The 71,354-nt window shown below is 46.5% G+C and overlaps 6 protein-coding genes across 6 annotated transcripts; 2 read left to right on the top strand and 4 right to left on the bottom strand.

Annotated features, from left to right (window-relative positions):
- Positions 1-17,996: 17,996 nt before the first annotated feature.
- PtA15_14A196 (uncharacterized protein) lies at positions 17,997-18,680 on the top strand (the record flags this gene model as incomplete). Its single annotated transcript, XM_053162887.1, has 1 exon — positions 17,997-18,680. One exon carries the CDS (start codon positions 17,997-17,999, stop codon positions 18,678-18,680), a length of 684 nt encoding a protein of 227 aa, XP_053026869.1.
- Positions 18,681-33,293: 14,613 nt separating this feature from the next.
- Positions 33,294-35,756, bottom strand: PtA15_14A195 (uncharacterized protein; the record flags this gene model as incomplete). Its single annotated transcript, XM_053162886.1, has 10 exons — positions 33,294-33,366; positions 33,444-34,278; positions 34,452-34,495; positions 34,569-34,747; positions 34,808-34,822; positions 34,903-34,954; positions 35,018-35,100; positions 35,170-35,327; positions 35,389-35,409; positions 35,486-35,756. The coding sequence occupies 10 exons, from the start codon at positions 35,754-35,756 to the stop codon at positions 33,294-33,296; spliced, it is 1,731 nt and encodes a 576-aa protein (XP_053026868.1).
- Positions 35,757-38,656: 2,900 nt separating this feature from the next.
- Positions 38,657-39,812, bottom strand: PtA15_14A194 (uncharacterized protein; the record flags this gene model as incomplete). The annotated part of the gene is made up of 3 exons (XM_053162885.1): positions 38,657-39,233; positions 39,369-39,447; positions 39,605-39,812. The coding sequence occupies 3 exons, from the start codon at positions 39,810-39,812 to the stop codon at positions 38,657-38,659; spliced, it is 864 nt and encodes a 287-aa protein (XP_053026867.1).
- A 6,551-nt stretch (positions 39,813-46,363) lies between these two features.
- On the bottom strand, positions 46,364-48,328 carry PtA15_14A193 (uncharacterized protein; the record flags this gene model as incomplete). The annotated part of the gene is made up of 3 exons (XM_053162884.1): positions 46,364-47,051; positions 47,139-47,299; positions 47,387-48,328. 3 exons carry the CDS (start codon positions 48,326-48,328, stop codon positions 46,364-46,366), a joined length of 1,791 nt encoding a protein of 596 aa, XP_053026866.1.
- A 4,148-nt stretch (positions 48,329-52,476) lies between these two features.
- PtA15_14A192 (uncharacterized protein) lies at positions 52,477-54,214 on the bottom strand (the record flags this gene model as incomplete). Its single annotated transcript, XM_053162883.1, has 4 exons — positions 52,477-53,114; positions 53,223-53,561; positions 53,643-54,019; positions 54,099-54,214. 4 exons carry the CDS (start codon positions 54,212-54,214, stop codon positions 52,477-52,479), a joined length of 1,470 nt encoding a protein of 489 aa, XP_053026865.1.
- Positions 54,215-63,891: 9,677 nt separating this feature from the next.
- On the top strand, positions 63,892-65,939 carry PtA15_14A191 (uncharacterized protein; the record flags this gene model as incomplete). Its single annotated transcript, XM_053162882.1, has 7 exons — positions 63,892-64,072; positions 64,146-64,343; positions 64,432-65,119; positions 65,198-65,315; positions 65,404-65,503; positions 65,574-65,791; positions 65,868-65,939. The coding sequence occupies 7 exons, from the start codon at positions 63,892-63,894 to the stop codon at positions 65,937-65,939; spliced, it is 1,575 nt and encodes a 524-aa protein (XP_053026864.1).
- Between the last annotated feature and the right edge of the window lie 5,415 nt (positions 65,940-71,354).

Below are 71,354 nucleotides of genomic sequence, written 5' to 3'. Positions count from 1 at the left end.
CAAAGACCAATTTGTATGGTGTGTAACCAGTAGTACGCTTTGTTGAAATCCGATCCGCAAACAACACTAAAGGTAAATAGTTACGCCATTTCTTGCCGTCTGTACCGCACATTTTTACAAGAGCATCCTTCAGGGGCTGATGAACGTGTTCTATCATTCCGTTAGCTTCAGGATAGTAGGGTGTCGTGATTTTTACTGTGGAACCAGCTGCTTTGAGCATATCTTGTACTTATTTTCCAAATTCAGGACCGCCATACATTGCAACAGTCCAAGGTGTTCCATGACGGAGAATCCAATTTTCGTGAAACCAAGCAGCTACTTTCTTTGCGGTTAATTTTTCCAGTCCAACGGCCTCAACCCATCCGGATAAGTCATCCCGGGCCACAACCAAGTATTTCCATTTCCCCGCTTTTATGTGTACAGCGTCAATAGTAACTCATCCAAATATAGTAGATTTACCGGTTGCATGTTTTAGCTCCATTGGTTTGGTGGAACTCCTCTTTTGGCAAGCTTTGCAAGACTGAACCCATTCTACAACGTTTTTCTCCATGTTAGGCCACCAGAATCGTAACTTGCAGCGCCGAAAAGTTTCTTCAACGCCCCTATGCCCAAGTTGCTCATGCAAGATGTCCAGAATAAATTTTTGGTTCTGTCGGACAGAAACTACAATCTGAGGGAAAGGTTTGTTGCGGCGTTTTAATTTATCGTCTGAGACAAAAAAAGTGGCTGATTTATATTTGATGGTCTTCCATTCCTCATCTGAGCATTCCCTAGGTCGCTCCAATGTGGACAAATATTGCTGCAAGAGGTCCCAAATTCCGTCCTGTTCAAATTGTCGATTTTCCACCCCCAAATTAAGAGTGTTGACCTCTTTTACGCCAAAGCCTGGGTGTGGCTTGATCCATTTTTCATCTTTGTCAAAATCAGGTTCATTGTCTTCTGTACTGTCCGGTGGTCTGCAGGAAAGTCCATCTGGCATCGTAAAGGTCTTGCCAGGTACATGGGTTAATTCGTAAGAAAAGAGTTGGATAAAGGAAACCCATTGAGTCATCGGCGCATTTGGCAAGGAAGGTGAGTTTTTCATTTCAATTAGACTCTTTGCATCAACCATTTATTCGAAATGTTGACCCCAGAGTTGAGTTTGCAGCTTTTTAAGGATTTTTGCAACGCCACAGAGTTCCAATTTAGATTGAGAGTACCGGGATTCCACCGGCGAAAATACCACGGATTCGTACAAGACAGGGCGGTCTTTTCCCTGATGAACTTGCATTAATACCGCACCAGCAGCAATAGAGCTCAAATCTACGGCCAACTTGATTTTACCGGCGCCATTTGTATAGTCCAATTTCTTTAGAGTGATGTCACGTCCAATTATTTTCTTGAAATTATCAAAAGCAGTTTGGCATTCCTCAGTCCAGTCCCAGTCCGCATCCTTTCGTGTGAGTTTCCGCAGGGGCGCAGCAATTACAGAGAAATTTTTGATAAACATCCGTACGTAAACGCAGACGCCTAAGAATCCGCGGACTTTGGTTGGGTTCCTAGGGATTGGCCAAGTTTCCACCTTATTCAGCTGCTTCTTTGAGATTTTCCTTCCTTCTTTACACACTACATGCCCAACAAGATCCAAGGCAGGTACACAGCAGGCAAAATTCTTTCCAGAAACAGTGAGTCCGGCTTCCTCAATTCAAAATAAGATTCTCTCCAAAGTGATTGCGTATTCCCAGATAAAGCGTCTGATCTCGCTATTTTCCTTTAGTACTTCATGATTGTAGTCTGAAACTGGCCCTTTGATTCCCCCGTTGTCAATAAAAATACCAACATTATTGGGAATTTCATCTTGAAGTATCCACATCATCTGTGCTTGGTAGACTGCCACCAAATTCGTTGCACCTTGCGGTAATTGAGTCAGTTGGAAACGTCCTAAGGGCGTCTCAAAATTAGTAAGAGGTCGAGATTGTACGGCCAGCTCCCGTTCATCGTAGCCTCCCATGATGTCGCCCAATCCATAACAAGCTCTTCCAGTAAAGGATTCAATTAGTTCCTCAGGTGATGGCGGTAATCCAGCGTCTTTTATAGTGACTTTATTCAATTTTTGCAGATCATGGACGACTCGTAACTTCCCATCTTGCTTGGCAACACAGAAAACCGGGCTTGAGTAGCTAGAACAAGATTGTTCATAGAGTCCCGTCCAAATTCGCTCCCAAATTAATTCAATGTACTGATCTCAAATGGCCTGTGGAATCGGGATAGGCTTCTGTTGCCATGGTTCATGCGGAACTACCGGTATGATGTAAGGTTTACCGTAAGTATGTTTAAATAACCCCCGCTCTTCTGGGTCAAATGCAAAAGTGGCTTCTCGGATTTTGATGACGTGTTTTAGTAGCTGAAGTTCTTGGTCTGATAGAAAATTCTTTGGTCCAAAATTTACAACTTTAAGTCTTTCCTCGGTTATTTTGGCAGTTGGCGTAAAAGTTGGCGGATGAGGGGTAAGTGGTGTAACATAGGGATCCCTAGAAAGCGGCGGTAGGGTGAGGGGAAGGTTGATATTCTGAGGCATAGGTTCGTTGACTGGTTTTACTTTCTTTGCTGCAGTTTTATATTTGGCCGCATTGACTGATACCAAAGGCTTGGCTTCCTCCAGAACAAAATTTGATGCCGTAGCTACGTTAGAAGTTGTGGTAGCATTGGTTGGAAAGTCGGTCTCCCATTTTTGATTGGTTGGTGTAATTATTGGGACTAAGTAAGTTCTCCCTTTGTCATCATTAATAGACAGGGTCTCGCCACCACCTTCCATATATTTCATACTTGCTGAGACGTCAAGTAGGAATGGCTTTCCCAATATAGGCTGTACGTCTGTGCTAGAAACCCAGAAATGGACTGTTGTGAAAATATTACCGATTTGGACTCGAACTCCCTCCGCTATACCCAGAATTTTGTTGCGGTGACCTCCAATACCTTTAAGGTTCATTCGTTGTTCCGTGACAATTAGGCCAAGCTTTGTGGTTAAACCTTTTGGGAGTACGTTGACCATTGATCCGTTGTCCAAAAGAAGTTGAACCTCCTTTCCGTTAATTCCAATTTTAATGTATCCTAATGGGCAGGCATAATGCAAGCTGCGGGGCCTTTCGAATTCTTCTTCCTCCTCGGAGTCAATATCGCCAGCACTGGTCATTTTTTTGGCTCCTTCTATTGGCACCTTCTTGCGGGATATTTTCTTTTTGATGGCCTCCATCACACCGTTGGAAATAGCAAAGATTTCTCCAAAAGACAGCTCCATTTTTCCTTCCGTAACCATTTGTTGCACAACACGATCTTCAGCCTCCGGAAATTCTTTAGCCATTGGTTTCTCCAGGTAAGTTTTACGAGCCGGTTTTTCCTTAGGTTCCTGAGCACTGAGTCCTGGGTCCTTGAATTGTACCTTTTTTGAAGTGTCAGGTTGCTTAGAGTTCTGCTCCTTATATACTGGAAAAGGGTCGTAGTCGTCCTGACGTGCAATTTCCATGATCCTTTCTGCTTCTGTATCCATGACTTCATCTTTTTCCTTGCGTACTCTTTTATTGGAAGGTGGGGTCTCCGGTATTTCCCTCCCGCTCCTCATGCGTTTAGCGGCATCCGTTTTGTAAGTGCTGACGTCCTCTGGTTCACATTCCTCTAGTTTTCCATAAGACTTGTGTGGCTCCGCCGGGGCTTCCTCCTTCTTTATTTGAGTTCCGGTTGGTAGATTAATTACTCCAGGCGGCGGAAAGTTTTTGCTGAATTTATCCACAACAGCCTTCATTGGACAAGATCGGTCCCAGTGAACTACAACTCCTGTTGGAAGCTTAATTTCTTTCCCTTCGCGGTATAACTTCCGGTCATATTTGTCCTGGGCGTATAATGGGCAGCGGTAAATCGTATGTCCAGACGCAAAACAGTAGTTACACTTTAAGGCGGATGGTGGTTGGTCGTATTGCGCGGGTTTATAGGGTACGTGGGAAGATGAAACAAATGGTGATGGTTTCTGAACATTACAACTAGCCAGGGTCCTGGTGAGATCATCCACTTCTTTGTTTATTGGCGGGTTCTGCTGCCTCGGAGCTATTTTTGGTGCATACTGTTGCGTAGATGGCGGCAAAATTTCTCCAGTAATTTCTTCATCCAAAATCAATATGGTGCGTAGTTCCTTTTGAATATATTCCATGATAGTACTGTAAGGTGGCAGGAAGTAAGATCCATCAACGGCCCGGCGCATGCAATTGTCCCGAATAAGTTCCTTGGAGACGGCAACTCTAATTGGGTGAGTTAAACAGTTGAGTATTGCATGGCGAATTTCTTCAGCGCTACTCATGTGTTGACATCTAACAAGGTAGGCTACAATGTTGTCCAAACGAAGGCTAAAGTCCTGGAATTCCCTTTCATTCTTGATTCCGGCGACACGTGCGGCAGTAATTAGGTTGTCCAAATCGTTACGGGTGTATTTTAATAATGGCTGCATTTTTCCCCAACGCTGAACCAGGCTTTCCTTCAATTTTTCCCAGTCGTGGTTGACCCTTTCCGCCATGTCTGGAACTTCTTTCACAAGTGTTTCGCCCTCCAAGAAGAAAATTATTTGTGAGGCAATATCCGATCCTTGGGCTCCATCGATTTGTGCGGCGTACTCCAAGCGTTTGATGAAGTCACTAACATCCATGTTTGATCCGTCAAAAAATAATCCTTTGGCTTGGGACTTGATTTTAACAGGTTTTCTTCCAAAGGGTTCGGGATTATAGGCAGGTAAAGTGATTTTAGTTTCCAAGAAGTGCGGGACCCATTGAGGAGCTGTTTGTAACACAGGGATTCCATAGTTTTGTCTGGCGGCCGGTTGATTTTTGTAGGGGTTCTGGAGTTGAACGTGAGGTCCAAGGCTGCGCTTTCCGGGCTGACTTCTCTTTTGCAAAATGGTCCGGGGTTTTCAGGTAAATTGGCGCCGGCGTAGAGGTTCATTCCGGGAGGTAGGTCGCGGTAGGCCATTGATGTAATTTATAGAGGGGAAGTTGATATATGTTTTTATGGTTTTTATAGAGTATTTGAGGTGAGATGAGAGTGAGTAATAGGAAATAAGTTGAAGTAAGAGAATATATTTTTAGTGAGTTTTAATAATTTTTATAGGGGTATCTTAACTATAGGTGACTGATAAATCTAAAGATCGTCGAGCCACTGTTGGGACACCAGATGTGGGGACTACTCCGTGGGATAGAGATAGCTGTGGAGGGGATGAGTGCGTGAAAAGGCTGCCCTCCGGGTGAAATGCTAAAGAGTAGAGGGCACCAATAGAGTAATGAAACTCAAGAAAAGGTGTGGCGCAGAAGATCAAGAAGATATCAGGGTAAGGTGATGAAATGGCGAAGTAAGTAATGCTCTCCCACAGAATGGTTACTGGATGTTGAACAGGCAAGATGATATAATTGTCAAGGCAGAATGGCTACTGTAATTGACTATAAGGTAACTATGAGACTATATAACTATTGACCAACTACTGTCTGATGAGCTGATGGGGGACAAAAGTGTGGACAAAGGGGCAGTTTATATAGACAATCTGGGGGGCGGTTGACTTGTGGTTGTGGGAAAAATGAAACAGTGAAAAACTTCAATCAAGGAGAAGTGTAAGAGAAATGAACAAAAGGGATGAGGCGCATGAAGATGAGACAAGTACTAATCCCAAAGTAGGTGCATTAGTGTGAAACCAAGAGACAGGGAAAGGGCTGTTGAGTTGATGACCAATATGGATTGATGTTTGATGCATGTCTGGATTTGGCGACAATGGAGTGTTTGATGTTGAGGCGCCTGGGTCCTGTGTCTGGTGTTCCGTGTTTGTCAGCCACAGAGTACATGTCACAGTACCTTACACGTACCAAGTACCTGCAATTGTTCACATTACATATAGTACATTCCTTTTTACACCTTTATTACATATGTATATCATTTGATATAAGCTTAAGAATGTACTCCTGTTATACATTACATTACAGATAACCATAGTTAAATACAGTTACCATAATGTACTGTTGTTATGAGAGTTAAGTTACGTGCAACAGTAAGATTACAATACATTGTAATATTACTGTACACGTGAAATACCCCAAGACAGGTATCACTCATTTATCCCCTGTTACACCTCAGTCCCCATTTACATAATATATTGGTTATGATATAATTACATAAACAATAGATGATGTAATCCAATTCAAAGAGCACTGAATGGAATCAATGATTGGTTATGATCAGCTAGTGTGCACAGCTACTGATCATTACACTGCCCTGATCATTTCCAATGTTGATCCTCATGAGGATCTGCTTCCCTTGAGCGCTTCCAGTTCCCCCCTGGTCCTGAAGCGCCTCCAAGCGCCTCATATTCCCTCCTGCTCTTTCTTTTCTATATAAACACGCCCCTCAGGACTGTTTATCCCTCAGAATATTATTATAGCAAGGTTTAACACATACATAGTTAAACAGTGCCTTCATTCTCACCCATCTTTCAATTCAGGAATAACATCAACTCTTGATTACCCTTACCTTTCTGTAGGTAAAACCACGAACCCAAGTTGAGTTATTCCTTGGATGCCTATTAACACCCTGTGTTGATCTGGATGCGCCTTAATTGAGCAAGCCTCTCAGTCAAGATTACTGATAGATTGAAACCTTTTACAGGTCTTACCACGAACCCATTGGCCCATCCTTGGCATCTTACACCATCATCTTGATAGTAACAACCCTCTCAGACACGGTTAGTTACATACAGGCTGACAGTGTTGTTGTCCTGAGTGGTTGGTCGCCCTGATAGTTGATTCCTGGAGCCTGCGGAGAGTGAAGGTGCTTTTGATGAGGCTCACCACACCGGTCCAAGAATTGGTGGTTAATTGTACCCATTTGCAACCTCCGCCAACCCAGTACAGAAATTTGAATGGGTAGTAGTTGCCTGGCAACCATACAGGCATACTGCCATTTCAAAAGTTTGATTCCTCAAAATTTGGATTTCTGCAATCTCAAACACCCTCCTCTCCTGGGTGTGTTTGAAGAGTTTTGAGCTATTTTTGAAATGAAAAGAAATCAAAACAAAGTTGGTTTTGATTTCAAAACTATTTCAAAATAATCTCAAAATAGTGTTTATAATTGGGGCCTTAGATACTCTGTAAATCTGCCTTGAAGAGCGGTGTGGTATGCTTTATGGTTACCCATCTAGCCCATTTCAAAATTTTCCATTTTCTCATATGTACACTCACAAATCAACCAATACGGCGACACCATTGGATTCTACGGCCAAAACTACACAGGACACCATGGACAACATACCTTACACCCCTCTGGATCAGAAGATACAACCCCTTCAAGACACCATCAGCCAGTTTCACGCACACAAACACCATACTCAGGTCATGTAATCCGTTACATGAACCACCCTTACCCAGGACCATGTAATCTGTTACATGGTCCACTCTGACACTTGTCTACCCTTTACATATGCTTTACCTCATCAGCTGCACTCATTACATTGTGTTATGCACGTGTCATGCAGTGTCATGCACACTAGATGCAGGCTTATGCAGGCTCATGCAGGTGCATGCAGACTAGTGTAATAGGGGCTGCAGTTCATGCAGGTGTCAAGCTAGCAAAAACCCCTCATGCAGCTTACACATGACATCCGTTGACAGCTCAGGCTAGCTAAATTCCCTTGTATGACATCATTTGACAGACAGGGGCAGTACAGATGATCAGATGACCCAATGACATCATAGGCCAAACTCAAACCTCTCACCTCCACTTTCTCACCAGCTAAATTCCCTCATCTAGGCTGTACCACCAGCCTAAATCCCTCATTTGACAGCTCAGGGCAGCTAAAATCCCTCATTACCTGGTTCCCCTGGAGCTAAAATCCCTCACTCTTTTCTATTTAAGGAGGCTCTCCTCCCCCCAGTTGTAATTTCTCTCAGCAAACTACTTGCACTCAGCTTACCCCATAACAGTACAACACTTGCTCACTCTACAGTATTAGCCCCCACTATATTGTGGTTTTACCCTTATTACATAACAATTACATACATACAACAACACTATTACATCGCTCAATCATCATCAACCCCTCTGTCAGAGTGTTCCACAATCTCTTTGCGGCAACACACGGACCATATCAACTCACAACTCACTCAGCACCGGTTACATCACCCATATCCCCTAAGCCACTTGTTTGACGTAGGCTATCTTTTGATAAACCTCCACTATCACTACATAAACCTTCCAATCGTAGATTGGGGGGCTTTTTTTAGTGTCTAGTGACCCAGGAAAGGCAGAGGTAACCTCATTCATCCCTTTCCGCACTCAGCAAAAGGTTCTCAGGAACACTTTTGAGCTTTACAGCGGGTTTACAGAGACGAGGGTGGATGCTCTTATTACAGACAACAAAGGGTAGTTACGTTACCTTGCGTTATCCGCGCAATTTTGGTAACGTAACTACCCCTGTTATCCGGGCCCCCCCCGTTACTTTACTAGTAACGGGGTCATTTCAGGCCCCACGCGTAACGTAACGGGCCTCATTTTTGAGGCCCGTTATCACATTATCCCCCGGATAACGCAATAACGGACCATTTAAGGCTTTTTAGCCTCATTTTTTTCCCGTTCTCAAGGGCTCCGCGCGCCCGGATAACGCAACAAGCATAAAAGAAATAGGCTCAACGTGTTGTGATAACGTAATCGCACTGCCGTTACGCGTAACGCGTAGATAACGACAAAAATTTTGTTACATTACCGTTATCTACGCGTTACGCGTAGCGTAACTACCCTTCGTTGTTACAGAGCAGTTGGGGAACTGCGGTGGAGCAAAGCTACACACAGTGATGAAGATTACACGCGGACAGCTAACTTAACACAAGTCCCCCCTGGTGGGAGCGCTGTGGCTGGCGGCGAAGCCCCCCCTCCCGCAGGGAGGGACTTGCGCATTATCCCAAATTTTGCGCGGGAGCAGAAAGTTCATTTGGCTGAGAGGTTTTTAAAATTTTTATAGCTCCTCCCCCAGCCTCTCCACCAATATGCCCTATCTGTACCCTATGCTACTTTTCTTTCTCTACAATTTGGTCTACTCAGATTTTTTTATCCCAATCTGTTGACCTTTTTAAAAGATCAAAAATGCACAAGTCTTCCAAATGAGGCTCCACTTTTTTGGGACTCCAGGAGTTGTTTTTCTGGCTACAAGATAGATAAGTGGCTCAAATTCCTTACAAGAACAGAACCTACAATTTTGTGTATTCAGTTTTTCTATATTGGTTGGGATTTTTAGTGCAGCAGAACCTTTTTGCTCCTGCTTAAATCAAGACATCTCTCCTGCGGAGAGCCCTCCGGGCGGGGTCCCCCGGACCCTCCGCTTGAGAGGCTTTGTTAAGCTAGCGTGGACAACGGTTGGATGATCAAGAAAAAAGACAAAAGACAGAAAGAGAGGCCGCCGACAACTGAAACAAAAGGAACAAAGGGAGAATTTTTACCGGGATGGCGCAACAGTACAGATTAGATAGAAACCGTACATGTGTCGTGATGAAAGAGAAGAACTACACCCGGGGAGTCCATCCACGGGGAAATCACGCGGAATCCACGAGGACTCCACGTGGTAGCCGCGCGCGAGGTCGGACCAGCGGCTTTTGGTCCAGGGAATCACGGGTTCACCACCGGGAGGATCACCCGTGGATTCCACGGCAGATTTCGGCTCCGCGTGGAATCCCCGTGGATTCCCCGTGATGCCGACGTGAAGGTCAAGCCCACGGGTGTATCACGGCTCCTTCAACTGTGGGCTCCCCGAGGAATCGCCGTGATACCCACGCGTGGGTCGGGCCCCCAAGATGTGGTTTGGTTAGGTAACCCGGGGGGGGGGGGGGGGGGGGGGGGGGGGGCGGAGCAGATGAAAACCGCGGGTAATATTGCAGAATGTGGTACCACCAGGGTACCACACGCTGCATTGCATGTCAAGTGGCCGTCATCGTAAAAACATAAAAAAAAAAGAGATTGATAGAGAAAAATAAAAAGTAAAAAACAAAGAGAAACAAGAAATAAATGAAAATCAAGATAAATGAGAGAAAAGGGAGAGAAATGAGAAACAGAAGAATCAGAATGTGTCTGCGGCGACACCTTTGTCTTCGTCCTCGGGGACCTCCCTACCTTCTCCTCTGTACAAGCGACCAACAAGTCAAAGGTAGGATTGAAAGAAGCTTGAAGTGGCCCCGAAGAAAACACAAATCCGCCTAAACATCTGGCGGAAGCTTGCCTAGCCACTACTAAACCGCTCGTCAAAGACTTTGAAAATAATCTTTGTAAAAACATCACAAAAGAAAGAGAATAAAAATTGACCAGTTAGCTCATACATGAACATTTTTTGGGTTGAAAATCAATCCTTGACGATGCAAAATAGGACAATGCGCAACTTACTGTACTTGTTTTGCCCCGACACCGCGAAGGGAGAGTTGGTATAACAGGATTTGAAGCGAGCAATGCAAATGATCGTCAGAACGCTTCAGCCCCATATCTACCAGCTGAATCCAAGCAGGACTTTCAAAATGAATTAATGTGTGTAAAAGTCATGAGCACAGGAGAAGCAAATGGTTCTCACTCGTATAAGACGAAGCCAGAGAACACGGCCAGTCCTCCATAGAGAGAAATGGATTTGGTAACCATGAGAGTTCTAGCCGCGGTGACTGGTAGAACGAGCGGCGCCAGGGAGCTGAGGGCAACGACGGACACACCAGCGAGAAGGGGGCCGCCAAGGTAGAGGAAGCGGTCGTTTTTGGCGGTCGCGCCGACGTACGAAAGCGAGCCGACGACGCCGACGGTGTATAGTGCCGCTCGAGAGAGGATCGCGGGGGCATAGAAATAGAGGGGCGAGAGAGTGGCGGCCGAGGTGATGTAGAACTGCTGGCGCTGGCACAAGTCCCTTGTTGCCCTGGGTCATCCAGAGTACATAATCAAGCCGGACCGGAAGTTTGAGCCGGGGCGGTTGTCATCAAATTAGCCCTAATCTCCTGCTGAGCTGCGTTCTTGTCGGTTCCACCGGCAATGCAGGGGCAGCCGTGGGTTCCCCGTTGTTGAGAACGACGGGGAATCCACGGCTGCCCCTGCATGTTATAAGACACTCAGGGGAGTGAATGCAAATCTGACAAAACGAAATGCTTCGCAGGTAAGCTCGGGCCGGCACAGTATTGGGTCCAATCTCAGTAATTGATTACACTCACCTGACAAAAAGAAATGCTTCGCAGGTAAGCTCGGGCCGGCACGGTATTGGGTCCAATCTTGGTGAGGAAAGAAGGCAACCGATACCGGCAGGTTGAGTTAGACTAAGTACAAGTTTGCGCAGCCGCAGTAATGCATAAATGTACATGATTTGTTTATGCATAACTGTGTGTTGAAACTCTAATGATCTAAGTTTACCACCTTGGCCCGCATACTCCCTAACATCCCCCCCCCCAAGATGGTAAACGTTTACCCCGTCAGGCCTAGATTCGCCGTTGCCGTGTCCATTTTGTTGGGGCCTAGTTTCTTGGTGAAGATATCAGCTTGCTGGTTGATTGTACTTGTCCACTTTATCTTGATGTTGTTTTCCCGTACAAAATCATTAATGAAGTAAAAAGTGCGTATAAGGTATCAAGTCTTTTTCTTTGATGCGTTGTTGCCGGCTATCAATATTGCTGCTTCATTGTTGCAGAATATATTCATGGGTATTTGATGTTGAATGTCGTCCAAAAGAATTGAGATTCCCGCCAGGTGTTAAGCTCCATCCGAGAGTGCTACGTATTCCGCCGCGCATGTCGAGAGTGCCACCACCGTCTGCCGTTTTGCTCCCCATGCAATGGCATTGCCCATATGCTTGATAACAAAACCCGAAGTCAACCGCTTGTGCTTGCCTCCCCAATTTGCATCCGACCATAGATCCAGGGCACTTCCGGTTCCTTGAATCAAAAGCCTCTTTGACAACAAACGCTTCAAGTATCCAATCAAGAATTCTAGCGCTTTCTAATGGTTCACCAAGGGATTTTGGCTGTATCTAGCTAGGAGGTTTACGCCGTATGACAGGTCTGGTCTTGTCCCCGCCGCAAGATACATGAGCGAACCTAGTATAGATCTGTATGCCGTTTGATCTACAGGTTCTCCCAAGTGCACTTCTAGTTGGATGTCCAGTAGGGTGCTCCGCTGGTTGAATACCGGTCTTGAGTAGTCATTCACAATCTGATCTGCTAGTTTTTCTTGGTCTAATTTGATTACGTCTGCCTTCACTTTGATGTTGATGCCAACAAGTTTCGCAATACAATCTGACCACTTTATTTTCATATCTTTCTCCATTGCTGTTTTCAGTTCCCGCATAAGAGTTTCATTGGATGCCACCGCGAATCCGTCATCAACATGTAGCCATATAATGATGAAATCCGGTCCTCGTCGATATATATAAAGTGATTGTTCCAATTCTGACGCTACAAAACCAATATCTTCCATTTTGCTCTTGAAGAATTTCCACCAGCATCTCACCGCCTGTTTCTTACCGTACATAGCTTTCTTCAATTTCATTATTTTTCCTTTTAATTCTGGCCGTATTTTGACGGGAGGTTGTACATAGACTTCTTCCTCTATAGGACTGTAGAGGTAAGCCAAACTAACGTCGAATGTTGCAATTGGATAATGATATTTGATTGCTAGTGAAATTAGTAATCTCAGAGTGACAAGTGAAGCCGTCGGAGCATATGTTTTGTTGCAGTCCCTGCCCATTACCTGATTGAAGCCTTTTGCGACATATCTTGCTTGAAAGATTTCCGGGTCTCCTTCGGCCATTCCTTCTTTTATCGCAAATATCCACCAAAAATCTAGAGCCTTGACTCCAGGAAACGGTTCCATTGGCTCCCACACGTCGAGTTCAAAGAACTTGTCAATTTCATAGTTCGCCGCTCCTAGCCATTCTTTTGAGTCCGGTGATTTTAGAGCTGATCTTATGTGCAACGGTAGTCGTTGGTCTTCATTCATGGGCAAGTTGGTCATCGCTTGTTCTTCTGCTTTTGCATTGATTTTGGTCTCTTCCTCGCCTAGTTTGAGTACGATTTGATTCAAGATGAGGTCGAGATTGCCTTTTGAAGGAGTCCTCTTCTTGACCGGGAGATACTGAAATTCAGGGAATATGACTGAAGTTGAGTGTAGAATCCTGCCATTGTATGAAGAGTGGACGAGCCAACTGCCTCCCGCCGCTGGATATCCAATCAGTTTTCCGATGTGCGCCCTCTGTGATAGTTTATCGCGCTTTTCTTTTGGTATGTGTACTATAGCCTCCGCGTCAAACGGGTACAGAACATTCGGATCTATCTTTATTCCGTACATTGCCGTGAGGGGGCAAGTCGCGATCTTCTTATTCGGAATTCTGTTATGTATGTGAGCCGCCATCCGGTAAGCATAGCTCCAATACGGCCAAGGCATCTTTGACTCATGCAGCATGGTCCTTGCCATGTCGCCTAGCGTACGGTTGACTCGCTCAGCTTCACCATTGTGTTCCGGGCTGTAAGGGGGTACTGGTGCCAGAGAAATTCCAAGCGGTTGAAGTAGCTTCTTCAGGGATGCTGTATACTCGGGCGCATTGTCGCAACGCAGGTTCTTCGGGTATCTGCCAAAAGTATTCTTCAAATGGTTCATCCACGCCATTATCTTAGTCGGGACTTCACTTCGTTCCGTCATTGCATCACACCATATGTACGTCGAGGCGTGGTCTCTCATGGTGAGAATGTACCGCTTTCCAGACATGTCGTACAAGAATGGTCCGGCTACGTCCGACACTAGAAGGTCCATTGGGTTGTCTCGTGGGATCAGCAAATTTCCGCCTGGCAATTTCTTGTCTATGCTCTTCAAGGTTGCACATTGTTGACAAAAGAAAGAAGCCCATGTCTTCCCTTCAATTTCTTCCGGGTAGTGTTGTTGAAGGTACTTCTTCACCACTTCTTCCAATACATGTCCTAGTCGCCGGTGCCAGAGGAACGGATCAAATGACGGTCGTTGTGTGATTTTGTTCAGGCTCAAAGATTGATTTAGATTGCTTAAGAACCAGCAATAATTTCTGTACAATGTTTTAAATACTACATTATTAGGGCTAGTTAATGTAGCATCTGAACCTTGAAAAAATAACCGCCATCCTACACTCGTCAATTGCCCAACCGACAGGATTATACCATCTACGCCCGGACAATAGTATATGTCTTCAACCGTGACTGTTCCTTGCTTCGTTGGGATCGAGATCGTCCCCTTGAAGCTAACATCAACCGAGCAATCAGCTACCGCCAGGAGTATTTTTCTTGGTTGTGCCAGTTTTTCTTTTGATGTGTACAGATCGAGTGAACCACTCACGTGAGTTGAAGCTCCTGAGTCTAGAAGGATCTTCCAGTCGTTGATCTCCGGTACCTCTAGTTGTCGTAAGCGGTTGTGTCTGCCAAAAGGACGATCAGGAGGTAGATAGTTGGAACTGGGGGCGTCGTGTCCTTCTGGTGGTGGTCCTATCACACCCGAGGCGACGTCTTCCCAGAAAGCTTTGCAGTTGTTATACCAGTGTCCGTCTTGTTTGCAATAGTGGCAGTTGACGCCCCATTTGTGCTTCAGGTGTCCGGGAATCGGTTGACCGCGAAATGTAGTTGCTTTTTCAATTGATAGTTGGAGCTTTGGTTGTGGCGGTTGGTTTTATTGCTGAGAAATTGGAACTTTGCTTGTCTGCGGTAACTGTTGCGGATTGCGTCGGTGTGGCGGAGCATAGCAACCGGGGATCGTTCGCATAGCATTGATTGCATCTAAGTCCATTTGTGTGTAGTGGTTGTTGGTGGTGGAACTAGACTTATGCTGGGATTTACCTGTCGTGGCTTGGATTACAGTCATCACATTGTTCATGGAGACGTCAGTTGCCGTCTCAAGCTTTTGGCTGACTACAAATTCGAATGTCTTTGCATCAATCCCCGCTGTGGTGTGCCAAATCTGTTTCAAGTATCAAATTACATAAAGTGATGGTTGAATACATGAGAAGGAGATATATTCTTAGATTTATTATTGCATAATTAGATTCTGAAGGTCATTTAACCCCTAGTCACTCACTTGAACCACTAGGATAGCTCCACTCAGTCAAAAGTTATTTTGGTTAAATGTTTTTTCATCCAACATAAGTACATAGTATAGTAGTATATTGGTAGTACATAATATGGTATTAGAGCCAACCACAACTGGGTCATATTTTTTGTGCATATTCAATTAGAGTTAGGGCTAGAACCACAAGTTGGCCATATTTTTATGCATATTCAATTAGACTTAGGGCTAGAACCACAAGTTGGCCGCCTTGTAGATAGACTATATAAGGAGCCCTTCCTCCCCCCTCATTTGAATTCAGCATGTGAATAGCAGCCACCAACCAACCAGTCACTCATTCATTTAACAGTGTGATCTCAAACATCCACTCACCCAACACCTGTGATCATAATCAGGTTCTTAAATAGCTTGTGTCATTGCACATCATCTGCATTGTTTGATCTAAGTCTGATAGAGACTACTACACATAGTGATCTCTATCAAGGTTTTGCCACAACAATAAATAAATTTTGTTGTCAGAATCCTTGTGTAGTACAATAGAGGGGCAGGTCCTTCAAACCACCCGTAACATAAATATTGCTTAACTGCAAATATCATATTTGTTATCTCCCCCTCTCAGAACTGCCACCCGTCCCAAAGGAGTTCTCACACCGCAGGCGCTGAGAAGCTGCTTTGTAAGCACAATCCTCCCATTTCCTCAAAATTGATCTTCAATTGGGTCATTTCCGTCCAAACTTTGCTCCATTTCGCCAGGTTGACGTCAGTTCCCGGATTCAATCTGTTTGCCATCAAATCGGCAAACTGGCTGACAAGATCCAACTTGTGTTGACGGTTGGACCGATTGCACTGGCTTTTGAGGCTCGTGAAGATGGTCCACGGGTCGTCCAAATTAGTCCCATCGACGATGTCAAGCAGTGACGTCTCAATTGTGGAGCGCAAGAGGCAGGCGATGGCCGCTTGGTCTTTGGCAGGCCTTGATTTGAAGTTCGCCTCTAGAGCAGTGAACGTATCGGCGTTCTCGAATACGTACTTGAGGGTCCTGTTGATCTCTTGATCCCAGACTTTGAAGTTTGCCTTCCCTTTTGCGAGCCGGGTCTTTTTTGGGTTGTGCATGTAGTGCAGCTCGAGGGGCTTCTTGTGGAAACTGTTGAGGACACTGTTCCCTTCGGGTTGCTGGACAGGGGCTGGTATCATTGATGATAGCCAATCAATTTTGGCTTTCAGGCGGAAGTAGTCTTCCGCTGTTGGTTGTAACACCATGTCGACGTCTACCGAGGAGGAGGATTGGACGGGTTGATTGAATTGTTTGTATGATTTCTTCTGTTTTTCTTTGAATTCTCTGATTGTTCGCAATCGATCTTCTTCTTTTTCTCTTTTGATTCTTTGTTTCTCTTTGGTCTCTCTAATTGCCTTTTCTTGAATCTCTTTTATCTTTCCTCCTTGTCCAACCATACAGTTCTGGTCTCCCGTAAAATGGACTCGGTTCCCGTCGCGCGGCGTCAAGAGCTCGGCTTTTAACCTATAAGACACTCAGGGGACTGAATGCAAATCTGACGAAAAGAAATGCTTCGCAGGTAAGCTCGGGCCGGCACGGTATCGGGTCCAATCTCGGTGAGGAAAGAAGGCAACCGATACCGGCGGGTCGAGTTAGACTAAGTACAAGTTTGCGCAGCTGCAGTAGTGCATAAATGTACATGATTTGTTTATGCATAACTGTGTGTTGAAACTCTAATGATCTAAGTTTACCACCTTGGCCCGCATACTCCCTAGCACATGTTGTGTGCTCGTGGGCTCCACCGCGATCTCACAGGCGGCCGTGGAATCCTCGTCATTCTTGACGTGGAAATCACAGGCGGGTGGAGACAACGGGAAAGCCCGTCGTCTCCACGCATTTTCCACGGGAGGGTGGAGACGACGGGGGGAGCAGTGAAATCCACGTGGGTTTCACGGAGCCGGTGATCCCGTTGTCTCCACAAACGCGCGGGCCAGGAAGCACCCCCGCCGTGTAGCTGTAGCCCTTTAGCCCCTGCACGTCTTCGCGCAAGGGGCTTCGGCTTTCCTATCTCCTAGCCCGAAACGGGTCGGAGACGGAGGGTATGCCGTGATGTCGCGTACAGGGCGCCACTGTGGGCCTCTGTCCCATCAACTTGTAGTTCTGCTACACGGGGCACACATCAAAAAGAGCGTTCCGGGGACGCACCGGCACAACTGCCTCGGCGGTGAAGTGATACATGTATACATAAAACCTCCCCGATCCCGGCTCAGTCGGCGATGTAACACGTATTACGATGATTCATTGGTTCCAGAAGACACGGTGACCTGTCCAATACGAATCGGTTTCTTACGTTGAGTCGCGCGGCCCCTTCCCACCTCAGTATGCTAGCTGTCCAAGACGGATTAGTCTTACATCGAGTCATCTAGCCCGTTCCTATCTCGGTATCAAATTCAATGCCCCTTGAAACTTTGCCAGGCGTTCACTCATGGACCATCGAATACGGATCCTGACGTCAAGAGTAGAAGCATTTCGCCCGTGAAAGTCTGTATTCATCCCCTGGAGCGCGAGCTATACCTCACATACACATGAATCACAACGAAGTCCCATGGTCCCGCGAAACCGGTTCTCCCCCCTGCTCGAGATATCCCGATCTATCCCGACTCATGGCCACAATACCCAGGGGACAACGCAATGTCCACCCGAGCATAAAATGCCGAGGTTTCGGGCTGTTGTCCTTCGCCCCATCGACAACCGCACATCGGATCGCCCTCGTTGCCTTGACGCGTTCACCATCTTGAAAAACAATAACCGGCCACTCACAGTCATATTCCTACCTTCACAATATCAAAAGTCAGTCACATCATGTCTATTCCTTTATTATTCGCATTCCGGTCTCTGACAAGATCTGTTTCTATTTCAGATGAAAGCGTCCCGAGGGTTCACCCACCTCCTCTCACTTTTCGTATTAGTGGCTGGAGTCTACTCTCAAGCTGACGAATTCATTACGCTTCACGACCTGCGTTGGACCCTGCCGCACCCGAACCCAGACATCGCGCGGCCACCCATCCAACCGAGTCAACACGCCATTAGAGTGGTCCCAGGAGGTCCGAAAGGCTACGAAGTCTATGTCAGCAATCCGTCAACCGAAAAGACGAAGGTCGTTTTCCAAATTAACGGTGGACCTCTATTGTGGGAAGAGGCTGTCGATGTAAAGCCCACCCGCCCCGGCCGCGGTTTGTGCAAAGTCACGGACCTCCCCTCGATCCCGACGTCATTACATGTTTATTGGGGATTATCTCAAGCTGGCGAATTCGATCCGCTTCACGACCTCCGTTGGACCCCCCGGAACCCAGACACCGCGCGGCCACCCATCCAACCGGGGGAACACGCCATTAGAGTGCTCCTAGGAGGTCCGAAAGGCTGCGAAGTCTATGTCAGCAATCCGTCAATTGAAAAGAGGAAGGTTATTCTCGCAATTGACGGTTCCCCTCCATTGTGGCAAGAGGCTGTCAATGTAGACCCCACCATCCTCGGCCGCGGTTTGTGCAAAGTCGCGGACTTAGAATGGATCCCGAGGTCATTACATGTTTATTGGGCATTATAGTAACAGGCGCCTCGAGCTCAAGTTCATAGTGTCTCACGTATATACCCCTCTGCGCAAGCAACCCCGGAATAGATTTCCCTCGTCTTTGTTCTGGGCCGTCGGTTACACATACACTCTGTCTTTGCATGATCTTGTCCAGAATCCGATCACAGCTTTTTTTCCTTGCACATAGTTAATAATTATTCTACTCGCCAAATACATACCCAGTCAAATATTGCTCATTGCTCAGCCTCTAATTCCACTCATTCCCGAATGGCACTTGTTCCCCAATTTCGCTCATTCTCATATTTCATTCATTCACTCAATAACCCTACTCTGGTTTGAAATACAATAAATCCTAGCTCTCTACTAAAACCCTTCCCAAACAGAGCTTGTCCCACTAAGTCATGTGAGAATACACACCTAGGTGAACGGCAGCGATCTCATAAATTGAGAAAGCTGCTGGGAGCTAATTTAGCTGCGGCAACTGGTGAACAAAGCAAACCACTTGCGCAGTCCAAAAAACAGCGCCGCAGGGGTCGTGAAACTGACAAATCAATTTGATGCATGCAGGTCCGACTTCAGCAAGCCGCAATATCAGACTCGCGGAAATTCTTGGTCCTCAGTCACTAAGAGAACAAACACAGCCAACACCAAAGGTGAGCGACTGATGAGTGAACTCAAAGTGATCAGATGAGAGCTAATGCCTTATTGTTTCTTCCTTAGACAAAGTTGAAGAAGAAAAGACAACTGAAACCAACTCCCCTGAAAGAGAAGGAGAAGACCTTGGTGAGTAAAAAATTCCAAGCTAGGAAAAAATGAACAAGAGGCTAACAAGGAGTAATAAGCAGATAACATCACATTACTCCTCCACCGTTTCACCCAAGCCAACACAGACGGACCACAAGGGCCAAAAGCTCAAAGAGCGTAAAACCTGCAGTGATTCTCCGAAGAAGATAGCTGAGAACAAAGGCTGATGAGAAACATCAACATGCAGAACAATCAGATCCAATCTGCAGAACCGCTTTCATCAGCTTGTCCAATCTTATCAATAAACTAGAGCGGCCAGCCGCCTGCTCTTAGGTAACTTACCCCAGAAGAATTATGCTTAATAATTACTTCACAACATTTCTATTAGTCTTAGTTCTCATGTCTAATGGAACACAACTCTTAGTCATCTGGATTCTTTCAAGTCATACATATTTGGATGTACTTCGCGCACTGCAAAAAACTTGTTGCGCACTGTGGGGGTTGTCCACTCAACGTCCCGGCCACAGTGCACGGAAGCTCAAAACTTGTCGCGCACTGCAGCTCAAGCACTGTCCAAAAAAAGAATTCCTTTTGCCACCTGTTAGAAAGGGTCTTCATTGACCCTCAGGATTATTTCTGTCCAAATCAGATCAGCAAATAAGAGATGAAAAAAGGTTCTACAAAAACAAAAAACAAAAAAAGCACCCCCAAACCCGGGACCCCGTCCCCCTACCCCTGTCCTTTCGTTCTTCACCCAGGCAAAGCCCCCCGAGACACTTAACCTTGAGTACATACTAAGTTCAGGTCCAACAACATCCAACACAGGAAGCACTAACATCCAACACGCGAAGCACTTCAAGCAAGCCCTCATGGATTCAACAGAGTCGAAGGCAAAGCTCTTGATCCAAGTGAGTTCCACTCTCAATGGCACTTGCCAGATGTTTTGGTATGTTTTTCTTCTCTATCATTGTAATGTATACACAGATTTGGCATTCTTTGATTTGAACTAAGAAGTGCTTTTTTTGACCTACAGAAGGTTGTTCTGCCTTGTCCATCTGCATCAAGTCCACCTAGCAATGAATATCTCAATCAGTTATTTCTACGCAAAATTTAAGAACAATTCCAGAAACTGACCACATCTGAGAAGCCAAACTACATCAAAGATTTTACTTGCTTACTCAACCAATCACATTTGCTGACTCCACTCAAAGAGCCTGTCAAACAGCCGCACAAAGGACGACCAAAGGGGGCGCTAAACAAATCAAAACCAACCTTGGAATGCTCAACTAAGAGAGATCCTTCTGCCTGGGAGTATCAACTACCCAAGAAGAAAGTCAGCCGGCCTAAAAAGTTTGAAGGGAGCAAGGAAGCCCCAAAGAGAAAGCGGTGACGACCTCGCAAGACAGCTGCTAAACCTGCGTGTACATGTCGTAAAAAGAAAGCAAAGATAGCCTCTGACACTGAAAGCAAAGTTTTGGATGAATCGGATGATGACTTGGAACAATTTTTGGATGAATCAGCAACCCTTCCTTGTGATCCTGTGGCTATAGTGACAGTGAGTCTCAACATATGTATCACGTTGGTCATGTGACTAGAGCAACTAATCACAATCAATGACATTATCACAGAGGTCTGGGCAAGTTGTTCAAAGGATGTCTGGAAGAGTTGCCAAAAAAAAAGCTGAAGATAGCTTGAAACACTTGAACAACAATCAATCCGACCGCATGGATATAGATGAAGCCAACCTCATCAATGCAGATGAAGTTGCAGATCAAAATGATACAGATTCCACCAAATCCAAATCCAAATCCAAAAGCAAAGAAGTTGAACAACCTTATCAGTGGATCAGATTTAACCAGGTATGGGTTTACACTGTTTTGATATCATCAGTCCACAACCTGATGTTATTTCATTTGTTTCAGGCTCATCCTCAGTACCACTCGGTGTCTGCCGGATTAAGACATTCAATTTCAATGATTCACGATGTTCCCGGTGATGGACATTGCGGGTTCCATTCGGCTGCTGTTAGTATGGGCCTAAACAAGAACAAAGACTGGAAAGAAGTCCAAAAGGCCATGGTCGATGCAATTGACACAATCAAGGTATACAAAGACACAAAGTACCTATCAACAGTGTCTGATTTGATTCCTTCTGATTGATTGCAATCAAATCTGAATTACTTCAGGCCTTCTGCAAAGCAGACCCATTGGATTAACTTTCCATGACACAGTGATCTTCTGGCAGAAGCATTTCAAAAACCCGTGATTTATGCTTTGTTTATGCTTAGTCATGTTTCTTCCATTTGGTGTTTTTTGTTCTGCTACTTGAGACGTAAAAATGCCACTAGGCCACCATTTCTTGTATTTTAAACACATCTGAGCTGCCATGAATGCCATGAGGCTTCACAAATATTCTCTAGGGAATTTAAGCGCTGTAAATGAATTAGAACATCTGGTTTCATTTGGTTGTACGCAAACTACTAAGCATAGTGAAATAAGACAAATTCTTAGCCACTTGTGTGCATACAACTCATTAAAGAGCCTGATAATTGTTTTAGGACATGCTGTTTAAGTCCCTGGGCCTTGGGTACATGCTTTTCTGGTGGGTGCAGTGGTTTTTTGGGCGTTATTTTGCTTATTTTTTTGGGGGGGGGGGGGGGGGGGTGAAGGGGTCATTGGATCTCTTTGATATTTTTTAGGGGTCCTCTGAGAACCCAGACTATCAATTGGTGAAGAAACAAATCATAAAAAGTGACTCTTTCTTTTGGGGGTTTGTACAGTGTGCAAAGCGTTTTGAGCTTCCGCGCACTGTGGCCGGGACTTTGAGTAGACAAGCCCCACAGTGCGCAAAGTACATCCGTACATATTTGTCTTGCTCATTTCACTTGGCCAGGCCAATGACTACTCACCTAGGTCTGGTGCTCTAAGCCATGCTAAGGCTGTGACCCAAACTGGCACCTTGTGGTCTGACCCCGGGGAATAGGGTTTGGGATGGCCATCTTGAGAACCCCCAAGCCCCAGAGTATGGAACAACTGCAGACAGGGGGGGGGGGGGGGGGGGCACAATGTCAAGAATTTTTTGTACTAACGATTTTTCACTCTAATGACCATGTTACTATCTACAAGGTAATTAAATCAGGAGTAAAGTTGGTAAAAAAGCTAGAATTGATCATCAAAAGTTTGGTACCTATTCTTGAGGTACAAAATGTGCTTGATACTACTTGGCTTGAGGGAAAATCACTGCCACAATACAATTTTTCAGCCTTTGGAAAAAGCTCATTTGGAGGCAGCACTGGTAGCCGGAATTGAATAGTACTGGCAAGCCATTTTTGAAAGGATAAAGCAGGCCATTTTGACAACTGATCATCCAATATTTGAGGGATTTGACCCCTTCCGGTTCAGCATCCTCTTTCAAGTAGCGTGCTATTTCAGTTTTGATGCCCTCAACAGGTGTGCTTGGATGATACAAAGCAGCAGAAAAGAAACTCAATCTTTCAGGAACGCAGGAACTAGGGGCCTGGCTTTGCCTGTTTGCTTCCTTTTCACAAAATCAGAATTTTTCTTCAAATACTTGTGCAGCCATGTGAAAGGTTTTGAGTATGTCATTGACTGAGAGATGGTGCACTACTGGTGCAGCTGGATATCACTGCCAGCATAATTTGCTGGGTTGAGGTTATCCCATTTAAACTAGGATGAACTCAACCAATTTAAACTTGGTTGATCTCAACTGATGAAAGATAAATCCAAGGTACCCCCCTTGGGTTTATATTTCATTGGATGAGATCAACCCATTTTAAATTGGTTGAGTGCATCCCAGTTAAACTGGGATGACTTCATCCCAGCCAAATATGCTGGCAGTGTATCATGTGAATGCTTTGGGGAATGTCAGGGTGATATCAGCTGGCCCTGAAAGCTTAGACGTTGTGGTGGACAGCTTGGTACATGTGTCATAATCAGGTTTTTATTGCACGCTACACGCCTGAGGACATCAAGGCTCAAGACATCCGGACCTCAAGATCCCAGCTCACTAAACATCAAGATTCACCAGGAAAAAAAAGTAGTCAGTTGATGACAACTGAAATAACACAGCTCTGGTTTCAGCTCCAAAGCTACTCCATCTGCTTGTGCAGGGCTGGCTGGCATACAGCTCAGTGCCCATTTTAATTTTTGGCACAGCCAAACAAGCACTGCGGTAAAAACTCAGTTGGTGCAGCTCAGTGCTCACCGTGGCACAGCTTGCCATTGTACATACTATGTACATACTTTACATTCTCTCTCTAGATGGCTTCTCCCAATGGCCTGCCATAGCGAGTACATAGCAAATACACACTCTCCTTTGATGGCCCCCCGTCTAGACTTTGGATCATGTCTCTCAATGACCGGTTGTCTATGAGAGCCTTGCCTGCTTGCCAAGAAGGATAACTCTTGGCGAGCAGGTATACAAACACCTGACCGCCGAGCCTGCTCACCGAGAGCCCCTCGGCGGGTAGGTGCATGTTTACCTGCTCGCCAAGAGAAATCCTCGGCGAGCAGGCATACAGATCCCACCTCGCCGAGAGCCTCTCGGCGAGCAGGTATACATTCACCTGCCCGCCGAACCTGCTCACCGAGAGCCCCTCGGCGGGCAGGTGCATGTATACCTGCTCGCCAAGAAAAATCTTTGGCGACCAGGCATACAGATCCTACCTTGCTGAGAGCCTCTTGGTGAACAGGTATACATACACCTTCCCGCCGAGGGGCTCTTGGCGAGCAGGTATACATACACCTGCCCGCCGAGGAGCTCTCAGCGAGCAGGTATACTTGCACCTGCTTGCCGAGGGGCTCTTGGCGAGCAGGCTTGGCGGGCAGGCATGCACTTGCCCGCCAAGGGGCTCTCGGTGAGCAGGCTCGGCGGGCAGGTGTATGTATACCTGCTCGGCGAGGTGGAATCTGCTTTGTGACACATGGCTGTTGGAACTTGAGCGCACTCTGCTGCGCATCTTGCAAGCTCATTTGTATCACTAAATCAAACTTATCTGGACCGCGTCTATACACACTTGCTCATCTCCAAGGCCATGTTTTGGTCATTGATCTCAACCTAAATCCTCTTCCCCACGATTTCTATTATCAATCAATCAACACTTCGCCCAAACTATCCTGACTCAGATCTAGTCTTCCGTTGACAACATCGCCAATACTCCTTGCTTGCGACCTCAAGCTCCGCGAAGCCTTAACGTGGACAGCCATACTGGCTTCCAACTTGGTGAGAAATGCACCTCTGCATTTCCAATCTCTCGTCAACATGGCTCCTCCAATCCTCAATGCTAACTTCTCTTTCTTTCTCAGTTTCCTGTCCTAGATCAAGTCCTTAATATTCCCATTCCTTCTCTATAAAGATTTTTACCTATACTCCTAGGGTTTGTTTCTTTTTTCTCTTCAACTTCTCCTCAATCCTCTCGTTGACTAACCTATTCACAGCATCCTCACAGTTTATCACTATCTTATTGTCTTACATTTGTTGTTGTCCTCATCTTTATAGCCTCTATTTTCTCAGGGTTGGTTTCTTTCTTCTTTATATTGTTTATCCATTGTTCTTACATATTTTCTTCTTCAGTTCTGGTTCTGGTTTATAGTAATAAAAAGTCTAGGTTCTTTACGATTAACAGTCGAACAATTGGACTCAGCACATGTCCACCAACAACAAAGAATCAGTCAAACCACCTCTCACCTTGACTTCAACCAACAAGAACCAGTCACCTGTGGCAATGTCTGTCCCTATCAATCGAATGGACAGAGTAATTCCCTCAGTACTGAAAACCATCATTGAAGGGATTCCGTTACTCAACTTGGACAACTTTAATTTCTGGAGAATACGTGTCATCAACTTCCTGGACCTATTTAAACTAAAGAAGGCTCTCACTACTGAAGATGACAAGCTGAATTCTGATGGAAAAGATTTCTTCAAGGCAATAATTGTGGCTAAACTCAAATCTACCGTACAAGCTAATGTGGTCAACTCGTCAAATGAAGATTGTGCTAAGAAGACCTGGAAGTCCATTGTCAAGTTCTTTGCATCTACTCAAACATCAAACAAAGCACATGTTTTCCAATCTTTCCTTTGAGCTCCATACACTTCAGACAACATTTCTGGCTTTATCACTTCAATGAAGACTTATCAATCCCAACTTATTCAAGTTGGCTGGGAATTCACTGATGACGCCATAGGTCACATGGTGATCCACAAGTTCCCCATCAACATGAAGGACATCGTCAATCAAATTACGCACTCAGATAAGGAACCTACTCTGGACGTTGTCATCCGCCATCTTTGAATTCATCAAAATAATCTTGAATCTCAAGATTTGTCAAATGCTGGTAGTTGGTCTAATCCAATCACTCTGTTCACCAATGACTCGAAAAAATGTCAAAAGAAATTTCACAACATGGCTGCCAATCACTTAAAAGAGAACTGCTGGTATCTGTACCCAAAAAAGAGAACCAAGTACTTTGAGAAGAAAGCCGCTGCTTCAGAATCAAAACAAGAATCATTGGTCAGTTCATTTCACTCTTCAATTTCAAGCACGCCAAATCAATTTATTCTTGACTTGGGTTCATCCGCTCACATGACTTCCGATTTGCAATTGTTTCACACCCTAGAACTCAAAGAACTAGGATGCGTACAAACTAGTTCCTCACATGATTGACTAGAGATAAAAGGGATTAGATCAATTTGACTCAAGAATCAACATGGTGAAATCATTCTGAATAATGTTCTGTATATCCCTGATATCATTGTAAATCTGCTGTCTGCTAGATGTCTCATTCTCAATAGAGATGGCAAACAGGTACCTGTCTGATTTCAATGAAACCGCTTCTTGAGTGCTTGTGATCAAATAAATTCAATATGTAACACTTCTATGAGATGAAGAACTACTTGAACTTGAGTAGGACACTCAGCTAACTGCATGGTAAGGCACACATACAAGGCCAGATGGCAAATAGCCCACAGGTACCTCCTGGCAGGTACCTGTGAGCTATTTGCCATCTGCACTTGTATGTGTGCCTTACCATGCAGTTAGCTGAGTGTCCTACTCAAGTTCAAGTAGTTAAGATTTCATTATTCTTCTTAATAAAAACTTGTTTGAAATCCTAAAGAACAACAAAATTGTGATGACAGGCAATTACATTGGCAACTTGCCATGCCTTCAATTTGAGAATCTTGAGCACTCAAGCCACCTATCAGCAGCAGAGCTCTTGCACAAATAACTTGGTCACCTGAGCTATCATTGGCTGAGGAAGAAACTTGGTATCCCTCTCAAAATCCTGAAGACATGCAAATCTTGTGCAGTTTTGAAAATAACCAAAGCTTCTTTCAAATCAACTCACAAACCGGCCGCTAGACCATTTGAAGAGATTCATCTCAACTTGATTGGACCAATCTGGCCATCCTCATTTGAAGGGCACAAATGTATCCTCACAGTTGTTGATAGCTGCACCCAATTCTGTGCAGCAATTCCTATGAAACACAAGAGCAATACTCCAACCACTCATTCTTTCCTTCTGGATTTTGAAGCCAAGAGATTTGGATTCCATCCATAAATCCTTCACTCAGATTGAGGTTCCAAATTCTCGAATCAAACTATGGCAGATTACTGTAAAGCTCATCTCATCAAGCAGAGAACCTTGGATGCCTACACTCCTCAACAAAACGGTCTGGCAGAACAATTTAATAGAACGATCCTGGAATCTTTGAGGACCATATTGGAAGACTCACAAATTCTGCAAAAGTTCTGGAGTGAACTCGCCAAAGTCAGCTGTTTAAATCTGAATCAAATACCAACTCATCAATCCAAGAAATGCCCATTCAAACTCTTCAAGAATTGCTCACTTCCCATCAACTACTTTCATCCAATAGGAAACCGAGTATCCTACCTTGTTGAACCCAAACAATCTCACTCAAAACTTAAACCAAAAGGAAAATTAGGACGACTTATAGGATATGTCAATGAAATTAGATCATATGGCATACTGACTGATGAGAGGAAATTAATCAACACAAAGAGTGTCCAGTTCCTCAACTATGAATATTCATTGTCAAAAGAATCCAACTGGGATATTGAATTGGAATGCAATAGTGATTGGAAACAGGCATCCTCACCCAAAGAATCTGAAAATGAGGATATTCCAGAGACAAGTTCTGAAACTGATGATGATGATGTCGCCTCAGGACTTAATCCCGCCCTTGCAATCACACGTAATCTCAGAGATTGTACTTCTTGTGTTAAACCATCAAAATACTCATATCTATCATTGGATCCAAGTTCCTATAAGAGTGCAATGAAATCTAGCGAAAGGGAGAAATGGGTCAAAGCCTTGAATGAAGAATTATCAAATATTGAACATCATGAGTTCTGGGAAGACACGTTTGATGTTCCTCGATCTTTTTTGTGAACTCTTTGGATCTTCAACTTTCAAGACTAAAACCGCTACGCTATCAGCAAATTATGAACAAAAGAAAGCTAGGTTATTTATTCAAGGGTTTCTACAAAAAGAATGCAAAGATTATGGGGATACCTTTGCACCCACCGGCAAATTAACCACCCTCCTAGTGGTTCTCATTTTTGCAGTTGACAAAAAGCTGCCAATCAGACAATTTGACCTGAAAAGCGCCTTCCTCTACACACCGCTGAAGGAGGAGCTATATATCAAGAAACCCAAAGGTTCTGACCGCAAGGCACCTTATCTCAAACTAAATAAAGTCACTCTACGGTCTGAAGCAAGCTCCAGAAAATTGGTACGAAACTCTTACCTCATGGTTTAAAGAAATCAACTTCTCACAATCAGCATCCAATCCTTGTCTATTCATTCACAACAAAAACATTTTGTACATATTCTTCCACGTAGATGATCTTATAGTCGTTGGCAATGTCAAGTTGTTTGAAGAGCTTTTCTTGAAAAAATTTTCCGAACTCTTCCGCTCATGATCCGGACACATTGCTAGGCATGGATGTTCAGATCTCATTGTCTCAAGAAAAATTAATTGACAAAGGTCTCAAGATGCTTGGATTGTCCAAATGCAAGACTGTCAATAATCCTTTATCGGTGGCGGTTCAATTGAAACCCGCAACTCAGCAAGAAAAGGACAAATTTTTGAAGTTGGGCATCAATTATCGCACTTTCACTGGAATTCTCAACTATCTATCCTGCCAGACAAGGCCTGATCTGGCTCCTGCGGTCTCCATTCTGTCCAGCTTCAATAACAATCCAGGCATCACTCACTGGAAGGAAGTGATGCATTGCTGGAAATACATGAAGGGCACACAAGAACTACATCTAACACTCAGACCTGATCCTAACATTTTGAATTCCCTGTAACATTTCACCAATGCGACGTGGGCGGATGATTCAGAAACCCGTTTATCAAGAAGCGGCTCAATTTTCTTCTGGAAGAACTGTCCTGTTGCCTGGAACAGCAAAAGACAACAGAATATAACGCTATTGTCAACTGAAGCTGAACTCAACGCTCTGTCCGACGGGGTACAAGAGAATCAGTGGATCAAATATCTAGTTGAATAACTGTGGAGCAAAAACCTTGAACCAACAACTTTTCACATATATAATCAACGCTTAGCCAAAAAGCTGAAGAATTTCGGGTCAAACTCAAAAACAAAACATCTAGATATCAAAATGAAGTGGCTAAGAGACCTGAGAAACAACAATGAAATTACTGTTACTCTGATTCCGTCAGAGGATATGATTGCCAACACTCTCACAAAAGCAAGCAATGTAGAATCACTCAAAAGACTCCTTGAAAAATGTTTCTTGGTTGATTACTCACCAATTTGAGGGGGGTGTTGAAACTTGAGCGCACTCTGCTGCGCATCTCGCAAGTTCAAGCGCCTTGTGCACTACTCTTCTGCTGTCCTTTGGTATTACCAAATCAAACCTATCTGGACCGCGTCTATACACACTTGCTCATCTCCACGGCCATGTTTTGGTCATCAATCTCAACCTAAATCCTCTTCCCCACGATTTCTATTATCAATCAATCAACACTTCACCCAAACTATCCTGACTCAGATCTAGTCTTCCATCGACAAAATCGCCAATACTCCTCGCTTGCAACCTCAAGCTCCGCGAAGCCTTAACGTGGACAGCCATACTGGCTTCCAACTTGGTGAGAAATGCACCTCCGCATTTCTGATCTCTTGTCAACATGGCTCCTCCAATCTTCAATGCTAACTTCTCTTTCTTTCTCAGTTTCCTGTCCTAGATCAAGTCCTTAATATTCCCGTTCCTTATTGATAAAGATTGTTACCTATACTCCTAGGGTTTGTTTCTTTTTTCTCTTCAACTTCTCCTCAATCCTCTCGTTGACTAACCTATTCACAACATCCTCACAGTTGATCACTATTTTATTGTCTTACATTTGTTGTTGTCCTCATCTTTATAGCCTCTATTGTATCAGGGTTGGTTTATTTCTTCTTTATATTGTTTATCCATCATTCTTACATATTTTCTTCTTCAGTTCTGGTTCTGGTTTATATTAATAAAAATTCTAGGTTCTTTAATGGCTTCCCATCATGTTACTTGTAACAGTGTATTTGCATGCGGCAATTTAGGGCCTCTTTTGTTGAGGTCTTTACTGCATTATCCACTGAATAAAGTGCTAACGGGCCAGAATATGCTGTTTCCAGCCTACTAGCATGGCCCAAGAGGTAACCCTATAGCTAGTGCCAAGTCAACCAATTTTAGGACAAGGAGGAGGAGATTTCTCATCTCCTCCCCTTCTTTTTCACGTCTTTTGAGTCTCTGTGGGGGGTGTTGTGAAGTGGAGGTGAAAACAAGAGGAATAGAGGGATGGGTTTGCATATCCTTGGTAGCTAGCATGACAAAACCCCTCCCTGAAAACTCCTAGCATGAATTCATGAGCCTGAACCTTCACTTTAACCAGTCTGGATTCTGCTCAGAACTCAGCACCTCTCCTCGTCCTACCATATTCTCTCCAAATTCACAGAGGTACTCTTGAGTCAATACTGACTTGAATTTTGTCATGCAGGGAAGCAAATTCTTAGCCTAGTTGAATTTTTTGTCTGGGGTTCTGGAATCCCAGATCCTGGTATGGTAGATTGCAGGATGAGGAACAAACTTAACTAAGTCCCTCTCTTGCCTGTGGCTTTGCCGGAGGGACTTATGACTAATCAGGAATTCCCGCATGAGAGATATTTTCGTTTTGGTGGTGATTTCCTTTGAACCACCAGAACTCAATTCTGACCATTGTAAACCTTCTAAGATTTTGGTGGATGGTACACCTGCATCTGCCCCTCCTTCTCCTATAATTTCAGACTCCCTTGCCTCAATCTTCATCCCTCTTTTATTTTTTGAAAAGTCTCATTTTTGAAGAAATTGACCGGTGTGGTGTGCTGTGCCTGTTGCAATGCCAAAAGGAAATATGAAAAGGTATTATGATAGTACAGTTACATACAGGCAACACTGGGTCGCTATGCTAACCATAGTGGTTAGCGTAGCGTAGCGCAGCGCGAATGCGCTATTTTTTAGCATAGCGTTAGCGCAATTGCACGCATATGCGCTAACGCTACGCGCACGCGGTGCGCAGCTATTTTAGCTGATAGCGTAGCGTTAGCGCAGATGCGCGCAATTGCGCTAACGCTACGCATGCAGGGCGCAAAAGAGCGCGCGCTACAGCGCCTTTAGCGGGAAAACAGGGCTTTATTTCCGCTAAAAGCGGTGTAGCGCAGCGCAGCGTAGCGTAGCGACTGTAGCGGCGCGCTAACGCTAACAAAGAATTGGCGCGCTGTTAGCGCCGCTGAAAATTAGCGCAGCGTAGCGGCGCTAACAGCGCGCTAACGCTATGCAAAATAGATGGGCGCTTTTTGCCGCTACGCTAACATGTAGCGCTGAAATAGTGTAGCGTAGCGTAGCGACCCGTAGTTGATACAGGTGGAACCCATTACAAGAGGAAGAGATAATCTTACACAACAGTCACAACATTTACACACATACACCCTTTGGTAGCCACGGCGGATTGGACGGAAGAATACACGATGTAGATACAAGGATGAGGGAGGAGGAAGGGGACCAGAGAGAGGCTTTAACCCCCAAATCCTGGAAAGGAGGAGTATTCTAGTTGGGTGCAGAGTGCATGGAAGGTGGCTTGGTTACATAGCAACTCATTCTGAAGGATATGGAAGGTGGCTTGGGTACATAGCAACACATGACATCAGGCAGTGCAATATATGCAGGCAGATAAGGTGTACAAATAGTGTCACTGCGGCATAATTCCCTCATTGTTTGTGTGGCCGTGCAGTACAGGCGTACATATGCTGTGCAACTGGGATCCCCTGCAGCTAAATTCCCTCAAACACATCCCCCTGGAGCTAAAATCCCTCACTCTTCAATATAAAAGAAGCTCTTCTCCCCCCATAATTTCTTTTTTGGACCATCAGCCTACAAAGGTTTGGTCACAGTAGTAGTTTAGTAGTAGTAGCTAGCAGTAGTAGTATTGAGTAGCGTAGAGTCAGTCAGTCAGTCAGTAGAGTGTTAGTGCAGTAGTAGAACCAACAATCAACAACCAACCAACCAACAACCCATTCTCCTTATTAGCATATTAGTAGTAGTAGAAGTAGTAGTAGAAGTAGTAGTACAAATTATAACATCAACAACAGTAGAGGAACTTCACCATAACAAACCACGTTATCCGTAGTTATAACCGGTCTGAAAACACATTGAATTAGATATTTAGGTCTGATAGAGATTACTATATAAAAGTAAGAGCTATCTTGGAATCTGCCACATTTTTTTTAAATATTGATTACAAGACTCTTGGTTATTTGCATAGTACTATTAGAGCGGCAGGTCTTTCAAACCACCCGTAGATTGTAATAGCCTTTCAACCTATCATACAATTTATTTCCCCCTCAAAGGAACTTCGATTACCCATCCATCCCTTGAGGCCTACACCGGATCACACAGAAAAGGTCCAAGCGCGCTCAGCCAAAGCGCTGTACTTTTATTGAATTATTATTTTCTCAATCAAATGTTTAAAAACTTTGAGTTAAGAAACAGACAATCTGAAAAATGTGTAAAATATAAGAAAAAGCATGCAATGTATAAAAAGTTGGTCTTGTGAATGATGGTTGAGAATTACATGAGATACAGCGGATGTAACGAAATGAGGGCTGAAATATCCGGTTCTCTCACGCGAGAATTCCTGATAAGTCAGAAGTCCCTCCGGCAAAGCCTCAGGCGAGAGAGGGACTTGGTTAAGTTTGGATGAGGAAGCTGTCTGAATCTCCAGCCTGTCAGTTCTCCCAGTGTTATCATCCTTTGCCAAAAAAAAAACCGTAGACTCCGCGACTGATTCAGGTGTGGGAACGAGGACAACAGAAAGTGGATGGGGCTGGTGGTGTCCCAACACATGCCGTGCTGCAGTCACGTGAGCTCCAGATGTGCTAGTGGGGCCACAGTGGATCTGAAACCCCAGCTGCATCACATCACATGCCACCAAGCAACTCCCTTTTGTTGTCCTGGTGTGCATCTGTGGCCAAATAAACAAGCTCACAAAACAGACTGCTATTGCATGCCCCTAAAAAAGAAAGAGATGGAAAGATTCTCCTTGTGGATCTTGGTTACCTGGTGCTCCCCTACACGTTGAGCACACAAGCGGCCGACTCAGCGCAGAAGCCCCTCCTTCCGAGAATCTCTCCCGGCCGGCGCGTACTCTCCCCTCCAATTGAGGGACACTGTTAGCACGTACATATTCCAATCCAATCCGCCCACAACGCACCGCAATCTGTGCAAGAAGAACAACGAGAAATACAACTAGAGATACACAAGGGCTCGATCGCCAAGAAGAGCGTCAACCGGGACGCGTCCGGCGGGGGGTTCAGGGCAGCGCCTCGATGATGCGGTTGGCGAGCTTAGCCCTCCATTCACAGGAGTCCTTAAACTCGCACGGCCTGTACGAAAAAAAACCACAGCCAGTCAACACAAGGCGTATCTGGAGCGGAGAGGGAGAAGGGAGAGGGGGACGTGCGAGCATTTATTGTGGTCCCGGATATCGACGCCGACGGGCGGGGCGTCGCCGTTCCAGAAGGCGAGCGCATGGGAGACGAAGCCGAAGAGCTCGAGGGGGTGGAAGACGAACTCGAAGGCGCCGATGATCTGGGGCCCGGCGGTGGTGGGCTTGGGGGTGAGGGAGGCGAGCGAGGAGGAGGCGGGGGCGAGCGCGGCCAGGCGCCGCAGGTCTTCCGCGTCCTCCCCTGCATGACTGGCGCGCACGCTCTTCTCGCTGCTCTCTCGGTCTTGACGACCAGCAAGAGCGTCTTCTTCCGAGCGCCGCGTGGCTTCCAGGGCCGGGGAGCCGGGGATAATCAGCGCAGGGTCCGCGGGGCCTTCGATGGCCGCATCCTCGCCCGCCGTATCCGCCGCCGCCGGCTGTTGCGGGTCGGCGGCCAAAACCGGGCCATCATCCGCAGCGGACGCGGTGATCGGCGAGGCAAGAACGGGCGTGGGTGAGCGCTTCTCGCCCGGCGACGTGTCGTTGTGTCCGGCCTTGATTTTCTTGCGCGCGTTCCCGCCCACAGCGCGCTCAGAGCGGGTCGTGCCGCGCCTGCGGTAGACGATCTCGAGCGTCGAATGGGAGCCGCCGATGCGGCTTACCAAGTCCGCATGCAATGCGAAGATCTCCCGCAGCGTCGTGGGCGTGCAGTCGGCCTTGAGGCTTGCAAGGATGGGCTGGGCGTCTCTCAGGAACGGCTCGCTGAACCGCTCGTCTAAGTCCAGCCCTAAATGCTTCGAAAATCGCTCTAGATCGAAGGAGCCGCTCGCGTGTTGGTCGTACAGATACTTATACAGCATCAGCTGATACCCTGTAGGCCCCGCAAGATGTATAAAGGAAAGTCAGTAGAGCTGATACCGACGAAGAGGAGTGAGCCATGAGGCATGTGTCTGCTCTGGCAACAACAAAACAAAACGAAACAAGTGTGTATATGCCTCATGCTCGACACCTCTTCGAGGGATGCAATGCAAGCCATCGACTAACGTGCAGATTCCGTGTAGTGCGGGGCGGGTAAGGATTCCCCTTGGCTGAAATGAAGACGAACGCGAGGATGATAAGGGGAAGCAGGCCGCTAGATGTGAGCGAGGGAGAAAGGCTGACGTTGTTTTGGAATCACTGATGCGGACCACGTAGTCCTTGGCCGCCGGGCCGTCGTCGCCCGATGCCGGACCGGGCCCATCGTCGGGCTCCCGCGTGGCCGCCGAGGGTGATCGAGCGCGGGGGACGAGGTCGATTTGGTCGACGATGCCCTGGACCAGAAAGCCGCCGACGAAGCCCCACTGCCACCGCAGACCCATCTTCAGCACCCGAAAGCTCCACACATGCGGGGTGGCACTCACCACTGGAATCTCGCGCTGCCCGCGTCCCCGTCAGACGTGGTCAGATATACGCGTCAGCTTGTGGGCCCCGGAGAGCAGGGGAAGGGTGGGCGCACCATCATGCCCGTCGATCTGAGCAAGCTCAAGCTGACAATCGTGTTCAAAACTCTGTGGATGTGTGTGGTATTAGTACTCTGTTCTAGAAAGCAGAAAGGGGGATAGGAGGCGGACTTAAGGCCCCAGGAATCCACGGGTGAGAGCACTTGGACGTGAACTTTCTCGGGCGCGACTTCTTTCTCAAGCTTATTATGAACCTGCCCAGCCCAAGAAAAGCCCGTGTTAGTTTTGTTTTTGGGAGGGAGGGGGGGGGAAGAGATGCGCGCCTTGGTGCCGCCGTCAAGGATGATCTGGCGGGAGATGACGAGCTTGGGGTTGACATTGATCTGGACGCCGGCGGAGGAGAGGAAGGATGAGGGGCGCAGATTGGGCTTGAGGTGGCGCTTGCCGAGCAGCCCGTACTCTACTTGCACCTCGCACCACACTGTGTATGCGGCATCGGTCAGCCTCTTTTGTGTGGAGAGAAGGACGGGGGGAGAACTGACGGCAAGAGACCAGGTCGGAGACTACGCGGGATGGGAAAGCGGCAGGTCAGTAGAGTCAGCTCTCTTGTGGGTCGAGGGGAAGAGAGCAAGGGCAGACCTGAGAGCAAGCCTTTCTTGGCGCGGAAGCGCTGGTACAGGCCGTTGTTTGTCGAGCTGGGCGTGAGTCTGCCGAAGAGCTTCGAGAGGACGTTCTGGGCGAGGAGCGATTGCGCGGGCTGTGGGGCGAGCTGGACCTCGAGATGGACGGGCGTTCTTCTCAGGGGTTGTTTGCGGCTCGCGGGGGGTGGGGGTGTTTTGAGTTTTTGGAGTTTTTTTTCTGCGTGAGGGGGGGTGTTGTAGTGCTGAGTTTCGATGAGCTGGATGGCCATGAGAGCGGCTTCGTCCCACACCGGCTCATCGTACTCCTGATCATCGTCGTCGTGCGCTGTTTCCGTGGTGGTTGGTGGCTGGTGTTGGGTGGTTGGTGCGGTCATTTGGCTGAGTGGGGGCTCTAGGGGGTCATCCTGCCGGATATATGTACCGAGGGACGCGCAAAAAAAGTACCATCCCTCTTCATATCCTCGGAACATCCGACGGAACAGTCAGATATCCCAGTCATCGTATGTATCCCAACACGGCCAGTTAATCTCACGGGATACCCGCCCATTCCGAAGATTGCTTTGTTCCCGGCAAGCTCAACTAATAATTTCTTCTAAAAAACAAAACAAAACAAAACATACATTCCTGGATCTTATTCTTCTCATTGAGAGCTTCTTTTCAAAGTTTTTAGGAAAATAAACAAGGGTTTATCCTCTTATCTCTCAGTCACCCCCATTTCTTTTTTATTTTGAATAAATCTCCCATATCTAAGTTGAATAAAACCTGTAACTCACGGATGTTTGGTTCAAGGGTTTCCCCTCTTTATTCAACCGAAAAACCCAGAGGTTATGGTTTTATCCAACTCAGTAGGGCTTGCGCAAATCCCGCTAACCAGTACCCTAAGCCCCCATTGCCATCGACACTCCCCCACGGCTTTCAAGTGCCCAGGTGGGGGAGCATGGGGGGGGGGGGGGGGGGGGGGGGAGTCCACCCTTGAAATTGCAGCCCTCTTTATATATTCTTTTTGACTGGAATTTCTTCCTTTCAGTCAGTCAGGTTTACAGCCCCTTTGACTGGAAGGAATCCCTTACAGTCAAAGGGGTTATACAGCCTCTTTGACCAGAAGGGATTCCTTCCAGTTGAAGAGGCTATACAAACCCTTTGACCAGAAGGGATTCCTTCCAGTCAAAGAGGCTGTAAACACTCCTTCATAGGAGTGTGCCAAAGCACACTCCGTAATAGGGGGGGGGGGGGAGGGGGGGGGGGGAGGGGGGGGGGGGAGGGGGGGGGGAGGGGGGGGGGGCGTGGGTCCCCAATAGTAACTTGACCCCAAACTTCAAACCCTGCAACAGACACCTTCCCCTGTACTTTATCTTATGATCATTAGCTCACATTAATCACATGGATACGCTCTCTTGATTGATCCAGGTTTTAGAAATTTCCAATCAAGAGCGCAGTTTGTATATGTGTTTCTTTCTTTTTTTCTCACGTGGGACACTTTTCAGGCAACAATATCACATTAATAAGTTTTAAAGTGAACTGCATAGATCTCCTCTTTCAATTGATCCAGGTTTCAGAGAAATATAATTGGAATTGTGTTTTTTTACAGCAGTTTCCACCAAGGCTTCTTTTCCTACGGCAGACTTTACCAATCTTGGACTCCTGCTGAGATACCCGCATGACGGGGTTCTTTGGTGTCCATTGGACAATCTCAACTGAGAGTGTCCAGTGGACAGCTTGGTTTGGTGTCCATCAGACACTCTCAACTGAGAGTGTCCAGTGGACAGCTTGGTTTGGTGTCCATTGGATACTCTGGCCAGAGTGTCCAATAGATGCCGAGCTTTGTGGACCATCAAGATGTCCACTGGACACTCTCACTTGGGAGTGTCCAATGGACGGCATTTGTTGATATCCAAACGGATAGTTTTGAGGGCCAAGTATCACTTGGATGCTTCCGGAAGTGTCCAAGTGATTCTCAGCGCATCTCACGTCCGCTGGATGCTCTCCAGGCATCCTCTGAACGCTTCTCAATCAGAAACGTCCACATGATACAGCGCATTTCCAGTAATGTGCCCCGTGGTGTAGACTTTTTGGGTCTAAATCAACATCTGCAGGGGTCCCAGATTGCACGGGCAGTGGAGGACTTCCTGTCAATCTGGGAACCCCTTCCAGACCCAGATCTGAGCCAAATTTTGCAGGGAAATGGAGGACTTCCCGTCGATCTGGAAAGTCAGATCTGAGCCACCAGATATCAAATTTTGCAGGGAAGTCTGGGTCCCCAAAGATCCCCGAAGTGATCCAGAGTTCCAGATTCCAGATTTCCCTGCAAAATCTGGAATTCCAGATCTGTTCAAAAGTGACGGGAAGTCCTCCAATTTAGGCTTTGAGACTCTGGGAGGCTCTCAGATTGCTCCCAGATTGCGACGGGAAGTCCTCCAGTCTTGAGTCCAGATATGAAGAATTTCAACAATTCATGTGCCCTCCCCTAGTTTCCACTTTTTGTGTAGAGCAGAATGTTGCCATTTTTCAAAATTGAAGCCCATAGCATAGGCCCTGAGTGCATTTTTATTTCTTTTTGGCAAAAACAAGAATAAATGAATGAATGGCGGGCCCAAGAGGATTTATTCAAACAAAGAAGTTGTACTTGAGCCAATGAAGTAAATAAAGAAAAAGGATCCATCCAATCAGCTTTCCGTTCTTTGCAATATTTCAATCTCATATCAAGACCGATTTCCAGATGACTGGAAAAGAGAAGCGAAAAAAGGGGAATGAAATGGCAGAGGAAGGGTAGAACAACGAATGAAAATCAAAGAGCAAAAACCCGAAAAAAGATGAGGACCAATTGATCATCATCGATGGTTGTTGTTTTCTCTTGTTTCAATCCATCGTTTCCCTTCTTCCTCCTTCCCCTCTTCCTCTTCGTAAGTCTTCGTCGGAAGTATCAGAATGGTCATCATTTTGGTGGATCCTTGGTTTTGATAGATAAAGATCAAGTAGGCTTGTCATACACACAGGAGTCTCAAAGGGATATGATGGGAGGGAAAATAGATTGACCAAATTTGATGTGACTAAACCTCTGGGGTTAACTCCTTTGACAGGAATTTGGGCACATCGCTTGGGATGAATCAGAAATAGTCACCAAGCTCCAGAAGTGGTGAAAGAGGGAATTGTCAAATATGATTGATTGCTATCAAGTAGCGAGATGATCTTTGAGAGCCGCAGAGGCAAGACCATGAATGATTTCAGCATTGGATTTACACAGGTCGAGACAACGATCAAAGATATCGGCTTCGATGGGTGCGGATTTCCAATCAGTAGTCGACCGGAAACCGACATGGGTGACTGTGCCCATCGCGGGGATCGAGGCGAGGTCGAAGATCGCTGACGCGGCCTCGGCTTCGGTTGCGGTGGGATCCAGATAGACATCTTTGGAGAGGGCGAGCGTGGTAGGGATCACCAGGCCGAGGGTCGGGATCCCGGCTGAAGCGAGAGCGATGCTAGAAGCCAAGACACATGGACCAGGACTCAGTGGGCCGTCCCATTCAAGTACGGTGATGTGAATCTCGACGAGGGACGAGTCGCTCATCGGCAGCAGAGCAGGCATCAATGCTTGCTGGGTCAACTGAGATACCGTGGTTTCGACACCCCCCAAAGCAGTGGGTATCATTCGAGCGCCGGCCATACAAAAAGGCGCGAATCTCATACTGATCACAAGAGGCGACAGTGATGCAGAGTTCGACAAGGATGATCGAGGCTTCGGGCCATACCTATTGAGTTTTATCATTTGTATGGCACATCAGTATATGTTGCATCCTCGGGCTGGCGGGCACGATACCCCCGAAATGATTTCTGAGCTTCCTCTACCTTCAACGCTTTACGGATAGAAGAAATTAAGTACTGACACTGCACAAATCACTTTCGATTTTCCAGATTCGATGTAACAGCTCCCATTCGCTTGAGAAATCAGACCAACTTTAATGCCTGTACAACGGAGGAAGAAAGAACGCGTCCAAAATAAGGATACCCATTGGTTCAGTTTCATCCGTGTCATCTGGGATGAATTGGAATTTGATTTTCAGGACTGCGGTCAGAAAACAAAGCGAGCGGAGCGCCTCCCAGCAGGATTGGCTAAACTGACCTATCGGGCGACTATCTTTGTGGGTGCGGCCATCAGCTCGATCGGCGTTTGTTGCCGAGCCGGTCGTTGTTGTTACAACTGGGAAATCGGGGAAAGGGGTGGAAGTTTCAGGGCCAACGAATCTTCTGCGGTCGATGGTAGGATTGCTGTTGCTGTTTCCAGCCTGGCTGGCTGCACCCTGGAGGTGTCCGAAGAGTGTGCTCGACATCGTTCCCGGGCCGTACGCCGTGGGCCGCTCGGCAATGGAGATAGCGACAACCACACCGCAGTCGGTCCGCAGTTGGACGGCTGTTGCCTCGCAGCAGCAGCATTTCTCAGGCCGGCAAGCATACACCACGGAGCGCGGTCGACTGTGGCTCAACGCGAAAATTGGGGTTGGGCCGACCCTCCCGCGTCCTGCCAGATATTTGGGCGGGCTTCGTAGCGGGAAAAGATCGAACTTAACACAAGCGTACCCTCCTCGGGGGAGCGTAGCGACCTCCGAAGGAGGGACTTGCCTCTAAAGTCGCATGTCTCGCCCTACAGGATTGAGACAAATGGCAGGGTACGCTCCCCCATTTTCCGCAATACCTCCCTGTTTTTGCCCACTTCAAACTCCCCCATATTCATCCCCCCTGGCAAGAAACGTTCTGTGAATATTTTTACATGGCAGATTTATGTGACTGATCCCCCCCTTCAAGACCGCGCGGGCTCAGGAAATTTCAAATTTTGAGCCCAAAAACGGCTGGATCACCACTCCAGAACCACTTCAGGGCAGGAGGAGTGGGCTAGTAATCATGGGGGCCAGTTGGGTAAAAAATGGTGAAATGGAAGCTGAGATTGCAGGCTACAAGTCTGTCTACTCAAATATTTTTTAAACTAAAAACTACATTTTTAAAAACATTTTGAAAAGAAAATAGGTGTTTTTTTGCCAGAAATTCTCAAGTCTGTAGGGCCAATGATGTGACTTTAGAGGTAAGCCTCTCCTTTGGAGGCGCTTTGCACCTCCTCAGAGAGACTTAGTGAAGCTTGGGAAAAGATGGTGCCAGCGTAGGGTTGGCGTAAAACCACTCCATCAGCCCGCGGTCAAGCAAACTCCCAACACCAGCCTGACGTTGGTGCACCGCTGTCAGCCCTGCATCCAATGTTGGCCTGCCGTAGGTGCCGCAGTCAGGAGTGGGTCAAGAGACCTGAGGGCAACTTGCCAAAAGTACTTTCTCCCTGGGGCTTGAACCCATGATGGCCAGCTCATGAGCAGCACTCAATTCCAGGCATCAATGATGACCACTAGACCATGGCAGACTTTCTAAAAATAGAACACAGTAATATGGACTATATTTCTTGAATCCAGGGTTTACTGAGTATTATGAGCAAAGCAGACGCTCTCATTCTTCTCAAGACCTCCCTTTTGTTTTTATTTTTTTTGTAATTTCTCTCCTATGTAGCCTTTTTCCTTACATGGAAACAGGCACGGAAAACCTATTGAAAAATCTTTTTTTTTCTTCTTTTTTTTTTTTGGCTGGCTGGCTTGACGTTGGCTTGCTCAGTTGGGTAAGCCCTGTCCGGCTGGCAAGTCCTGGTGGACTCGCGCTTGACCAGGTTAAGCCAACGAGTCCCTCAGGCTGGCCCTACCAGCTGAGGTTGTTGGCCTGCCCGCCAAGGCCACCTCATGTTGTTTGGGTAAGTTGGGTTACCCCCGCTCGACCCAAGTGCAATGCTGATGTAGTGGTCAGCAGGGTTGGCATTACACTTGGGTCAGATGGGTCAGATTAACGTACACATTGCTGTGGTTGACCTGCCCCCGCTGTCAGATGCAAGGCGGACAGGTCAAGCCTGCCCTGTTTTAGACCCCGCAGCCAGGCCAACACAGTGCATTCCAGGAAACAAACCTGTGGTGTACTGGTCATAGACTGCAGAGATATAGGAAATCAATTAGAATTAAATTTGAATGTTTATTTAGATCTAAGGATAGGACTTACCTTGGAAGTTGAAGCTGGGGCATTCAAGGGAGGAATTGGTTGCTTGGGCTTGTAAAAAGAAACCCACATTTCCCGGGCCAGCGTATGGCTTGGGCAATCCAGTTCCCATTTTGCCATTCCTTGAATGATGGGTACAGTACTGAAACATAAAGGCATATGTTAGAAATTGAAGGACAAGGAAAAAAGAGATTGTACTTACAAATGGAGATTCTGTAGAGAGGGGATGAGTCCATTAAGCTGTAGTACTTTTTTGTCAATTTTAATCCATGTCATATTGTCAACACACATTCCTCAGTGCTGGAGGTTATTTTTGATTGCTGATAATTGTTGCTAGGTGTTGGGTGATTTGGTCAATGTAGATATCTATGTTGGATAAGCAAGCAGATCCTGTGCAGGAGACTTGAAGCGTTATATTGTAGAAGATTCCCAGGATGTGGACCAAATTGTGTGCCAATTTGATATCTGAATGATCCACCACACCACTTTCCTTCCAAAACCTTGTACCCCGCACCACACCCGGGACCACTTGGCGGGTGTGAGGGGTCAAAGCGGTGTGGGGTACCCCCCAATAGGTACCAAATTGTTATCTCTACCAGGAAGGAAGACTGGCAAGGTTCTGGTTGTGAATGGGATGGTTGCTTAGGTGAAGAGGTGGCAGTGGTTTCATTATCAAGGCCAGCTGTTGGATTTCAAGGGTGGGTGGATCTTGTTGGGCCGTCTATAAAGGGCAGGGCTTTGTGTTTGCTTTATCCCCAGGCATCCTCTGACACTGTACTTCCAGTGTGTGGTTTCTCCCCAACCCCCTCTGCTGTTGCACTTGCACAGTTTTAGGGGCTAAAGAGTGTCCCCCCCCCAGGTTTTGCAGCCTTTTCTGTGGGATGGGGGCCTTTATCACCCTTCCTTTTTGAACTGTGCACTGTGGTGAGACTAATCAAATCCTCATCAAGTACACAGACAGCTATCATGGAGAAATCTGCACCAGCCAAGTTAATATCACCTTCCAGTCATCAGTTATACCCCCAGCAACCTACAGACATTGGATCAGACTCTATCATAATCTCTAAAAGGCGCCTCAAACTCTTCAGTATTCACTTTCATGGATGGCCCTCCACAATGGGTAATAAAATGTGTAAAAGCAGGTTCAAAGTAGGAAGAATCCACCATCAAACGGAGCCAGACTATTAGGAAGGACCCTGAGTGTTCACTATATTTTACTCCTCTATATTCCATCAAGGTGTAAATCTTTCTCAGATGCATGGCAGCTGAGGCACCATAGTTATTGTTTCCTCTTATGTCATCCCAAGTCATGTAGTAGATGCCTTGTTGCCTGGTTGGAGGCTCTTGTACCCTGTTTCTCATCTTTGTCTTTGCCTCAGAACCACCTGTTGTCCCCTCGCTATAAATGTAGAGCATTTTGGCCCATTCTGTTTGTCCTCCATCAGATCTTCATTGTCTCTGGTCAAATTTTAATGTTATATATCATTAGAAATATACTTACCTTGAAAAAATTACCCATAAAGTAGAATACCATTAACCAGTCTGACTCTACTCCTTTTCCCATCATTTCGTCTAGAAAGCACTATTCTCAATAATTTTTCAGCCACACTTTTCTTTCAGAGGCCACACTCTTATTCTTGTCCCATATTACTCTCCCAACCTGAGAGGCAGCTTTTCACACACTCATCTCTCTCTAAGCTCTATTCCCCTAAGAGTAGTTCCATAGTGCTTGAAAAAGGCTGCATGTTGGCCCAGATGCGACAGCCACTGCTGTTCACAACACCTTTGGTGTTTTTTGGGGGAATTTGAGATTTCCTTTTTTGTTTTCTGTTGTGTGTAGATTAAACCTTGTAATTTATTTTGTGTTTTATAATAAGGGGAAACCCTTGATGTTTTTTTTTCTCTATTTTTAGAAATTTTGGGGGAAAACCTTGATCTTTTTTTTCAGTTGTGGCAAAACTGTGTCTTGAATAAACTTGGATTTCAGCCGCCACAGGTACCTGTGTGCCAAGTTCTGTCCCTACAGGGTAGGGATGGGGTTGGGTACCAGTTTGCAGGTACCTGTTGCCTGTTGGTAGGCACCTGTCTGGAGTGGCAGGTACCTGCCAGCGGGTGCCGGGTGTGGGTGTGGGTGGGTGTATGAATTTTGTGAAAATTTGGGGAGGTACCCAGGTGCAAAGTGTTGGGATTTCGACTTTTTGCTGGTGAGGAGAAAGAGAAGAGCTCTTGAGGGTGCTCAAGAAAAAGGGGCGGTGATGATGGATGAATCACCGGATGCGGCTCAGAGGTGGAGCGGAAAAAGAAGGAGAGAACCAATGAGTTGATTACTCTGGACTAGGCTATGGTTATATAGACTATGTACATGGAATCAACTTGTGGGTGAGAATAAAATGAATAAAAAATGATAATGAATAAGAAACTTCTTGACTCATTGTAACATGTCAAAAGGTACATCAATATCCCCAGCAGAGAGTGCGCACACAAGAGGATAAGAAGGATTTGGGAAAGTTTGACAAACTAATCTAGGCAAGGAGCAAAGTCAACAAGGCTAGTACGGTGAGCAAACATGACCACTAAATACAAACGGACCATAATATGTGGACTCATAAGTGTAGAATATCTTTGACCTGAAAACAAGCCCATAGAGGAGGATAAAGTGAGCGGAGATGGTGTGAGGAGAAAGTGAAGGGTTTTTAGGGATGAGTGGAAAGACAGAAATCCAACACAAAGTGCCATCTCCATTTTTCAGTCTCATCATCAAAACCACTGAAACCAATTCCTTTTGTTCTATAAAAAAGGAAATTCAAGTTCATAGAGCTGAACAAAGCCAATTCTATGCCTACTATCACCCCCCACAACTCTCTGAATCAAAGGACAAAAATGGCTGACCCATTATTGGCAACCCTTGTAAAAATTATGTCTCCTTGCTAATTGATTTCTTTTCCTTCCTTGCTTGACCACTGACTTGTTTTCCACTTCTAAGTGTGGCAGCCAGATCAACCAACCAATGTATGACAGTTCCCCCACCAACCTTTCAAAGCATCTGGCCAGTTTCATGCTGAAATTAAAGGACACCAAGACTCACATATTATCATCTATGGTGATCACCTGTATGTGTGATGTTGACCAACAAGATGTGATTTCCTCAAATATTCCTTCAAGTTTTTTCCCTCCCTTTCTTCAACCCATCACACCAAACAAGGCCTGACCTTTATCATATAACAAGTGCCCCAGCTGTGTGCAACTTGGTGTGCTGAAGGAGTGCTGAAGGGGCCCAGCTGTATGGTAGAGGAGTTATTTATGGAATCCCTCAAGGGGAGTTCTTTGCCTTCTTGTGATTTATCTCAATTAATTTTTGTTAGAGTCAGGTATACACTTAGGCAAAAACTAGGCTTTATCATCTATGTACTTCCCTCTTATGTACATAGATTCTAACCTAGTCGGTGACAGGTAACAACCTTAACTGTCACCAACGCGCACATATAGTTCCAGTTCTCATGTGCCCGGAATCCTCTCTCTTTCCTCGCCAAGATTGGAGACCCGGGACCGACATGTGAGAGCTGACTCACTGCCGGACTGTATCGTGGAGGTTAGTTGACTTGCCTAGCAATGCATACTGAGATTGGAGACCCGGGACCAACACGTGAGAGCTGACCCACCGCCGGACTGTATTGTGCAGATTCCTTGCCTTCATAATTTTTCTTTGATTTTATTGCTAGAAACACCAAGGCGCAATGTACTTGGGACTTGATGCTTGGCAGTCACCCAAAGAATTTGACATTTTGAGAACGGTGATATACCACATGTGTGGTCTAAGACAAAAAACATTGGATTTCACTTGGAGGCCATGCCTCATAATTTTGTCAGGTTAAAAAGGAGTCATACTGGTGTTTATCTACCCAAAACAATACAGAAAATCATTGAGAAGTTTGGTTTTCAAGACAAAGTAGGAGACTAATTTTCTTCTATTTCCTCCCATTTTATTTGCTAACACTTGATCAATCTCTTCCTTTATAGATCTGTAGTATCATCACTGAAAATGCATCAAACAATGCTACCATGATTAAAGAGCTTCATAACTTCCACTGGCCTCAATTCAAAGGTGAACCACAATGCATACAATTCTTTGCTCACATTCTTAATTTGATTGTGCATGCACTCTCTAGAGAATGCCAGACCGTAATTTTTTCAGTTGCCTTTTAATTACAATCAACTACGTTTAATGTCAGTTCTAGCTGAAAGTTGCACTCCCACAGCCATTTTTAGGCTTTGTATAATTTTTTATCAATCAGCAACATCAATTTTGTCGGGGGCATGAAATGCCCCAACGTGATTTCCCAGACCAATTTTTGGAGGCCAGACACAAAAATCTGGTCCCTGCAACATTTGCAACTTCTGGGAGGCATAAAGTTAATTTTGGAGAGTCAATTTTGCAAGACCCAAAAAGAGTTATGTGTGTCCATTTTTTTTCTAGATCAAAAAAAGTAACAAGCAGGAGACGAATGATAATCAAGAAACAAGCAACAACTACGTACAACGAAACCTGTGCGAAGCGAACAAGGACAACAACAAACGAGACGGGCAGGAGACTGACGAGGTGGACAAAAGAGGCAACGACGAGGAGACGGGCAGGAATACATGGAAATACAGCACGCAGTGTATGCAAGCAGATGATATGCAAGAAGAGTGATACAGAAAAAAACGAGCCCCTCCCCCAAAAAAACAAACACTGTGGAGTGTGAGGACGAGCAGAGGTATGCACAATCAGCGAGAGGAAAGACAGAATACGAAAAGAAGGCCGGCTTCAGTCGTGCAGAGTGGTTGGCCCGCGGCACTGCGGCGTGGACGAGGGATGGGAGGGCCCGGGGTGAGGGGATGGAATGGGGTGTTTGGTGGCCGTGGGAGAGGCGGATGTGGAAGAAAGTTGGTCGGCTGGGCCAGATGAGGCGGCGTGGATGAAGGTCGAGGCGCGGCGTTGCCGCTTGGACGAGGGATAGGAGGCCCCGGGCTCAGGGGACTCGCTTTTACGCTTCGGGGCCGTCGAGGCGAATGTGGATGCAAGCTCGTCGGCTTGAGACGGGCTACCCGGGCGTTTGGTGGCCGTTGAGTCCTGCGTTGGTGGAGGCTCATCGGCTGGCTGGGACGGCCGAAGACCCGGCGAGTGGTCGCGTTTACGCTTGGTACCACCCATGGACTCGAGTGTCGATGGCGGGGCCTCTGATGGCTCAGGCTGAGGAGCTTCTTGGCTCCGTTTGCGCTTGTTGTTTGCCGTTGATTCAAGCGTCGACTGGGGGTCGGCCGAGTCCTCAGCGGACTCGGCCCGGCGGGTCTTCCTCCCGGAGGCCTTCCGCCGGTTGCGCGACGGTCTCGGGTTGTCCTCGACCACTTGGCTGGCCGAGTACTCCGACTGGGGCCGCGCAAATTCCTGAAGAGGAAGCGGATCGAGCCCGGTGGCCGGTCTGTTGATGGGCCGTCGAACACAGTATGGGTACCTATGTCATTATGATGAAAAAAGGGAGGGAGTTTAGTTTGGAGGTTTTGGTATCGAGTGCGTTTCAGGAATATGGGAAAATACTCACCGTTCGCACGGGTTAGGATATTCATACTTCTTGTCCGCATATATCCGCGGGACGATATCATGCTGGCTGGCCCATTGGCAAGTAATGTTGATTTGGACGACCGCATCTCCGAGCCCCCTCCTGGAGCCAACAAAGATCAACAGCCGATCACCTTCGACCAGCTATAAAAAGTAAAAATAAAATAAAATGTGCGTCTTCAGGGTCAGTAAGGGTTGACAAAAAGAAAACATGAGACGAACAGGACATACCTGTATGATGTCGTTCAGGTAGACCGGTATCCTGGGTGTCGGATGATGGTGCTCATCAGGGAACGATGGCCACAGAAGGATTCCGATTTCCTTGTCGGCGCATTCTTTCTGGAACAGGACGCGATTGTTGGGGCCCCAGGACGCGTTCTCGATCCACGAGCGGCCGATCCTCTGGAGTGAGTCGGGGAGATCGAAGTCGAGTCCGTTTCGGGTCCGGCAGAAACTGACACTGTTGCTCCTCCGGTTCTGCTCCCTTTCTGAGTAGGGGTAGAAGTGGACGGACCAATAGCCGTCGAACTTGGGATCATTCGGGTTGAATTGGTCACTCTCCGAGTCGCGATTCGCCCGAAGATCGGTGTTGGCCCGGGAGTCGAGGGTCATGGTCCTCATTTGCCCAGACTTGCTTGGTCCCACGGCCATCGGGTCTTGAGGGTGGCAGAGGGTAAAGCGCATCGAGAAGGGGAAATCAATACATTTGCCTTCCGTGGCTTGCGGCATGTCTTGTCGCATCCGAAGCCAGTTGATCTCGGATTCTGGCAGCCACAGCCGATGCTCATCCGCATAGCGCTCGACCGAGTTCTGGGAAGGAGTCTTGAACACCCGATGAGCACTCCGGACGGCCATTCCTCGGATGGCAGCGGTCAGACGATAGATAGTGCGGATGATTGGGTGGTCGATGTCGAATGAGTCGGCGGGGTGGACGCGGTGGGGGAGCAGGTCGCTCCTGATGAGCTGGCGCCGAAGCCTGAATGGAAGCGACTCGAATCGTTTGCGGAGCATTCTGGTCACCGGTGGGGGGAGCGCGGCATGGTGCCAGCCGAGGGAAAAAATCAGCCAGCTAAAGATGGAGTCCGGAGTGAGGCCGATCGCTTCGTCATGTGATGGTGGACGAGGGACCGGGGAGAAGGGTATGAGACTCAAGGGATGGATGAAAATGGACATGGTCGAGAGCTGATCGATCGAAAGTTGGGGTCGGGCATTGAGGGCGCGGAGCTACATATTTGACTTCGACCGCAGCCCCCCGGGGGCCTGTCCTCAACCCCGGGGCTGGCTCCGGCTGAGGCAGATGCCAGAGATGTGTGTCTGAATTTCCACATCCTTCCATCAATTGGCAATGGCCAATTTGGCACCGAGTCTCAACATGAGCCAAACACCCTTCCACCCGTCCGGCCTTACGCACAGTTTGTACACTGTGCCAACAACAGGCAAGGATTACATAAAGAAATCCCTCAGTAGATTCTCTGCCCTACATACATATTTACAAAACCAAAGAACAGGGTGCTGGTGGCCAAGGTCTCTGAGGCTGAGTCCTCCAGCAAATAAAGGAAGCCCAAGGGGCTTGGAGATTCTTGCAGACAATCAGCTCTCTCGCACTCCTACTGTTGCATGAGCCAGAGTCACTCCATAATTCCTGGCACCCTCCTTCATTGTAAACAGAAAATCAATTTTGAGCCATCAAAAAAAAATGTGTTCATGAGGAAAGCAAATCATAAAACCCTTTCATAATTTTTGGTGCAAATAATTCACATTCCCCACATGTGTATGCACAAGCACCATTCTTTTGGATGATTCCCTGGTACTATTTTAAATTTTTGCATGATTCTATATGTACCAAAATTTACAACCTTTGGACACAGACAGCATCATCTATGTGTATCTGTTTCTTTTCTTTAAAGTAATGACATGTATTCAAGGATCACTTTTGGAATTAATGTTCTTCTTGCATACTAATCACCAGGGGGGAAAGTGTGGCACTCCCTGGAGAGTGCCAGACCGTATGTTCCTTTGGGAAGACTGTCTGATGTCAAATTTGTGAGCATGTGGGATTTAGGCTTCAAATATGTTGACCTTATGTTCAACTCAGGCTGATCTTTGATCCACTCCATGGTGAACATGTTGGTAATTGAGTTGAGGGTACCCCCACTTGATGCCTGGTACACCCTGGTATTCTACACTTAGTGGTGTGTTTCAGGAATCAATTTGAGACCCCCTCCACTCAATTAATGGGTTGTAAAGTCATTGAGTGGAGATTCCCTCCACTTGATGACTGTTGGACAACCATTGATTGAAGGTTGTGTCCACTCAATGACCATATCTAAATTACCAGCCACCAAGTGGATACATCCTCCACTCAATGACTGGTTTTTAATTTCATTGAGTGGAGGGATTCTCCACTCGAGGACTGGTGTGTATACTGGCTGTTGAGTGGGGGGGTTCCTTACTCGGTGACTGGTTCTACTGGCCATTGAGTGGAGACACCCTCCACTTGATCACAGCTCACTAGGATGGGAAAATCCCAGAGCATTGACCAGTACTGCATGTTGGTCATTGAGCCGGGCCTCTCCCAGCTTTAAGGACTGTATTTACTGTACTCAGCGCGGGGAAAGTCCCGGCTTGATGGACAGTATGTACTATCCATCCTGCTGCACTTTTCCAAGCTGAGTGGCCAGTGTAGGCTGCCTACCGCGCTCGGAAAGGCTGACTAGATGACCAGCATTTGCTGGTGATTGGGCCAGGGCTTCTCGCTGGATGACCAGTATCTACTGGTCATCGGATTTGAGCTCGGAGAGGCTGCAGATCGATGACCAGGGCATGATGCCTGTCAAGCGCGGCCTCTCTGAACTCGATGGCCAGTTTGTGTTGGCCATCCAGTCGGAGAAGCCCTGGTCCGATGACCAGCACCTATTGGTCATTGTTCTGGGCCTGTCTGAGCTTGGTGAGCAGCCTGTACTGTCCACCAACCTCGGAAAAGCCAAGCTGAATGAACAGTATTTAGTGTACTGTTCATGGAGTTGGGGCTTTCCCAGCTCAATGACCAGCAAATAAAGGTCATCGAGCCCGTGTAAACAAGCAACTCGCCAATGTCCACCCTGATGTTCGGCCAAACATGACAGTGGACATAGCAACAAAAAAAAACACGCTCCCCGGGGACACCCGGGGATACAGAGCTGATCCCTGTTGCCCCGCTGCCACCGTAGTTGACTTGTGCCCAGATTGAAACTCCTGGAACACAAGCTTTTTCGGTGATTTGCTACACATTTGAACACCATTTTTGCCACTAAAAAATGATGATGATTTTGATTGTTCTGGATTCAGCAGGTCAAAAGAGCATCATTCTTATCTTACACCTGGTGCTAATAATTACCATGTGATAAGAGCAATCAACCCCATTTTGTTGCACAATGGCCACGGACATAATGGTAGGTGTGATGAAGGTATGCTACCTGGAGGAAAAAATTGCCCAAAACAGTCAGGCAAAAGGTGTGAAGATGATCAATCTACAAGACAAACGGTATGACCCTGCATGCTGAGATGTGTGTGGACATTTCAGAGTTGAATTTTCACCTCAGAGTTCAGACCAGCTATTGAAATCTTTCTCCTGCTGGTTCCAGGATCATCAAAATATTGATGCATCTATTGATATCCACCAATCTGCCCCCTTCCCTCTGTGAAGCTTAATAATTTTAACCTCTAGCTGCTACATTTTTCAGTCAGATGGAGGTCAAGTGAAGGAAAATTGTGCAATGTGTATTCACATACAAAAGGTGCATGGACCCATATGAACAGCTGACCGTATGGCAAACTTTAGCCTGCATAAGTGGACCATCACTTGGTAAACATCGTTGGTGAAAAGGCCTCTTTGATTGTTCACATTTCATATTACAGGGAGGGAAGACAGGTTACAGAGGTTTTCCCAGCTTTGACACTGTGTTATACTCAAAAAAGAGAAATTTAATTTTACATAACTTTCCTCCCAATTGATGAAGGGAACAGGCATGGCAGAAATATCCCACAAGGATTAATCTACCAGTTAACTGAGTCTTTGTGGTTGCTATAATTTACAGCTATCTTTCATTATGTGATTTTATGTGGGTTTTGATTGAAAAAAATCAGCCCTGAAAAATCTTCCTTCTCACTTGGTCAAGGATATCTTTGAGCATCAGGATAGTTACATTCTTGGCAAAACATGTTGTGAATTGAAGCTCACATCCTGGATTTTGTTTGATATGAACCAAACAGAAAATTTCAACTAAGATATTTCCATGTGTTGGAATTGAGTTACAGATCATCCCGCAACCACTTCACCTACAGTTACACATCTGTTGGGAGGAAAATTGAACAAAGAGTTGCGACTCACATCTAACTCACATCAGACCATTTGACTGACAGAATTACGGCCTGGCACTCTCCAGAGAGTGCCACACTTTCCCCCCTGGTGAATCATTTTTTGGGTTGGAATCCCTGTAAAAAGCTTTTTGAAAATTGGAAATGGATTGTGGTGTAAATCTTGGCAAGGATGTCTTTGAATCAATTCTTCCTTTTCTTAAACAGTTTGATTTTATTTCAATTGCAGCTTGCATGAAATTGTAGTAGTGAAAATTAGTCCATGACTAAGAATTCTTCATCATATAATGTACTTGTTTTTTCAGGGCTCCATTGGTGAAGGATGAATTTCTTATAGTGGCAAACATAATCTGTGTTATGAGGCTAGTCTTGGGAGTTAGTAACACTTGCATCCCATTCTTATGCTGTGCTGGGACTCCCAATGTAGATAAGAAAATAAAGCCAATTTTCTATTGGATTGGTATTGAATAATTAACACTAACTAGAAAGAAAAAACAACTCCATTTTCAAAGAAGGAAGTTGTTTGTGAAGCTTTCCTTGATTGCCTTCTCACTAAGTGCTCTTTGGCCCACCCATCAGGCTTTTTAGAATGTAGCCAAGAATGTTCATCTCAAGACCTTTGGAGCCAGCTGCAACTCCATCAGACATATACTAATGAAATGTGATAAATTTTCGAGTGGACTTTTCGATTAGAATTATACTAAGCATGATTTGAAGGGACAATTTTGCAAAGGCCACCCGCTTCATGATGGACTTGGGCAAAATTTACCGGCCAAACACAGTAGTTAATTCCGGGAATTATTCTATTGCGAAACTGGGGACACGCACAGGGTGAGTTGGGTGAACAAGCCAATCCATGAGATGATCAAACAGCAAGGGAATCAAGGTACACATGGGAAACAAAGTTAAGGAAATGAATAAAGACAGGAATGTGATTTTGGGTTAAACTTTCAAATGTTGGAAGTTTAATCGGAGGTTTTGATTTTTTTGGAGGGGGTCTCGGGAGGTAGGTTGGTGTCAGTGGTGGAGGGTAAGGCGGATGACGATGACGAGGTATTAGGTTGGGGGTCAGACGAGGAGTCAACGGGACGAGCTCGCTTCTTGACCAAGCTGGTGAGGTCATTGATGGCTGCTTTGCCGTTGGCTGTCGAGGGGTTGTTGTTGACGGCGGCCAGGTAGGCTTGCAGGGCTTTGTCGGCCTCAGTCATCGCGGGCGCTTGGGGGACGGTCTTCAATTCCTCTCGCTTAGCCTCCAGTTCTCCAATCAAGGATTGAGTCTCTTCTATTTCTGATTTCAGTTTGTTGGCAGGTCCAACGTCTTGCTTAGTTCCTTCTGACGACTCGGTTGGTTTCTCCTTGCCTCCTTCCTCAGTCTGTCCGCCAGCTTGTTCGGTCAATTTGGCCAGTTGAGCTTTCATCAACTCGATCGCCTCGTCGACATGTCCGATCGCTTGCTTCATCGATTCTCCCTCATCCGGAATCAGCTCGAGCGCTAGCGCAATCATCAAGTGCGTCTCCGCTATCGCTCCCGCAGTCACATCCGTCCGAGATTTCTTGACTTCGAGCGAGCTTTTGTAGGACTCAACGGCCTGTTCAAATTGCTCTGAATATTGTTGGCAAATGAAATGAAATGAAAATCGGTTTCGTGAGATCGTGTCCGATCACTGTGAAGATCATAGCGAATGAGGTTGTGTAGAGAAAGTAAGCTTACCGCCTTCTTGATGAACTTGCGCAATCAGATCATAGACATCGATTAGTTTGTTCTGTAGTTTTTCAGCCTGTTCTGGTTGATCTTTTGAAGAGTCGACCTGAGAAAGAATCGATTGACGTGCAAATTCGAGGACTTGGAACGCGTTTTCTAATTCGTCTTCGACTGTCACTGGTTCTTCAGCTTGATCAATCTCCTCGTCTCCGTCCTCCCCAGCCGCTTCATCATCGTCTTCATCCGAGGAGTCTCCGGAAAAGTGGATTTGAGGGTTGCCTTTGTTTCCCTTGGCGACTGGCTGGGATGGCTTGGATGAGCTAGCGGCGCCGGCTTGGTTTGCGGTACCTACTTTCAAAGAACACAGGATGAAGAATGATTAATAGAATGATTATTTTCAAAATCCAACTGAATCCAATTTGTGGATACCTTTAGAGGAAGAAGCTGCGCTTTCAGTCACTTCGGGCGCGGCGTCTCCAGGTTCAGTGGCTGCAGCAGCAGGATTATGCGCGTTGAGACCGCCCGACAAGCTTCCCAAAGTGATCGCGTTCCGGAGCAATGCTTTCCCGTACGAGAGATGGGCATCGATAATCGCGGTGTGGTTCTCTGGATGATGAGTGGTCAACTTCTCGCATGCCTTGGAGAAACATTCCGTGGCGATTGCGTAATTCTTGAACGCGAAAGCGCGTGCTCCTGCTGCTAATTCGGCCTCGATCGTGTCAATATCCGTGTCGTTGGCTTCTTCGCTTTGGGCCGCTGCGACTTGTTCTTGCTTTCCCTTGGGATCCTCACTCGGCTGATTGCTTCTACGTCCGAGCAGAATCAGTATCGAAAGATGTGCAGAGTATCTTAACCAGTGGAGAGGGGGGGAAGACGAGGACTTACAATGAATCTGACATGGTCTGTGATTGCTTTGTCGAATTCTGAAAGGGCCCGTCGAGCGTGTGCCCCAAACCGGCATCCGGGGGTCGACTTCGCACTCGCGGCTTGCTGCGAAACATGTCGTCATCTCGACCCCATCCCCAGCCCCCCCCCCCCCCCCCCCCCATTTAGGGTTTACATAAAGTATCCCAGTTAGCCCACTTGAATTGCTTTCTTCATCTCAAAATCCCAACTGCAAATTTTTTCAACAATATCACGGGTGTCATGCAATTCTTGTAGCTTTTGAGTCGTAAAATTCTACTCAAGATCATTAGAGCATCCGCATCCGTGGCTAGATTAGCCAGGGCTAACTAGCTCGGATTACGATTGGAATAGGATAATCCGATCGGCCATCCGCATGGGTGGGGATTAGCGAGTCCGAGGCCGTCGGAGGTTATGTGTTTAGGTGCCTATATGTTATGTGTTTGGCACCTAAACACATAAAGTTCATGCTAACAAGCATGATGCATATTCACTTTGGGATTAGTCCCAGGATTAGTGGGGTCTACATTTAGACCCCACTAGCTCCAAACGGAGCTCCGGGCTAAGTTGATCCCCGGTTGATCCAACCCGATGCGGGTGCGGGGTCGAACTAAGTGCCCTAATCCGGGCTAACTTAGCGCCCGGTGCGGATGGTCTTACAGAAGAATAAGGCCAGATGATGTTGATTTCTCATGCAGCTATTTTAAATGAAATTACAACGCTGATGAATGAGTTTTGAAAATATGAAGCAAAGGGACCAGGAATTGTGTGTTTAATGAATGGTCTATTTTAGAAAATACAACAGTAATGAATGGTCCAATTGATGGGGTGTATGTACATATATTGGTAGAACAGCAAAGATAGATGATGTGATGTAATATGTATGCATTTCAATCTTGTGTGTAATCCGTTTGGAGGTATATCCTTGCATTTAGCCCATAACTACCACCTACCTGTGCCAATCTGCCATTCTACCAAGATTATTGAATGTCAATTCTTGTTTATCTGTGCTGATGGATTTGAATGTTTTGGCTCACCTTTCCATGGCACTTATCTGTTTTTTTTTAGCATTGCTTGCAAGTCTGTCTTATCTCTGATCCACAGGTAGAAAAGGATAGATGAATTCAGTCCGATCAATATTAGCAGAACAGAACAATTATATAGAAAAATTAAGACTGACAGGTGAATAGGTAATCTGCTAGCTGTTTTAACTTCAACCTATTTGTATGAATTTTTTTTATCATTTCACATGACAATTTGTGATCATAAGAATGTGGCTGGATGTGGTATATTTGGGATATAATTTTGAGAAAAGATTGCCTTACCATACATGATTGAAATAAACCAACAGGCAATCCTTGCTCATCTTGAGCTAATGGGTCTGCAGAACCTGGTTGGCTTGGTTTTAAACTATCTATGCCTCTAATTGTTTAGAAGAAGTTAGCAGATGCAAGCCAACTGCAAATTCATTTTTTTTCTCTTCCAAGGAACAAGAAACAAACTTTACACAATCTTCTGGTTTAAGCAAAGGGTTTTTTGTCTTCACATCTCTGATTTTGACATCACATTTTGCAACTCCAAGTTCCCCGTCAGTGCCAAAAAAAGGACCATTGATTGGGTCCATTTGACTAATACCAATTGTAAAGGTTGGCTTTTCATTGTATCCGGGATGATTCTAAAAATGCTTGTCAGCTAATTTGTTAAGGAAATGAAAAATTTCAATCAGTGAAGGTACATACCCCACAATTTAAAATAATTTCATGAAATGCACTTTCTATATCTGTTTTCATAGCAGTGCTAGTAGTGAAAATGTTTGAAGTGCTTCCACTAAGTAAATGCTAATCTCTGAGGTTGTGAATTAGTTTGAATAGGAAGCTGTACTCACCCTGGTTTGTTAGCTGTGACCTTGACCTGATGGCAAAACAAAGTTGACCTTGGTTGCATGATACATGAACAATGATCTTTACCAATCCAAAACAAAATCTCGAACTCACCACACAGTTTCCTGCACCGACAAGAATGTTTGTTTCACCTGCAGTAACACCTCCTTCAGAGTACTGAATTTTTCCAAGGGCCCTGTTACAAATGAAGAGTCAAAATCAATGAGGAGTTTGTGATTCAAAATGCCTATATGTAGGCTATGCGCGAGCCAACTTGGTGACAATCGCTTCAAATGAAGTCACGGAAGGAAAAAAAAAAACTTGAAGAGACTGAACATACGCTGCACAATCAATAGTTACTTCTTCGGAGTCTGGACTGCAATAATAAGACCGCAGATTCTGGCCCTCGTACACGGCCGGCGCTGTTTGACGCCCAAAGTACGGCAGTTTTGCTGTCCTCGCGCTTCAGTTTGACCCCGCGGGGAATGATGATGTGAGTACGGGGCGCACGTTTTCCGCAAACAACCCAGCATGCGGACAGCTTACCACCCAGTGTCATTACGGTCCGACTGCTGGCCATCCAGCGGAACGTTGACTGGTTTGGTCATCACATTGGGTGCTCTGACGCTATCTAGACAGCCAACAGTAACCCATAACTCTGTCAGATGACCAACACTGTGCGGTCATTGGAGTGGTACACAGGCACACGGTAGGCAATCCAGTGGTTTGACCAAGCCTCGCCCATTGTGCAAACCTCTCAAGATACAGAGCCGGGGTGTAGTGCATTACTCTAAGGCTTTTGAACGGCTACTTAGACACACTCTTGATTGCTCACAATTGCTTACTTGGCTGAGACTTCATTATATTCTAATTTTTAGCTGGGGACTTATTTATTTAAATACAAGCTATTTGAGGATCAGATCAATGGTACATAGTCATTAGAGAAACAAATAGAGATTGTCTGATGGGACAGAACAGATGAGCTGGACTCAATATACAAGTGGTTCAACCTTGAAACGAGGATTGAAAGCCCTGATCGGGCTTGGGAGGAGAGCAAGCACAATCAAGAAGGGATTGATAATGAAGAATGTATGAGGTGGAGGGGGGAGGGGATTAGAGCAAGGCACGATTGAGGGGAGAGGATGAGAGCGAGATGAGATGGAGGGCAAGGCGAGGGCATGAGAGGGGGATCGGATGGAGGCAAGAGGATGGAGGCGAGAGGATAGAGGCGAGAGGATAGAGGCGAGAGGATAGAGGCGAGAAGATGGAGGCGAGAAGATGCAGGCGAGAGGATGGAGGCGAGATCATTGATGGGAGACCGAGAGGGACAGGGAGGGGAGGAGAGGCGAAGGACTTTATATGTTGTATTCTAAAACAGATGACGTCACATCTGCTACACTCACGGGCATGGTTGCTTGCCCTTCATTGATGGGGTGAGTTTTTGCTTGCGGTTCTCTAACTTATTGCCCCAAGGGGTTATTCAATGGGACCATGGGGTTGTGAAAGTTTGACCAAATCAGTCTGCCAATGTCACCGAGCTGGACATGAGGTCTGCAATGAGGCACAGTGAGGCACTCACTGATGACTGCAACAGAGATGACTGAAGTATATCGGTTCCAAGGACCACTTCAACTGTTTGGTGGCCTTGGCGGTAAGCACACCGTACTATCATCTCTTACGAAGCTGGGCCACCGACCAAGGCCGGCAAATAGGCAGCATGCCGCCGACCCCTCAACCTCGCCGGTTGGCGTGCTGTGGTTTCAAGTCAGAGAGCTGTTTTTCTGGCCTGGCCGACTCTTTGACCCAATGCGAGTTCGCAGATCGCGCCGGCCGTGTATAGAGAGCTGTGGACTAGCAAGATGAGTACAATGTTGAAAAATTGACGGGCCATCATGTGTTTCTTGTTCCTGGGATGTGGTACTGATTATTCTGGCGATGGCAAGATGTATTGAAAGATATTGCGAGGAAATGCTTGTTGTGCTGGCCAACTACATAGCCAGGCTAAATAGTCTTCGTGAGCTGAGTCCAGGGAGTTGAAACTTGTGCATTGTTGGTACTTCCTACCCCACGTTTCAGCCGGGGGACCGACGCGCCAGTCTGAAGCCAGTTGGCCCGAGCCGACTGAGTGAAACAGCCATCAGTCGACTTCCGTCTTCCAGAATGGTGATTGCTGCCAACCGACATCATGTAAACGGTCCGCTCAGACTCTCCCCTTGAATTGGATGATTGCGGGCCCCAACTTCCGAAAGACGTTCTCTTTCATAACCTTCCGGACTCATTAATGTAAAGTAAAGAACTACCCACTGTTGCGGGTGTAGAGAAGTTGACTGCAGACCTGGGTGCCGTACCCGTTTTACCAACGGTGAAACCGCTGCGCTGCGCTGACATCAACGGCACTTTCAGCGCAGCGCAGCGGTCTAGCGCTGATCCTCCAGCCCAATCAGCGTTAGCGCAGCGGTTAGAGCGCTGCGCTAACGCTGAATTCAGCGCTTTGCCGCGGATGCCTGCTGGTGATCAGGATGCCTGCTGGTGATCAGCGTTAGCGCAGCGCCGCTGAAAAGCGCTAACGCTGAAAATCAGCGCAGCGCAGCGGAATGACCGCTGACCGCTTTTTCAGCGGCAGCGCGCTGATTTAGCTGCTCCCCGCTGGCAACGCTGACTACCGCCGCAGCGGCAGCGGCGGAGCCAGCAAAGCTTTCCAATCGGAGGATATATACAACATAGATATATGCCCAGCTTGGCTTCCAACTGATCAACCTCGCCTTACACCCCCACGTTTGACCTCACCGGAAGTTGATTGCCATGGCTGACAAGAGTGAAGGAAAAGAAATATCTGACAAGTACGATGCCCCCTGCACCCCTCCCAACACAACCTGTGATTCAACCAACGTTCCCCAATCCACCCGCCGCGAATCCAGCCGCATTCGCACCCCTAGCACTCGACCTGGATTTGTACCAACTCTAACCAAACCTTGTCGGGCTGCTGTTCCAAACTCTGATGCATCGGGAACGCCCAGGGCCAAATCAAAGCCCAAACAGGTTTCAGAATCAGTTGACATTGATGGACCAACAAACTCAAGCAATGAACGTGGACGAGTGAAGCAAACCTCCCGTCGCACTGGCCAGGTGATTGACGTTGACACAATCCAAGATTCAGATGAGGAAAACCGCCGTGCTCCCGCCTTTCCTTTTTGTGTTCCTGTTTTTTTCATCGGTTTTTTCTCCTGTTGTACCTAGATTAGCGGCTCATAACCGCTGATATTAGCGGTTCATAACCGCTGATATCAGCGTTTGTTGGATCTTGTTGCACACCAATCAGCGGTTTTAAACCGCTGCGCTGCCGCTGTTTTCAGCGGTTTTGCCGCTGAGATCAGCGTCAGCGCAGCGGTCAGGCGCTGATTGGCCGCTGATTTAGCGGCGCTGAAATCAATGTTTTTTTCCGGTGAGAATAATCAGCGGTTAGCGCAGCGCTTTCCCCGCTGATTTTCAGCGCAGCGCAGCGCACCCAAAAACCGCTGCGCTGACCGCTTCACTGCGCTGTTTGCAGCGCAGTGGTTTTACCGTTGGTTTTACCCAAAAAACGGGCACACGTACCCGTGCCCGGCACCTGCCGGCGGGTTTGAGACGGGTGCGCAGCCACATTCTCTATGCTGGTGTGATAGTGGAATCTTGCAAAGTAGGGCTCTGAAACCAGTCAATTGCCATGGGCTTTGGCCAGCTATGGCCCCACAGCAAAGACCCGCCAGAACAGGTTGTGAGATACTGCCATAAACACCTTTCTTTGCAGCCAAATATGCAGAACACATAAGCAGAGATTTGACATTCCCTGCAAAGAAGTTTTTATGTTTTCAAGGCATGCACTGGTATGTCAGGGCCGGTATGTTGTAGCTTTTTCCAGTTATCAAAACACAAAAATACACACGCACTAAATTACATACCAATTTCAGTTGGTTTAGTCAGTTTGAAGTGCTGATGTGCTTTGTATGAGACAACTATATATAGAAAGAAAGATTCTTCACCTCACTAGCATAACAAGACAATGAATTTGAGAACTAATGTCCAGGATCAAGAGCTTTGAAGGCTACTTTCTTTTAGTAGCCATGGTACGGATAAAGAGGTTCCCGTTGAGTCCCGCAGCTCCGACCAGATTTATCGTACCGTGCTGTCGAGTGACTTTCTCAGGTAAGTGATTTGATTTTACCTAGGTGCTTTCCCACTGCAGAACACGAATGGTCTAATGGACTCACCTTCGTACCGCATGTTTTAATCATGTTGATGACATCATAGTCAATATCTTCCTTCTTCCTATTATGCGAGAATGGGAATCAGGAGGCTTCCAAGGTCAGCGGCGTGAAAAATTTGACTGGTTTGCGTGGAGCACTGCTTACATGTCGATTGGTGATCCATCGGTGGTGGTTATTCTGATCTAATGAAAAGTATCTTGTTAAATGTTTTATTTACATTCCCCGCTTTACCCGATGGAAAATATGGATCTTGTCGGGATATTTTAAAGGAGGCACATGTTTTAACTCACCATGCATGAATGATACCATGCTTGGAACCCTGTGGTGCGGAGCTTCTTTGTATGAGGATTAACCGGGATTGTATTGACATAAGCTCTAATCAAATGATCAATCAAGCATGGTCTCAGCGGATGAAGGTGTCAAACTGAAGTTGCAACAAAGTGAAAAGTTGACATACACCATACAATCATCCACTGAGCCGATAGGTAGGGCATCTGAGGGCTGAACGCAGTACGCCTTTGTAAGCTCGGCATCCGCATTCCATCCTTCCCATTGTGAACCAGGTGGGGCACGTTTTCTGATGTCTAGAGTGACTGTATTGTGACTCGCTAAGGGACTCATACCACCCTACATGTCCAAGCCACGAACCAACAAGTCTCGTCAGTTACCCAACCCCTCTGAGTTGACCTTATGCAAAAAAAAAACATTCGCATACCTTGCTGGGGCATCTCCCGAAATGATCATCAATGGCGGCTTCTACTTGGTCGAAGGAGCTAAATGTGCATGTAAAACGAGACCTTAAGTTGCCAATCTGGACGACAGATGGAAATCTGCTGTTGGCTTACATATCTTTAAACGGTTTTATACTCAAGAGGGTGAGCTGGTGCGAGAAGTTGTCATTAATTAGTACAGACTCAGTCGCTGTGTTCAAATGTTGAAAATAGAGATAGAACATAAGATCGGAGACTCACAGAACAGTCATGGAAGGCAGTCCTGATTTGGTTTTCGTTCTCTGGAATTTTTTTGTGTTGCAGTTGCATAGTTTTGGCTGCTCTGCAAAATTGTTTAGAATGTCAGGCTGGAGGGCTTATCATGAAACGATATTGGTGAAGAGGAAAGGATGATAGAAAGAGATCAAAATGCACTCGTAACAATCGTCCTGGTTCACAATGTCATAATAGCACATTGTGGGTGGGTGCAAGAAGGTCGACCGTGAGCTCTTCGCGGTTATAAAACTGATTGCGGCAACGAAGAAAAATCGCGAGGGGATCATGACAGCTTTTCCAGCCAGCGATGTTTGAGTAGATTCTTGTGTGCGTCCGGATTGTAATTATTATGATGATTGTTAAGTTTTCCTGGTTAGTTTGTGCCGTGAATAGGAGGAAAACTGAAGGGATGGAGACCACTTGAGGTGTATTTGGCTTGTCGCTGGGCGCGATACCCGGCACAGAACGGTATCGCTTGCCAAGTTTTTGAATGTTCAGTGCTCGCAACAACAAGCCAGTCTTCATACCAAAGCAGAAGGTCAGGGACTGTCACCTCCACCCAAGTCCTAGGCTTTGCTTGGCCCAGTCTCTTCAGTCGGACATCAAAAAGCCCATCAATCACAGTGCCACACCCTCAAGCTGGCCCTCCATGTGCCATGCCGCACCCGTCACTTGTGATCTCTCCACTTCGACAGCCAGCTCATTGCTACGGGGCACCCCAGACGCCACAATCCGCATCCAGAGCCACCACGACCAGTTCAATACTTCTGGCTCAACACCAAGTTTTTATCCTATGCACTAGGAAAAATAAAATGTCACTAGATGACAGGAGGGTGAAGCACTGCATTGCGCTTCAAAATGCGCACATTTTAGCGCAGCGCATCTCCGCCATAGCGCCGTCAGTGCTACAGTTGCGAGAGGCTAACCTGCACTTTTACAAACCTGCACAATTTACATTTTGCGCGCGAGCCATCCACTGCCAGTCGGAGGAGGGCCCATGGGCCAAACCCCCAAGCTGAACACAATTTTACGTGTGTTTCAGACCTGGGGGAATTCAGACCGCTACATAGCCGCCAGTGTAGCGTATGCGCGCTGCGCTACCGCTACAGTGTAGTAATTTTGCACTACTTTTGCGCTGAATTAGCGCGCTAAAATTGCGAGAGAAAATCAACAAATTCATTTGGCTGAAGCACAGCGGCTCTCACGCAGTGCAGCGCAGCGCACCAAAAGCCCGCTGAGCTAAGAGCAGCGCACCTAAAACCCGCTGAGTTAAACGCAGCGCAGCGGTGCTCCTTGTGACAAGTGAAATCAGGAGGTCTGCCACCCACAAATTAACCAAGTCTCTTCAGTCTGAGACCTTGGGCCCCCGGGGGGAGGTGACTTACACCATACCTCCCCACAGCTGGTGAGTAAGGTTGGTCTTGTACATTGGGCTTCCGGCATACTCTGAGTGAAAGCCACACAAAAAACTAATCATCACCATTGCACAAAAGCTGTAAAATGCGGCATTCAAGTTAATCACTGCTTGTAAATCCAGTGGTTTGGTGATTGCTGTGGAGTTTCTGTGTGTGGCAGGATTTTTATGAACCACCTCAAATTTGGTGGGCTGGATGAGAAATATCAGGCCTACAGCCTAAGCCAAAAAATCCCTCCCACCAAAAATTGGATTCTTGGCTCTGCAAAAGGGGTCAAAGCCCGCAAGTCCCTCCTGCGTTGGAGGCTTGCTTTGCAAGAAACACACCCACGGCAGAGGGAAATGGTTCAGCCCAAACCATCCAGAATCTATTCTATTATTCCTGAGAGCATCTCCACCCGCATTGCAGTCTTGTCTTTGATTCACGTTATCGCTTTTCCCATCGCCATGAGTGAGTGGCGCGCTTCCTAGCGAGTAAGTTTGGTGGTATCATCATCATCATCAAAAAAAGAAATTGTTGACCACCGATTATACCTTGTGAATGTCAAGGGGGAGACCCTTTCCAGGCACCGTGCTCGTAAGTGCCACAACCCATGAGTGTAAACATGGCTTTCCTCTTGGAGCGTGGATGGAGTCCTTTGATCACTTTTCGTTGCAAGATACGTAATTAGTGTGTGTACTTGCTCACCCCCAGGGCTGCGATCATGAACGACTAGTGAGAAGTCTTTTCTGTGCCGCGAGCGATTCAGGAGTGATCCAATGCGTTGGGTCTGCATGGATGTGGATAGTTTTGTGCCACCTGAGACTGCCAAATATCGTCCTGACTCCTAAGGTATGGTTATTTTTGAGCTTCAGAAAGGAGGAGCCTGGACGGGGCTATGTGTGTAGATATCAGGTGCACAGATTTCTCCGCCCAGAGCCCAACCAGCAGAAATCATTGTCTTCCACCAAAGCTGATTGATGGCTGGTCTCCTTGGAGTGGAGTGATCGTGTTGTCAAAGAGAGATTTCTGTATGTAAGCACTTTGCCGAAATCTGTAATCTGCATTGCGTTCGGTTGTGTGAGCGTCTCCCTGTGGTGCTGTGAACATCGGAAACTTCAGCAGCCAGCCGTATTTAAGCTCTCCTCCCCTCTCCCGGTCGAGCGACTGCCTCAAGAACCCCAAGAACCTCCAACCAACACTCGATATTCCCCATACAAGAAACAGCAGCCGCCTTGATCCTCACTTGAATCACTCGGATATCACATCCTATGTTGGCACCAAAGAGCCTCCTACTCGGGGTGGCAGCCCTTCTCCCTGCTGTTGTGTTCGGCAACTCTCAGTCCGACCAACAGATCGCTTTCATGCCATCGCCACCGTCTTCTTCTTTATCAGAGAAACCCCACCATCCCAACTTGAAGATCCAAGCCACCAGCAACAATGGAATTGCCTGTTGAGTGACTTCACATCCGTGCTTCTCATTCTTGCTTGTGAGCAGACTTGGTACTAATCGAGTTGTGCGCAGTCGAGAGAATCACTATGGCAGAGTTTCCGGAGTACGCCATCCGAGTCAGATCTCCAGAAGGACTATGTGACCCTACCGTCCGTCAATACAGCGGTTATTTAGATATCTCGGAAACCAAGCACTTGTTTTTCTGGTTCTTCGAATCCCGAGACCGACCCGAATCGGACCCTGTTGTCCTGTGGCTCAATGGCGGACCAGGCAAGTCCAATGATGAGCGCTTCATGTTGGGAATCGAGCCAAGTCAGTGTTTGAGGAGTACTAACCGATCTGTGATTGGTCTATCAAGGTTGCTCCTCGTCGACTGGTCTCCTATTCGAGCTTGGTCCTTGCAATGTCCGAGACCAAGGTAAAGATACCGAACCTAATCCTCACGGATGGAACAAACAAGCAAACGTCCTCTTCCTTGACCAGCCGGTAAATGTGGGCTATTCCTATGCTGAGGGCAGCTCGGACTCCGTCAGCGACAGTGTGACAGCAGCCAAGGACGTGCACGCATTCCTCCAGCTGTTCTACGCCCGCTTCCCCACCTACTTGAAATCCGGCTTCCACGTAGCCGCCGAGAGCTACGGTGGCCAATACGCCCCCAACATCGCCACGCGGATCATCAAGGAGAACAACGATTTACTCTCGAACGCCCAGTTAAGCTCGACGGACAAGGTCGTCATCCCGCTCTCGACCGTGATCATCGGAAACGGCTTGACCGACCCCCTCGTCCAGTTTGCCAGCGTGCCCGATTACGCCTGTGCCCCCTCACCCTATGCGATCTTCGACGAGACCACTTGTGCGTCCATCCGCGCCAAAGTGCCCACCTGCGAAAGACTACAGCAGTTCTGCTACAGCAACCCTTCCCGATTCACCTGCGTACCCGCAACTCTTTACTGCTGGAGCTCGATCTACGGTCCGATCCAAAACGCGAACAAGAACCCGTATGATGTCCGTCAAGGCTGCGATCGCTCCGTCAACCCTCTCTGCTAGTAAGCCCGACTCTTTCATCCCATTAAAACCCCAGAGATTTAGTCGTCTGACACATTATGATTGATTTTCTTTACTAGTGACGAGATGAATTGGATTGAAAACTACTTGAACCGAGAGGACATCAGGAGCGAGCTTGGTGTTCCGTCTGACTTGAAATTCGAGAGCTGCAACTTGGATGTCAACCGAGCCTTCCAAGTAAGTCCCCCGCACTTCATTCTCGACCCTCGACATGAAATGCGTCTGTCTGATCCAACTTTGTTCGCGATCTTATCCGAATGTCCAGATGTCTGGTGACAACATGCACAACTCCGCCAGCCTGATCCCTGACATATTGAGCAGCGGAGTGAGACTGTTGATCTACGCCGGAGAAGATGATTTCATGTGTATGTTGAAACCTCATGAAACCAATCTATGAGTAGATGGAGAGAGGCTTACATGTTATGTACGTTTCAGGCAATTACCTCGGCAATGAAAGATGGATGATGGCCTTGAAGACCGAATTCAGCGACGAGTTCCAACACAAAGCGCACAAATACTTCAGTCGATACTCTCTCGATGGTAGCAACTCGACTGTTGTCAAAGACTCCAAGGGACACGTTGGGATGGTCCGATCTGCTGGACCAGGTGCTGGAAACTTCACCTTCGTTTCGCTATACGAGTCCGGCCACATGGTACGCATTCTCTTCTCTAAACCCTCCCAATCGCTCATTTTGTTTGCTCATCTGCTTCATTCGCAAATCACTACAGGTCCCTCATGACCAGCCTGAAATCGCATCTGAGCTGATCAACAAGTGGCTCCAGAACCAACCTCTACATTAGGCGTGTATACAGACCTGATCAACGATTGGGTCTCCTTTGTTTCCTTTCCTCCTCCGTCGTCTAAGTTGCCCATGCAATTGATCCATGTTTGACCCCTTTTTCATCCATCCGCGGAATGATATCCTTTGCTCGTTTCCTGCTGCTGCTGTTGTTGTTGTATCTATACATTGCCTCCACTCCTTGTTGTGTCGTCATTTTTTTATACTTAGTTGTACATAGAAATCGTAAGGTGGGTTCAAAATCAATTGGAAGCATCCCACCCGAATTATTGGTGATTTTGCAGATACCATACCTCTCCCGATGCGCCGCGTCCATGATCAGATCGCAGACCAGTCCTGCCCGTTCTATATGGCGAGGTTCAGGTCTAACTTAGCTAATTTCCCTCCTCGGGGGAGCGAAGCGACCTCCTTCGGAGGTCGCTTCGCTCCCTCCTTTGGAGGGTCCCTGCGGGATGGCGTCCCCCCTCCACATTGAGAGGGACTTAGTTAAGTTAGGGTTCAGGTATCTAAGCAGTGTGGTGATTGGGGTCAAGAAACTGTCTTGAACACCATGTTTCTAAGATTCTTGGATTGATTATACAGTGGGTGCACTCAAGTTTTTGGCACCACATTTTTCATTGCAGAAGCTCAGGCCACATACCTGAAGTCAAGGGATTGGCTACAGGTGTGGAAAATAAGTTCCCACAAGAAATGGTAGCAGCCTTGCTGCTAAGAACCCCATTTGCAATTGTAGCAGTAGTTGTGTCATGGGTTGGTCCACTGGCACTGGTGCCCTGAGCTTGAATGTTACAGTAGAATTCTCTTTTTGCAACTTCCTCAAGACATCACTTAGGGGGCTGACCTGCTGTCCAAGTCTGATCCTGCTGATCACATGTTAACAGGGTGTTTTGCTCCAGCCAACACAAAACCTATACCTGGTTTGCTATAGCCAATCAACACAGAAGCTACACCTTTTTGCTCCAGCTATTACAGCACCTCTGCTCAAAACCTTGGCATCTGGTATAATGAATCCTTCCACCCGTCCATCAGGCTCTGCATATCCACCTCCTTCAGGTAATCTTCTATCTTCTGGCCTTCCTTCTCAACCTCCATTGCACTGATCAAGCTGAGTTACCACCCCAGTTAAAACACATGGAAGATATGTTTGATTGATTAATGAAATTGAAAACCACTGTTCCATAATTAATGCCAGCCTGTAGGTAACTGTGTCTCAGAGGGTTGTCACTAGCAAGATGATGGTGCAATGCAGTTTGCACCAAGGATAGGCCAGGAGTGATGTGGTAAGACCTGTAAAAGGTTTCACTCAAACAGCAACCAATGAATGGGAGGCTTGCTCAATGAAGGTGCATCCAGACCAACACAAGGTGTTTATAGGCATCCAAGGAATACCTCAATTTGGTTCTGTGGTTTTACCTACAAAAAGGTAAGGGTAATCAAGAATCTAAGGCTTTTGGACAATCACATCAAACTTTTCTGTCATAAAATTGAACTTATTCTTGCCGCAGGATTCAAGGCCCTTGAATGAGGACCTGAGGAAGTCAAAAGCTCTAAAGAAAGCAATCTTGGCTTTGCTCCTCAGCTTGAACCAATTATTGAAGAGTCTGAGCAACAAGATGCACTTGGCAAACAGGATGATGGTTTCAACTCTGAAAACAAGGCACTTGGAAATAATAGTACCAATCAGATTAGTGAAGATGATGCTGACAACGGTGAAAAAAATTAAATACATGTATCTGTATCTGCCTGTATTTGCATCTGTTTTACACCCAATACTACTTATTTGTATTGTATTCAAAGACCAATACTATACAAATGTATTCAAACTTTGGTATCTTGTTGCAAATACAGCCCAATACAAGATACTGTATTTTTATGTTTTTTGATAGTTTTTCTGTATACAGTCCACAGTGGCCAAAAACAAGAAAATCAAGTTTCAATAATTTATTGATACAATTGTATCTTCAGGCAGATGCAATACATTTGTATTTAAAATTTTGTATTTTTCAACAGATACAATACACAAGTATCTGAAGATCATCATATTGCTGGTTGGTTGTTGGGGGACTGGTTGGATGGTAGTTGGTGGCAAACTTAGTCAGTCCTCCCTTTGGAGCTTGCAGGCAGGTGCCCCTTGCACTTTGTATGAGCCTCTGAAGGAGGGACTTGGGAGTAAGCACTGGATTTTGGTCTGGAAGCTGAGGAATGCCTTGACCCATTTGGCTGGTGTCAAACTTTGACACCACACCACCATAGCATTTGAGCCAAGTAGGATGGATATGTGCCATATTAAAGCCCTGGGTCTTGTATTCAAGTCTACATAGACCACATTTTTTTAACTCAATAAAAAGCTTATAAAATCATATCTCCAAGATTCTTGGATTGATCATACATCTGTACATCTGTGGTAAGTACATGCAAGCACTGTCCCTGTCCTGCGGGGCATACCCGATTCCCGCGAGGTGGTATCTGCGTGGCGGGTATACCCGCCGGGATTTCGACGGGCAGGAACAGCTTTCCCTAGCAGGGGATAGTGTACAGTCAAACCTGTCTAACCACATACCCCTTGGTGGACAGAATTGTAGATTATGTGGTCACAAGGATGTGCTACAGGCCAAAATGGAAATTTGGTGGACCCAAATGCATTAGGGGGGTTCACAATTGAATTTTACTAAACTTTGGAGGCAAATTTAAGGCCTTTATGAACAAAATTTTAAAATTTTGGGAAAATGCACAGTAGCAGGTGATACAGATCAATCAGTGCAACTTATCAATTTTTTTAAAAAATGTTCATAAACACCTTAGAATGTGTCCCAAAGTTTTGTAAATGGGGATGTTGAGTTTTAAAACCTATCTTTTACATGGTATCCACATTGTAAATCCCGCACAATGGAAAAATGTACTATACCGCTCTATGCTTGAGTTTTACATGTGATCACCAAAATTTGACCTCATGTAAAAAAGGCCAATGCAAAAGGTACCATGCAAAATTATGCTGGGCTTACTCCAGAATGGAATTTTACAGCTCACTCTCAAAACAACATATACCACGCAAAAGAGATGCTATGTAAAATTGTAGCCACATTGGAAAAGATTGAGAATTACAACGTGTATCACTACCATGTAAAAGATGTGACATGTAAAATAGGTACATGAGCTATCCAATCTGCAGATTTACATGTGATGTAAAATAAAACAAGCAACAAAATCCAGCCTCACAGGAAAATAAAATTCCAGAGGAGAAACAGAAAAGGACAAGAATCACTCTTGTCAAAACAAAACCAAACTGAGTAAAAACAAAGCTAAACTTAAGCACCTCGCACCTTCCTACCAGACCTCTGTACGCCAACCTCCTTCTTGCCTACCTCCTTCTTGCCTATCTCCTTCTTGCCTACATCCTTCTCCCTTACCGCCTTCTTGCCTACATCCTTCTCCCTTACCGCCTTCTCACCTGCCTTATTATTCCAGTAATATGCCTCAATTTGATCCCAGTCTGCGTCGTCCAAAGGACAAGGCTGGAAATCTGAGGCAGTTGGAGGCTTCTTTACAACGCTCGAGGAAGCTTCCTTTGTCTTCTCCTTCTTCTTGTTCACCACAGATCCAACGGGTGCCGGCGCAGCAGGTATGACCTTATTTGCGTCGCCAATATGACCCTTGCGGTGGTTGTCCGGAATCTTCTTGATTGGGCGAAAACGCTTGGCACTGGCACCGGCGTCCATTCGCGCTGGTGCAGTCGCAGGCGGGGGAACCAAGGGAGCGGCCGATAAATCTGGAGCTGAAATGGGTGGGCTGCAAACAGCAGTCCATGTTTCTTGCTTCCTTGGGCGACCCCATTTTTTCGGCATAACGCTGGCCGGTGCTGTCGAAGGTAAGACAGCCAGATGTTTGTCCGCAGGTAGATTGCCTACTTGAGTTTTCTTTGGCAGCGTGATTCTTATCTTCAAGGTGGTTCGGGACTCGGGTGGGGGTGCTGCTTCTTTGGCAGGTTGCGCAATGAGTTCTGCACGGTCCGGATGAGGGGGGAGGAAAAGTTAGAAATGTGAAAAAGACCAGAAACCACACAGCACCACCTACTTGTATCTCGTGTATCTGTATCAACATTTGGATGTTCCGCGGCCGCTGAGGAATCCGCCTTCACAGGATGAAAGTGGGCCCCACTTGGCCGGTCTGTATAGTACAAAGAATAAAGAACCGCCCGCATTTGTGAGAAAGGAAGATCCAGGCCTGCTCGGGGGTTGTCTCGAGCAATGTTGGAAATACTTTGATCAACATAGAGATTCTCTTTGGGGGTATCGCCGAGAATAGATCACCCAGCTAGTGTTTGGTTGAGCACCACTTATACTACCCGGAACCAATTCACCAGCTGTGCAAGTCCATCATTCTCAAGATCGTTGTGCATCCACACACCGGCAATGCCGTTGACATGGCGCAATACTTTGCCCCAATAATGGGACCCACCCCAGAAGCCGCGAGATACCAGAGTATAAACTTTGCCGTCAACCGTAAGGTTGAAAGGCCAATAAATTTTTGCCATGAATTCAAGCTTCTCGTTGTTGTCATTGATAGTGGCAATGTCAACAAAGGCATACAAGTGAAGTGGGGCCTTGTTGTTCTCCCAACTTATCACAGAGCGCTTGTGCATGTATCAAACAGGGTCTGATGTATTTGGAGCCTTCTTCTCCTTCTTATTCTTCTTATTATCTTTGGCAATACACAGATGGCACTGCAGCCCGGTGACGCCTGCGAGACCAATTGAGGACCACTGAGTTATCATCTCGGTGATGTTTGAGCGGTTGATGTGATTCTTGTCAAACATGTCGCGGTCAATTGTCAATCCAGTCAAGGACCTTTCTGCCCAAGGATGCTGCGCCTGACTGGATTCAGGGTGCACAGGACAAGAGAATGAGCAAGATTTGTGGACCTGGAAGAGCAATGGGAGTACCTTCGACAATTTTTTGCAAGGATCAACGCACATGCCCAAGAAAAGATTGGCGGAGGCAAATGCACCGGGCAAAAAGCAAGGTGGATTGCTTTGATTGGCTAGATAAAACATGCGTTTGGCTCCGTTGGTGAGTGTCATCCGCATCAAACCTTTGGGTTTTAGTTCAATGGTGGTCTGGGAGGAGAAATGTGACACTAGATTGAAAAACATATTGTTGTGCTTGCCACCTGGTTGTTGAAGCCAAAGAGGGCTGTAGACCGCAAAAAGAGACTCGAGAGTAGCGGCCAACAAGCACCTGTTCTTCAGATTATTGTAGTTCTTATGGCCTTTCTTGGGCGCAACATAAGAGATGAATGTCGAATGGGCGATTTGGTTGATATTGAGAGAATTTGGAGGCTGCCCAGTGTTGCATTTTTTCTCAGGCCATTTGGAAACAAGTTTGTCGGTAGTATCAGGTGCTCGCCCATTGTTGATGAA

This window comes from Puccinia triticina, chromosome 14A (assembly GCF_026914185.1).
Source record: "Puccinia triticina chromosome 14A, complete sequence".
NCBI lineage: Eukaryota > Fungi > Basidiomycota > Pucciniomycetes > Pucciniales > Pucciniaceae > Puccinia > Puccinia triticina.
The sequence above is the reverse complement of the archived record's forward strand: the minus strand, read 5'-3'. Positions and strand labels throughout refer to the sequence as shown.